We start from the raw sequence: 72,089 nt of genomic DNA on the forward strand, positions 1-72,089 counted from the left end.
AACGGATGTTTTGAAATATTTTATGGATGTCTGGGAAATCTTGGTTACTCTTATTCATTAACTTATTTGAACTATTTATTCTTTTTATGAACATGATTTTACTATTATGATTTATGTTTTATATTTCTTGATTTTATTATTTAATGTTTTATGAAGAAAGGTAATGTTCCTGTTTTTCCATTGTTGGTCTGCATGTAGAGGCTGGCTTGTTGTGGGTTCCAGTTCATTTCTTCTCAGCATGTTTCTGTTTATACTTTCTGATCTCTTCATTTTGTATTTGGTGAGGTTCTGTCTGTATTCTGCATATGTGACAGAGGTGAGGGGGTGGCAGCATGTCAGTTTTTAAAAATAGAGATTGGAGGAGGGAGCTGGGCTTTATTTGATGATCCGGGACAGAGACAATAAATCATTGGGGGGGGGCAGCACAGGGCAGCAAAATACCTAGTACCGGCCCTGGATATTTCAGATTTCATTCCCTGACACTGTGGTTCCGCATTTATTCAGCGTTATTGTGCTCGACACCCATCATTACGAACAATTAAGAAACTGTATTTGCCCTCTGGTATGTACTTTCCCCTCTTTCTGAATTACTTCCGTGTTGCTGTGGGTACAATCCTGCCTGATTTGCCTTTATCCCTTATTTCTTGGTTTAGGGATTTCAGTTGCTATCACATTTGCTGCTCCGGGCATTTCAGTTCTGTCCGCATTTCTTTAATGCGGTCTGTACCCCTAACATGCACATTTAATACACTGCTTTTCCCCACACTGTTCTTTGATGTTTGTTTCTTTTCACATCTTTCACATGTTTTCATGTTCTCCTTCTGGCAAGAGTTTGGAGCTGTCTTGATTGAGTAGCCCATTGTTGTCGTGTCATTAGCTATGGCTCTTCAATATATGCACTTCTCTAGGTTACTTGTCCTCCCTCTTCCCCTTCCCTCCCCTTTCCCTTTTCCTTCACGGCCTCATATTGTTGTTATATTTTACTATGTCTTGAGATTATATTTTTGCTTTAAATACCTCTGAACTGTCTCCTTATTTGTACTGTTCTATATTTTTTGTTTTGAACATATATATATTACAGTTTTTGTTACAATTTCAGTTCCCTTTCTTATACTTTGTGGTTATATCATTGTTTTTAATTTCTAATATTTCTTTAGTATCCATGATTTCAGTTATTATCATGATACCTTCTGTTCTGTGTTTCTTTCTGCTGCTGATGCTTGCTGTAGCTATTTTTGTTTTTGTTTGGTTGCTATATTTGTTGATTTATTTTGGATCCTTTGTCTATACCTTTTCTTTTATCTTTTGACGGCTTCGGGCTTCAGTCCCTCAGGACGCAGCCCTTGTGGTGAAACACAATCTGTGCCGGGGGACTGAGATCAACTGTTTCTTTGAATAAATGATTTGGAAATACTCCTTACTGATTGAGTCTTGATTCTTACCACTTCGACAAGGATCCCAGAACATTTAGTGCTACTCTGCTTACATATGGATTGAAATGCAATGACAATGCCCTCTCATTTTCCATGCAGACTCTCTGGAAAATCTCTTTCCAGTTATAGATAATAGGAAAAATAGGTTGGTGATTTTGTATAAATTGAGACTAGAAAAATCTTCCTTTAAAACAGTGACAATTTTAGCTAAATGGTTTTTGGAGATTAGGAGTCCTATTTCTAAAGAAAAATTGGGAAAGTTATTTTAATACTTTAAAACACATATCTATTGGTTCTAAATCTCAGGAAATGCAGTATAAAAATCACATTGAAGTTTTACGAAGTAGCTTGAGTCTTCCGCATGGCAATGAGAGATTCAGAAGACTGCTTGAAATGTCATTTTATGAAGAGGACATATCAGAATAGTTTTTTATTATATGCTGGATTGCATGATTATTGGAAAGTAGTGATAAATACAGTAGAATGAGGTTGTTTAGAATGGATGCATGGTCTCTCGAAGGGATATCTATAATTTGCTCAGTCTTATTAGTACCAAGAGCAGGTTTTTTGAAGTATTAGATGGCTAAGACCCCACCAACAATTAAATTCTGTTTCCTTCAAATGGATCATATGCAATTGGAAGAATTAGATGCCAAATTTGTGCATACACTTTTAAATAGGGATGGGCATTAAGGAGAAACAAAATAGGAAATTAGACTAAATTTCCTATTTTGCTTCATTTTGCTATCATACTGAAACAATTGAATATACAATGACATTTCATTGGTTTTAATATTTCATTTTGAAACTAAATTGAAACATTGGGCCTAGGCCCAGGCCAGAAGTTGAGACCTCACCTATGGGATAGGTTAAGACACAAAGAAAAGGACTTGACTTAAGCTAGAGCCCAATGCCAGGGTCTTGGCTGAGACCCAAGTCTAATGCAGGGCCTTGATTGAGATCCCCAAAATTATAAAAATCTTACCTCTTCTGGTGATCCAGAGTTATTGTCCAGTTCCAGACCTGATGCTTGGGACACAGCCCAGGCCCAGGCCTGACAACAGGACCTGAACCAGAGACTGGGTCCTGATGCTTGGGCCTAGGATAGGTCCTAGGTTCGAAGCCAGGACCTGACTCGGAGGCTGGGTCCTGATGCCTTGAAGTCAGCCTAGGTCAGGGCCTGGGCCCAGGTCTTAAACCTTAACCCATTCTGGAGACTACAACCCAATGCCAGTTGCCTTGACCCAGAGCCAGGCCCAACACCAAGACCTGACTCAGAGGCCAGACCCTGATGCCTGGGCTTTGTATGGAGCCCAAGTCCAAAACTGGGACCCTACCCAGAGCCTGGGAACCAATGCCTAGGCCTTGGCCCGGATCCATTCCTAGTCACAATGCCATGACCGGTCTAGAGACCAGGTAATTATGCCGGGGCCTCAACCCAGACCCAGCCCAATGCTGGGGTCTCAGCCCAGAGGCCAGCTCCCGACACTTGGGCCTTGGCCCAGAGTGAGGCCCAGGCCTCAGAGCCCAGGCCTGCAAACTTGTCATCTTCCTCTTCTTTCTTTGGCATTTGAAAGCCAAATGATGCCTTTTGCTGGGGTCATGCCGGAGTTAACTCCAGCACATTCACCCCCAGAAAATGGTGCCATTTTGGTGTATGGCTTTGTATGGCATTGCCTTACATCAAAATGGCACTGTCCACTGGGTGAATGTGCCAGAGTTAATTAACTCCTGTGCAACCCCACAGATGGCATCATTTGGCTTACAAGTGTCAAAAAAAGGAGTTCCCAGGCCTAAGCTCTAAGTACTGGGCCTGATCAAGGGTCCTGGCCCATTCATTGGGACCCAGTCTCCAGGTCAGGTTGCAGCATTGGACCTGGGTTCAGGGCCAGACATTGAGACCCAGTCTCCGGTCAGGTCCCGGTATAGGGCCAAGGAACCGGCGTCGGAACCAGCCTCCAAATTGGGTTGTGGCATCAGGCCTTGGGCTAGGCTGAGGCCCAGGCATCGGGACCCAGTCCCTGACTGAGTCACAGCATAGAGCTTGAGATCGGGTCCCTGCATTGGGACCTGGTCTTCAGACCATGTTGCGGCATCAGGCCCGGGCCGAGGCTAAGGCCCAGTCTTCAGGACCTGGCCATAAAGCCTGGGCCTTTTCTGGGCATAGGCTGAGATTGCAGCAACCTTCTGTGGCCTAGGCCTGTGCCAGACCGAGGCTGAAACCTGGGTCTAGGCATCGAGACCATTTTGATGCTTAGACCCACACAGAATCGTTGGCCTTGTGTAGGCCTAGGCAGTGGTAGGTTTCTTCGATCTTTGCCTATGCCTTACGCTAGGCCCAGACTTCAGCCTGCACCTAGGCCTTGGCGTCAGATCCACCCCAGACCGGATAAGTAGGGCTAGGAGGATCCTGGCCCTGGCATTTTTTCATGTGGGAGGGATGGGTGGGGGGGATTTGTAGGTCTCGAGAACTCCAGTTTCTTTTTTTCATAAAAGTAAACATTTGATGCAATAAAGTATATGCAAAATCATACCCCTGAAAATGAAACAAACATTTTTCTTTTCCCCACCCCTATCTTTAAATAGAGATTATCAGCAAACTTGTGAAAAATTCTATCAAGTTTTACTTCCTGCTTATAAAAGAACTAGTAAAAAGAGGATGTTTACTTTTGGCTTACTGGTATGTGTATAGTAGGGATGTGCATTCATTCAGGATGAACTGGGCAATTTCAATGAAATTCCCTAATTCGTCCTGGTTCAGGGACCCCGGATCCCGAACAAATTTTTCCTGAAATTTCGGGCAAAATTTGGTTTTGGGTGAGTGCCTACTAATGGGAGTTAGTGCACGCTAACGTTAAAATGCCCATTAGTGCGCACAAACCCAAAATTTGGGTCCCTCCGAATTTCAAAGGCCCGTACCGCAGGAAATACAATATTTCCTGCGACGGGCCAAAAACAAAGCTCGAACCAAAAGGTTTTGACGTTGCACATCCCTAGTGTATAGTGTGCATGGCATGTGAATGTATGTCTTGTCTTGTTGCAGTAATCAATTGGCAAGTATATCTACAAATAAGAAAAGATGTACCTCTGTCTTTGGTTTTCACTACTTTTATTGTCAATATGTGCATAAAGTGTACTATTGTTGCATCAATAAAATAAAAGTTAAAAAAAAAATAAGACTGGTTTTACAAACATTTTTTGAACATTTTCTAAATCATCTTAAACCTCCAATTAAAGTCCCTTCTATATCCTGGAATCTAAATGTAGTTCTGAGTCAACTCATTAAACCACCATTTGAATCTTTGAAAAAAGTGGAACCTAAGTACTTCTTAGAAAGTTTTATTTTTAATAGCAGTTTTGTCTGCCCAGAGAGTAAACTAGTAGATAGATTTAGTGTCATGTATGACCTATGCTCAAATTTTCCATAACAGAATATTTTGAAAACTCATGCTAAATTTCTACCAAAATGTATTTCTCAATTTCCTTTATATCAATCCATTGCCTTGCCAACATTCTTTCTAAGACCACATACCAATAAGGACAAGCAGGCTCTTCATACATTGGACTACAGAAGAGCTTTGTTGTTTTTTTTACAGAGAACATACTCCTAAAGAAAGTCTTCATAACCTTTTGTTGCTTTCAGCCCATTTAAACAGGGTTCTTCAGTTACAAAAGAGAACTCTTTCAGCCTTGGATATCTGATTGCATTTTCTACTGCTATAATCTAGGGATGTGAATTGTTTTTTGACGATTTAAAATATCGTCCGATATTTTTTAAATTGTCATTAATCGTTAAAGAGTGCGATACAATAGAAATTCCGCCGATTTATTGTGAAAAATCGTTAATCGGGTTAGTGTGCACTAACGGGAGTTAGGACACAACCTAAAAACCCACCCCGACCCTTTAAAACTGCTCCCTTAACCTCCACCACCCTCTCGAACCCCCCCCCCCAAAATGTTTTAAAATTACCTGGTGGTCCAGCGGCGGTCCCGGGAGCGTTCTCTCGCTCTCGAGTTGTCGGCCGATAAACAAAAAACCCACCCGACCCTTTAAAACCGCTCCCTTAGCCTCCACCACCCTCCCGACCCCCGAAAAAAACATTTTAAAATTACCTGGTGGCCCAGTGGGCCCCGGGAGCGATCTCCCACTCTCGGGCCATCGGCTGCCACTAATAAAAATGGTGCCGATGGCCCTTTGCCCTTACCATGTGACAGGGTAACCATGCCATTGGCCGGCCCCTGTCACATGGTAGGAGCACTGGACGGCCGGTGCCATTTTTAAAGATGGTGCCGGCCGTCTACTGGATGGCCCGTGCCATTTTTAAAGATGGCGCCGGCTGTCCACTGGATGGCCCGTGCCATTTTTAAAGATGGCGCCGGCCGTCCAGTGCTCCTACCATGTGACAGGGGCCGGCCAATGGCATGGTTACCCTGTCACATGGTAAAGGCAAAGGGCCATCGGCGCCATTTTTATTAGTGGCACCCGACGGCCCGAGAGCGGGAGATCGCTCCCAGGGCCCACTGGACCACCAGGTAATTTTAAAACATTTTTTGGGGGGTCGGGAGGGTGGTGGAGGCTAAGGGAGCGGTTTTAAAGGGTCGGGGTGGGTTTTTTGTTTATTGGCCGACAACTCGAGCACGAGAGAACGCTCCCGGGACCGCCGCTGGACCACCAGGTAATTTTAAAACGTTTTTTTTTTTTTTGGGGGGGGGGGGTCGGGAGGGTGGTGGAGGCTAAGGGAGCAGTTTTAAAGGGTCGGGGTGGGTTTTTTGTTTATTGGATCGGGCGCAGCCGATAAAAAAAAAACGATCGGGCCGATCGAAAAAAAATGCAGGATTTGAATCGGAACCGGAACTGAACCGATTCCGGTTCTGATTCACATCTCTACTATAATCAATAAGGCCTCCATCTCCAAGGTAAAGTAAAAGCTCATCAGGTCAGGATAGAGCAGCTTCTTTTGCACATCTTACCTTTGCTTCCATAGAAGATACAGCTGCAAGGCTGCCACTTGGTCTTTTTAGTGCTCATTTCTTCCTGGAATATACGTCACATCAAGAGAGAAGCTTTGGATAGGCAGTTCTAAAGAGCTTATTTAATTGGTTATTTCAGCTCTTCTCTGTAGCCCCTGGCATAATGTGTTGCATGTTTTTCTGAAAAGCATAATAATTATTTTCATGCAACTCACCCTCCTCCCCTTCCCTCAGAGCTGATGGTCATCTTTCTGCAAAATCTTTCGGGGCTGCATGGAAAGACTGGCGCATGCTCAGAAAAGACGTCCTTGCTCTTTCTGAACTCGAAGAGAGCTATCCATCTCAGCATCACAAGATGACATTACCCATTTATGTAGCTAATTTGTCCTGCTGACTATGGAGAACACCTTTTACAGGAGGGCAACTTTGCCTTTTGTTCCTCGGTCTACCTCCTTGGAGTCTCATACTCTGATCTGTTGCTCTAGAATAAGAGCTAACTCCAGTTCTCAAAAGCTACAAACAGGCCTGATTTTCAAGATATTCATAATAAATATGCATGAGATAGATTTGCATACAATTCAGGTAAATCATGGAAATCTATCACTTGCATATTTATTATGGAAATCTTGAAAACCAGGCCTATTTGCTGCTCTTGAGGATCAGAATTGTCCACCCCTACTTTAGAACATCTTTTCCTCTGTTAAAAGGTTTCCTTCTTGTGCCCCATTTATATGGTTGAGTTATTTGAATGTCTTTATCATATTCCTCTTTTTCTTTCCTCTCCTTTATGGTAAAAATATTTAGGTTCTTATACCGGGGTACAAATTATATCGCAATGACAGAGAGGAGCAGTCGGGAGGAGGTGTGGCGCTTTATGTCCGGGATGGCATAGAGTCCAACAGGATAAACATCCTGCATGAGACTAAATACAAAATTGAATCTTTATGGGTAGAAATCCCTTGTGTATCAGGGAAGACTACAGTGATAGGGGTATACTACCGTCCACCTGGTCAAGATGGTGAGATGGACAGTGAAATGCTAAGAGAAATTAGGGAAGCTAACCAAATTGGTAGTGCAGTAATAATGGGAGACTTCAATTACCCCAATATAGACTGGGTAAATGTATCATCGGGTCACGCTAGAGAGATAACGTTCCTGGATGGAATAAATGATAGCTTTATGGAGCAATTGGTTCAGGAACCGACGAGAGAGGGAGCAATTTTAGATCTAATTCTCAGTGGAGCACAGGACTTGGTGAGAGAGGTAACGGTGGTGGGGCCACTTGGCAATAGTGATCATAATATGATCAAATTTGATTTAATGACTGGAAAAGGAACAGTGTGCAAATCCAAGGCTCTCGTGCTAAACTTTCAAAAGGGAAACTTTGATAAAATGAGAAAAATTGTTAGAAAAAAACTGAAAGGAGCAGCTACAAAAGTAAAAAATGTCCAAGAGGCGTGGTCATTGTTAAAAAATACCATTCTAGAAGCACAGTCCAGATGTATTCCACACATTAAGAAAGGTGGAAAGAAGTCAAAACGATTACCGGCATGGTTAAAAGGGGAGGTGAAAGAAGCTATTTTAGCCAAAAGATCTTCATTCAAAAATTGGAAGAAGGATCCAACAGAAGAAAATAGGATAAAGCATAAACATTGGCAAGTTAAATGTAAGACATTGATAAGACAGGCTAAGAGAGAATTTGAAAAGAAGTTGGCTGTAGAGGCAAAAACTCACAGTAAAAACTTTTTTAAATATATCCGAAGCAGAAAGCCTGTGAGGGAGTCAGTTGGACCGTTAGATGATCGAGGGGTTAAAGGGGCACTTAGAGAAGATAAGGCCATCGCGGAAAGATTAAATGATTTCTTTGCTTCGGTGTTTACTGAAGAGGATGTTGGGGAGGTACCCGTAATGGAGAAGGTTTTCATGGGTAATGATTCAGATGGACTGAATCAAATCACGGTGAACCTAGAAGATGTGGTAGGCCTGATTGACAAACTGAAGAGTAGTAAATCACCTGGACCGGATGATATACACCCCAGAGTTCTGAGGGAACTAAAAAATGAAATTTCAGACCTATTAGTAAAAATTTGTAACTTATCATTAAAATCATCCATTGTACCTGAAGACTGGAGGATAGCAAATGTAACCCCAATATTTAAAAAGGGCTCCAGGGGCGATCCGGGAAACTACAGACCAGTTAGCCTGACTTCAGTGCCAGGAAAAATAGTGGAAAGTGTTATAAACATCAAAATCACAGAACATATAGAAAGACATGGTTTAATGGAACAAAGTCAGCATGGCTTTACCCAGGGCAAGTCTTGCATCACAAATCTGCTTCACTTTTTTGAAGGAGTTAATAAACATGTGGATAAAGGTGAACCGGTAGATATAGTATACTTGGATTTTCAGAAGGCGTTTGACAAAGTTCCTCATGAGAGGCTTCTAGGAAAAGTAAAAAGTCATGGGATAGGTGGCGATGTCCTTTCGTGGATTGCAAACTGGCTAAAAGACAGGAAACAGAGAGTAGGATTAAATGGGCAATTTTCTCAGTGGAAGGGAGTGGACAGTGGAGTACCTCAGGGTTCTGTGTTGGGACCCTTACTGTTCAATATATTTATAAATGATCTGGAAAGAAATACGACGAGTGAGATAATCAAATTTGCAGATGACACAAAATTGTGCAGAGTAGTTAAATCACAAGCAGATTGTGATAAATTGCAGGAAGACCTTGTGAGACTGGAAAATTGGGCATCCAAATGGCAGATGAAATTTAATGTGGATAAGTGCAAGGTGATGCATATAGGGAAAAATAACCCATGCTATAATTACACGATGTTGGGTTCCATATTAGGTGCTACAACCCAAGAAAGAGATCTAGGTGTCATAGTGGATAACACATTGAAATTGTCGGTTCAGTGTGCTGCGGCAGTCAAAAAAGCAAACAGAATGTTGGGAATTATTAGAAAAGGAATGATGAATAAAACGGAAAATGTCATAATGCCTCTGTATCGCTCCATGGTGAGACCGCACCTTGAATACTGTGTACAATTCTGGTCGCCGCATCTCAAAAAAGATATAATTGCGATGGAGAAGGTACAGAGAAGGGCTACCAAAATGATAAGGGGAATGGAACAACTCCCCTATGAGGAAAGACTAAAGAGGTTAGGACTTTTCAGCTTGGAGAAGAGACGACTGAGGGGGGATATGATAGAGGTGTTTAAAATCATGAGAGGTCTAGAACAGGTAGATGTGAATCGGTTATTTACTCTTTCGGATAGTAGAAGGACTAGGGGACACTCCATGAAGTTAGCATGGGGCACATTTAAAACTAATCGGAGAAAGTTCTTTTTTACTCAACGCACAATTAAACTCTGGAATTTGTTGCCAGAGAATGTGGTTCGTGCAGTTAGTATAGCTGTGTTTAAAAAAGGATTGGATAAGTTCTTGGAGGAGAAGTCCATTACCTGCTATTAAGTTCACTTAGAGAATAGCCACTGCCATTAGCAATGGTTACATGGAATAGACTTAGTTTTTGGGTACTTGCCAGGTTCTTATGGCCTGGATTGGCCACTGTTGGAAACAGGATGCTGGGCTTGATGGACCCTTGGTCTGACCCAGTATGGCATTTTCTTATGTTCTTATGTTCTTATATCGCATATCATAAGGTTCTTGATGCAAACCGCAAATCATTTTGGTATACTTTCTCTGGACCATCTCTCTAGCTGGTCTATATGCTTTTAGAGGAGCAGCCTCCATAACTGGACACCATATCACCTCCATTTTTTCTACTGGTTATTCCTCTCTCTGTGCACCTTTGCATCCCTCTGGCTCTGGTCACTTCATTATCACACTGTTCTGCTATATAGTGATCTCCCCAAAGTTGCTCTCCTAGATGGTGCATATAAGTTTCTCAGACCGCTATCATATAATGTATTCTTTCAATTTCTGCACTTCTATAGGGATGTACAATTGTTTTTCCCAAATTAGAACATTCCTAAGGTACTCTATGAATCAGCCTTTTTTTCTCAAAGTGAATTCAATTTATCACCACACTCTGCTGTCTACCAACCAATTCAATTTCTAATCGAATGCACCATCCCAGGGCCCACCCAGACTACTCAGTTTAATTATGAGTCTGCTATGTGGAAAAATATAAAAAGCTGTATGAAATCCCAAAAAATTGCATCCAGTGCCTGCCCTTGATTTAATTCTTAAGTTATCAAATCAAAGAAATCGATCAAACATTTTGGTAAAACCAGGCTCCTTTGGATCATGCAATCTGCTGAATTCTATAGACTTCACTACCTTTCCTTCAATAGTGTCTCAATTAATTTTCCCACCTCTGAGATTAGACTAACAAACCTGAAATTTTCAACCTTTTCTTTGTTGCCACTTTTATAAAAAGGAACAGCATCCACCTCTCTCTAGTTTCATGGAACCACTCCTGTTTCCAAAGATAGGTTGAACCAAACCTTAAATAAAGCCACCAGAACCACTCTCAGCATCTTTAATGTCATAGGATGCATGCCATCTGGCCCTATAACTTTGTTCATTTGCAGTTTTGCTAAATAAATAAACATCCTTTCTTCCAGAAATGGTGTGGACTCTGCACCATTACCACATATAGCCTAACCAACAATTTTTGGTCTGTCTCCAATATCTTCTTCTGTGAATACCAAATAAAAGTATTTGTTTAGCCTTTCTAGTTTATTTGACAATTGGATTTGTCTGAAATAGATGACTTTGGAAGAAACACTGGTCACGACTAATGAATCTCTGCTATGCTTAAAAATGAGAGAGGCTCTTGTATGCTGGGCTTGCAAGAGAAGACCTCCTTTTCACTAGGCCTGGCTATATGCTACTAACGTTTTCCATAGGAGTATATTTAACACTGCTATATGTACTGTTGATAACTATTGTAGGTTTCTCTTAATCAAAAATATCGAAAAGACTTTATAACAAAGTCAGTTACACCAACTTTGCTGAATTTGCTGTGATCATTATTAAAGAAGGTCTCCCTTATGTTTTCCTTCTCACTGTGGTCCATTTCCTCAAAGAAAGAAGAACATAAGAAATTGCCATACTGGGTCAGACCAAGGGTCCATTAAGCCCAGTATCCTGTTACCAACAGTGGCCAATCCAGGTCAGAAGTATCTGGCAAGTACCCAAACATTAGATAGTAATTAATAAGCAATAGTAGCTTGTGATCTATCATAGCAGTTTATGGATTTATCCTATAGGAACTTATTCAAACTTTTTTTTACACCCAGTTACACTAACTGCTGTAATCACATCTTCTGGCAATAAATTCCAGAGCTTAACTATGCGCTGAGTGAAAAAGAATTTTCTTCGATTTGTTTTAAATGAGCTACTTGCTAACTTCATGGAGTGCCCCCAGTCCTTCTATTATCTGAGAGAGTAAATAACCGATTTACATTAATTTGTTCATGGCCTTTCATGATTTTGTAGATTTCTATCATATCTCCCCTCAGTCGTCTATTCTCCAAACTGAACAGCGATAACTTCTTTAGCCTTTCCTATTAGGGCAGCTGTTCCATGCTCCTTATCATTTTGGTCACCCTTCTCTGCACTTTCTCCAGTGCAGCTATATCCTTTTTGAGATGCAGTGACCAGAAATGCACATAGTATTCAAGGTACGGTCTCATCATGGAGTGATAAAGAGGCAATATGACATCCTCCGTTTTATTTTCCATTCACTTCTTAATAATTCCTAACATTCTGTTTGCTTTTTTTGATCACCACAGCACACTGGGCTGATGATTTCAGTGTATTATCCACTATGATGCCTAGATCTCTTACCTGGTAACTCCTAAGATAGAACCTAACATTGTGAAACTACAGCAAGAGTTATTTTTCCCTCTGTGCATCACTGTACATTTGTCCACGTTAAATTTCACCTGCCATTTGAAAGCCTAGTCTTCCAGTCTCACATGGTCCTCCTGCAAGTCATCACATTCCGCTTGAGATTTAACTACTCTGCATAATTTTGCGTCATCCACAAATATGATCACCTCACTGGTCGTAGCCCTTTCCAGATCATTTATAAATATATTAAAAAGCACCGGTCCACTGTTTACTTTTTTCCACCATGAAAACTGACCATTTAATCCTACTCTGTGTCCTGTCTTTTAACCAACTTGCACAAAGGGACATCACCTCCTATCCCATGACTTTTTAGTTTTCTTAGAAGCCTCTCATGCGGGACTTTGTCGAGCACCTTTTGAAAATCCAAATACACCACATCTAGCAGTTCACATTAGTCCACATGTTTATTCATCGCTTCAAAAAAATGAAGGAGATTTGTGAGGCAAGCCTTCCATTGGGTAAATCCATGCTGGCTGTGTCCCATCAAACCATTTCCATCTAAATGTTTTGTGATTTTATTCTTTATAACAGTTCCCATGATTTTTCTCAGCACTGAAGTCAGGCTGAAGTATAGTTTCCTGGATCACCCCTAATACGTTTGTAAATATAGGGGTTTCATTGGCCATCTTCCAATCTTCAGGTATGAAGTTTAATGATAGGTTACACATTTTTACTAAAAGCTTTAAAATTTCATTTTTTAGTTCTTTCAGAACCCTGGGGTGTATACCATCCGGTCCAGGTGATTTACTACTCTTCAGTTTCTCAGTCATGCCTACCACATCTTCTTGGTTCACCATGATTTAATTCAGTTGATCTGAATCATCACCCATGAAAACCTTCTCTGGAATGGGTATCTCTCCAATATCCTCTTCAGTATACACTGAAGCAAAGAAATAATTTAATCTTTCTGTGTTTGCCTTATCTTCTCTAAGTGCCCCTTTAATCCTTTGATCATCCAATGGTCCAACTGACTCCCTTGCAGGCTTTTTGCTTTGGACATATTTTTTAAAGATTTTATTGTGTTTTTTTGCCTCTATGGCCAACTTCTTTTCAAATTTTCCCTTAGCCTGTCTTATCAATATCTTACATTTAACTTGCCAATACTTATTCTTTACCTAATTTCTTCTGATGGATCCTTCTTCCTATTTTTGAATGAAGATCTTTTGGCTAAAATAGCCTCTTCCACCTCACCTTTTAACCATGCTGGTACTCATTTTGCCTTCCTTCCACCTTTCTTAATGCGTTGAATACATCTGGTCTGTGCTTCTAGAATGGTATTTTTTAATAATGTTCACGCTTGTTGCACACTTTTTACCATTGAAGCTGCACCTTTCTGTTTTTTTCTATTTTTCTCTTTTTATCAAAGTTTCCCTTTTGAAAGTTTAGTTTTAGACTGCACTGGAGAGGAGGAAAGAAAGTGTAAGAGAGACAAGTATTTTCTGAAATCAGATATCTTATTGAGTGCACTTGTAAAGTGGTAGGAGGATGTTTAGTTGCTTTTTGCTGTCATATTCCTCTTTTGGCAATGGCATTTTTGTTTTAGTTATGAATATAAAAGACTGAAGACCACTCTGTGCTAGTGGTTGTTATCCTGAAGTTAATAATATGGTAGGACTGAATGAATGATCAAAGGTTGTGCTAGTTTTTGAATACAAAACGTGTATGCTTTTGAGTATTCTGTTGTAATCTTTAGGCAGTAATAGGTTGCACATGAAATGCTTGAGGTCAAAGATGTGGTTTTAACTAGTTAATTGAGGCAGATTTGTGATCATGTTTGAATTGAGCCCACAGAAATGAACCAATTAAAATCATGTTTACAACTGGTCTGTTTTTTGTTTGACTATTTTGCACAATCATATAATCTGAAGTAGTTTTGCTTTATGTTGCAAATGCTGTGTTAAGCAGTGAAGTCATATTCATTATTGTCTTTCAGTTGTGTTAATTAGGCAAAAACCATCTAATCTGATTATGTTGAATAGCTGAGCACAACCATATAACCAAGGTAATTGTGAAATATTGGGTGTGTTTAATCAGGGATTAGATGATGTATTGACAAGTATATAGTGTTACAAGCCTAAGAGCACAGACGTGTAATTTGGGCCATATATCTTCACAATTACCTTTTCTCTCACCAGCCACTCTCGTGGATGAGGGGGTATTCATCAAGGGAAGTATTCTATTTATTTTGGCATTTTTTAGATGCTCTTATCCATGGCATCTCACAAAACATTTTGCCTCCATGAAAGAGAGTAGTATAAAAACAAAGAACCCCAGAAAAAAACAAGTACAAAATATATATTAGGGATGTGCAGAAGAAAAAAATTAGTTTTGGTTTGTTCATTTATTTCTCTGGGGCCAAAATTCATTTCATTAGTTTCAATATGAAAAAAAAAAATGTATTTGTTTTTTATGTTTGCTCTTTAAAAATCGATAGAGGAAGCATTGCAGTCTATTCTGGGCTCCAGAATAGTGATTTTCTTATTAATTCTAATGAAACTTGTGAGAAGAAATCTTCAGAAGGGGGAAAGAGCTGCAAGGTACTTAGAATGTGGCAAAGTGGCATTAAAAAAGTGGCATAAAGTAGCCTAAGGCTGTGCAAAGGGGCAAAGGGGTACCAGGTTCCTTCCAGCATTGGCAAAAGTTCTTCAAAATACCATGAGAGAAGCAAAGAAGCAAGAGGAGGAAGAACATTCCAAGGTGAAAAAAGAAGATGCCAGAAATACTGACATAAACACTTGATGGCATCATGAGAGGCAAAATGGAACCAAAAGTGGCATCAGCACTCTAAGGTAATATAAAGGGGAAATAAAGCAGAATACATGGCAGGGAAAATTCCAAGGAACAGATAAAGGGAGCAAGAATCATAACGAGTGGTATCAAGATTTCAAAAGGATAGGAGAGATGCACAGCAGCACCCCACATTGGCAAGAAGACCTCAAAGGGTAAGAGCTGGAGTGTGCCAAGATGGTACAGTGACAGAAAGAAGTTAAGAACCCCAAGGTGTAAAATCTGCGCATGGGAGCTAGACTGAGCAGCACTAGGATCCAAAGGTGTAGAATATGAGGCATAGCATTAAGGTAGAGTAGCATGGGAGATGCCAGTCATTCCATTCAAGTATACAGACAACCAGAGAGGGGGGTGCTTCTCCCTGTTGAAGTATGGCTGCATCTTGCTGATTCACCAGTCCAGTAGGATATGTTTGTGTCATGGTGTAAGCCACACATATCATAGGTAGGTAGTAGGTAGCCACTGCTATCAATTGCATCAGTAGCATGGGATCTTCTTAGTGTTTGGGTAATTGCCAGGTTCTTGTGGCCTGATTTGGCCACTGTTGGAAACAGGATGCTGAGCTTGATGGACCCTTGGTCTGACCCTACATGGCAATTTCTTATGTTCTTATGTTCTTAAGTGAACAGTACAGTGGAACTGCGAATGGGCCATGAAATCAGTTACAGTTCATGAAGTGGTGCAGCAAGTGTGCAGAACAGTGGATATCTGTGGCAAGAGCAAGAGATGACAAGAATGTGAGTAATAGTACCATAAGAAGAGGAATAGTATGAAAAGTCTGAGGAGTGTCTCTGTAAGTTTGCAAAGCAATGTATGGCCAGGGCAAGATGAAAAGTGGGCAAGTACTGTAGGGGAAGGTGATTTTGAAAGAAACTTGAACACAGCTGGAGCAGTGGAGGAGGCCTCTAAGGTACCAAGACCAGCTTGGAATGACATCAACAGCAGTGGTGTTGCAGTATCTGAAGAATTGGAAAATGGTAGGAACAGAGCAACACAGTGAGAAGAGTAGCTGTAAAACCCTCAAAGGCATTTTCCAGTTTTTGCACATGCACAGAAGTATGGAGCGAGTGGGCACCATAATGTGGCAAGAATGGCTAGGAGCAGTGGCAGAAGTAGTATTGGTTAATAATTTTTAAAAACTGGAATTGTAGGAGCAATGCAGCGAAAAGTGTAGCTGTAACACATCCAAAGCTGTGGTGTTGTTATTGTCAGGTCTATGGAGCATTTGTCAAATAACTATGCAGGTAGAAAATGTAACATTCTTAGGGACTGCAAAGCGATCTTGAGCTTCTCTAAGATGGTTTTGATATGGTGGTTAGCATATGGCATCCTGCAGCTGGAAATGTCAAGCCATAGTGGTTATGGTTGGAGCAAGACAGGCTTTTTCGGGATACATTAGGACTCGGTGAATATGCTGGAACATCGCATGCCACATCTGGAAGTGTCAGGCCACTATGGTTATGGTTGGAGCATGGCATTATGTATGTTTGGAGCAAGACAGGCTTATGCAGGATATGTTCAGCCAGAACTCAGTGGTAGTTTTTGGAAAAAAGGAGGCAGAAGATCTCATTGGAATCATGACCCAGTGGTGTTTGGCAAACACCACCACTCACTTTCCCTGCCTGCTCTGCCCCAAACAGTTGTTGAGGCAAAGGATCTCAGAAGAGGCAGAGGATCTCAGTGGAGTCATGCCCTAGTGGTGTTTGGCAAACATCAGTGAGGCACGCCTTCACTGACTTCCACTGTCTACTTTGTCCCAAACAGTTGAGGTGAAGCTGGCAGGGGGAAGTCTGTGGAGGCATACCTCAGTGGTATTGTTTGGAGAAAAGGAGGCAGGAGAACCCAGTGGAGTTAAGGTAGTGATTGGCGAAAAGCAGGCAGAAGAACTTGGTGAAATCACAACCTTGTAGTGGTGCTAGTAGATAAACAAGAAGAAGAACTCAGTGGGGTTAATGACTCCATGGTGGAGTTTGGAGCTAAGCAGGCAGAGGAACTCAGTGGAGTCATGACCTTGCAGTAGTGCTTAGAACATGGCAGGCAGAACAAGAATGTATCATACCCCTGTGGATGTGTGAGGTATATGGCAATGTAATGCTGCTGCTGCTGGATATGCTGTCAGACCCCTGCATGCTTGCTCTTGTGCATGGCAGTGTAAGGCTGCAACTCGATGTGCTACTCTTCCCCTGCACTTTTGTTGGTAGAGTAAGGTAGTGTAAGGCTGCTGCTGGATGTGCTGTCATACCCTTGTAGTGGTAATCACAAAGTAAGAGAGTACAAGCTCCCTACTCATCACATCACAACATACATAGGGAACCCTATGAGTTCATTTTTATAGCATTTACATTCACAATTTACTATAATCTCATAACAATTTTGTTATCAATATTGCCAGTTATCAGCAGTGCTTAACATAATACATACGCATCAATTTTTTATCATTTTATTAATTACATCCACTGATGTTTACAATAATTCAAAAACATGTGCATCCCAATGTACATGAATATACACACTTATTTAGCAGCAGGATTTAAGAATTTGTGTTAAGCACTTTAAGTGAAATATGTATGGTGCATCTATCAAAAGGGAATAGTTGGGGTTTTAATGGGTGGGGAGTGTATGTGGATGAGTGAATGTAGTGGGTATATGTGTTTTAGATGTTAATATACTGCTGCTAAATAAGTGTGTATATTCATGTACATTGGGTTGCACATGTTTTTGAATTATTATAAACATCAGTGGATGTAATTAATAAAATGATAAAAAATTGATGTATTATGTTAAGCAATGCTGATAAATGGCAATATTGATAACAAAATTGTTATGAGATTATAGTAAATTGTGAATGTAAATGCTATAAAAATGAACTCATAGGGTTCCCTATGTATGTTGTGATACCCCTGTAGTGTCAGGCCCCAGTGTTGTTGTTGGGGATGTATAAGGTAGTAGTAGGAGGAGTGGAACCAAAGTGTTGTTGATGGGGACCTGTCAGGAGGAAGTAAACTGAGTTTGATCCCAGTGTTGTTGATGGGGACATGTTGGGAGTTAGGAGGAGGAGTGAACACTCAGTGTTTTTTATAGGGACATATGAGGAGGCAGCAGGGTGTGTCAGACCCCAGTGTTGTTAATGGGGATGTATCAGGAGACAGCAAGATTATTCAGATCAGAAGGAAGGTATATAGGGCAAGGCCGGCAGAAGGTTGCTGTGCATGTTGTTCCCTGTGGTGGTAAGCAGGGCAAGGTAAGCAGAAGATGTCAGTGCATGTTTTTGGAGACATGGCAGGAGGAGGCATGATGTGTATGGCCCAAATATTAGTGTTGGGGACACAGCAGGACTCAGCATTCATGTGTTGTGGTCCTAGGAATAACTTATCAGGGCTAAGAGGCAGTAGCAGTTTTTTTCTGGAAGTATGGCCCAACTAGCAGTGTTGGGGACACAACAGGACTCAGCACTGGTGTGTTCTGGCCCTCAAAATTACTTCTCGGGCCTAAGAGGCAGCAGCAGTGTGTTTGTTAAAGTATGGCCCAACTTAGTGCTGGGGACCCAGCAGGACTCAGAATTAGTGTATTGAAGCCATCAGAATGGCTTCTCAGGTTTGGAAGGCAGTAGCAATGTGTTTCTGGAATTATGGCCAAGCTGACTGTATTGAGAACACAATAAGCAGATGAATTCAACCACTAGATGTTGCTGGATGCTGGATGAAGGTGTAGACCCCATTACTGGAATTGAGGTACAGCAGGCAGACAGGCAAAGCAGCTACAGGACCTTCAAATTCCTTTCATTTTTCTTGCCACTCGCATAGCAAATCTGGAAATGCAAGCAAAGGCAGATTAATTTTCAGGACCAGAAGCTTTTCCATCAAGTGTGGTAACAGTCTGGAGCGATGAGAGCTTACAATGTCCTCTGTCATTGAAAACACTCTTTCCCCTGGCACACTCTTTGATGGGCAAGAGCCATTCTCGTTAGATTTGGCCAGATGCTGGACTTGTGGGACCAATGTGCCAGAACATCTGTGTCCATATCCTCGATGGTGTCTGCAAGATAGTATGTCACTGAGATTTGAGCTGCCATCTCTTTTGCTTGCATCGGATGTGGGTCTTTCTTCACAGTTGCTTTTGCAGCTGGGACAGACGTGAATTATGTTTCCATTTTAAATTGGAGGTGGGAGTGCAAGGTGTGATGACAGGGTGCAGCTTTGACTTGCACTACTATCTGACCTGACCAATAATGGTGTTTCCTCCTCTGCTACAACCCTTCTCTGCCTTAACCTCTGGTGCTCTAGTTGACAGACCTCCTCTGTCAGCAGGCTCTTCCTATGTGATCAGATTCTTGGCCTGCAGTTCGAGTCTCCCTTTCACATGTGGGTCACATAATGTAGCGAGCATATATGTGGGGTTTTCTGGTCAGAGGTCCTAGTCTCTCTGCCACCTGCTTTTTCAAGGTTGTCAGATAGAGCAGCACCTCCGTACTCATTCCCTCTTCCTGTTGAAAGCCCTCCAAATTTTCTAACAGGTTCTTTATTATGGGGATGACATCTCCCAAACTGGGGCTTGTGGCACTCAGCTCCTCTGTGGCATCCTTAAAGGGCTGCAGGATTTTTACAAGCTGTCTCATAACTGACCAATCATGATGCCCTAGGTGAGCCTGCACACTTATCTCCATTTCCCAAAACAGATCATGCTTGTGGCACTCAGCTCCTCTGTGTATCACGTAGGTTGAATTCCAGTGGGTACCCATATCTATGATGAGACACTTGTGAGGCATTTCTAATTCCTCCTGCTTTTCACAGAGATGGCCACCCACCTTCACATTCTGGTGGAAATGCCCAACTATTTTCCTACACTTCTCTAGTAAACCATGCAGGTAGACATTCTGTGACTGGACCCCAACACCAGGACCTCTTTCTCTGCTATGTGTAGGATGTGAGCAAAGCATTGTAGACCCTGATATCCACCATCGGATACTGTCTTTACCATATGGGAGCCTTTGTCAGTGACAAAGAATCCTGCATTTAGACTTCTGGCTGTCTTATCCAGCTGCAATCCCTCCAGCAATTTTCTAATTACTCCTAAAATATTGGCAGAGGTATAGGCACCATCTGCCAGTTAAAGTAGGCAGCAAAGCCCACCTGCATGCTGTTGCTTCGGCCCCTGTGGAGCTGCTGCCTGCCCCTACTTCAGACAAGAACCACCAGCGTGCCATCAGAGAGAGGAAGGAATGTGAGGCATTTGTGAATGTCCAGATGTCTCTTGTGAAATGCACACTGCTCCCCTGTGCCTTTGCAGCAGTGCCTGGATTTGCCTCTGAAAATCAGTGTACAAACTAGGGATGACCTTTCTGCTGAAAGTGGTTCTGGAGGGCACTTTATAGTTTTGTGCTAACACCTGCAGCAAACACCTGAAATGACTTGATAAGACCATATGTTCCCTCCCATGCTTTATGCTCCACACAGTCTAATTTGTTGGAGGTTCCATCTGTAAGGAATTTCAAGCTAGCTAGAACTAGAGGGCGTGCTTTTACTGTAGTTGCTCCCAGTGAATGGAATAAAATTCCACAGGAGGTGACGCAGCTAGAGGAGTTAAAAGACTTTAGAAAAGCGTTGAAAGCAATCTTTTTTTTTTTCAGATAGCATTTAGATGATGCTTGCGTTTTAATCTGCAGCTTATCAATAATGATTTTAAGTGTTTGTGTGTTATTTTATATATACTTTTATTGTCTGTTTTTAAATGTTATGATTGTCTTTTGTAATCCATGCCAAACTATTGTATGGAGGCAGCGGAATAAAAGAATTTTAAATAATAAAAGTAAATAAATAAACCCAAGCTCTCCACTACCTGAAGAGGTTGATCATCTAAAGAAATCATCTCGTCACTACTTTGTATGCTGCCTACCTCTTTTGCCATGACAGTACCACCAAATACCACCTCATTTCCTCTATTGTTGGTTGTTTCTTCCTAGGTATAGTTAGGGGCTGCTGCTGCTACTGGCCTGCCTCTTGACTGGTAGAAGGAGATGAAGGACTGGAAGCTACCTGAAAGAAGCAGAGAGGCCCCTGAGGAGCCGGTACCCCTTTAGCAGAAAAGACTCCAAAAGAAGTTGGAGGCAGAGTAGCTGCATACGGAGAGCGAATCCCATCCGTGGGAAATCCCTTGCTAACTCAACGGCTAGCAATAAACAATAGGCTTAAATATCCGGGCAGGGTGACGTCATCACAGGGGGATGCCCCTGAGGTTCACGCCATAGAGGAAATAAGAATGAGGTGCACGCGCCGTAAGGTACCTGAGGAGCATGGCGGGAGGCAGCGCCCAAGCCGGTCCAGGGACGCTGGAGAGGACGGCGGGCAGATGTCGCGGCGGGCAGACGTCGCGGCAGCCAGACATCGCGGCAGCCAGACGCCCACAAGGAGCAGGAGGAGTCACAGAAAAAGAAAGATAGGCGGAGTGAAGCCATCGGGCAGCGACGGTTGCAACAGTGGCGGGCTTAAAGGCCATCCCCGGAATTGCCCGCTCCTGTGCACGCCGAGCCTATTTTGCATAGGCCCGGCGACGCACGCAAGCCCCGGGATGTGCGTATGTCCCGGGGCTTGAAAAAAGGGGTGGGGTGTGGGTTGACCGGGGGCGGGGCTGGGCATGGCCGGAGCCTCCAGGCACAGCGGCCATTTGCCGCTGTGCCCGGGATCGCGGGCTGGCCGTCGGCCGGCATGCGCAACCTACACCTGCCCAGAGGCAGGCGCAACTTATAAAGGTAGGGGGGGTTTTAGGTAGGGATGGGGGGTGAGTTAAATAGGGGAAGGGAGGGGAAGGTGGAGGGCCAAAGGAAAGTTCCCTCCGAGGCCACTCTGATTTCGGAGTGGCCTCGGAGGGAACAGGAAAAGCCATCGGGGCTGCCCTAGGGCTCAGCGTGTGCACAAGTGTGCACCCCTTTGTACGCGCTGCCAAAGCCAAACAAGTCCCCCGTCCCCCCCCCCCCCCCCCAGTAGAACCAGTGCTGCCCAGAGGCTTTGATGTTTCCTATTGAAAACATAAAAAAAGAGAGAAGTTTAAGACATTTGTGTTACAGCCCTAACGAGAGAGGGACAGAGCGTCTCAGTGGGTCAGCGCCAGGCCAGCAGTGTTTTTCTATGGCTAGCACTTTCACAATTAAAGGCAATATGACTTGCTGGCTTCTTGCAAACCCAAATATCACAGGAGTGTTAAGAAACAGTCTTAGCACAAAGCCCCTCTTGCAGGCAGTATTTTTCTTGCAGAATCCAGTGCTGGCGGTTCTCCAGACTTCTGCCGTCTAGGCACAAAACCAGTAGAAACAGTATTTGGAAAAGAACTAAAAATCACTTTCTTGTAGGAACTGGAGCAAGAACTAACTGATAAAGTTATAACTCTTCAAATCTCTGCTCTAGGACAATAAAAAAAAAAAAAAAAGCTTTGGAATCCCTTTGAGGTGCAGTCTGAAACCACTCATGAGCCCAAACATCTGTTGCTTCTATGATCTTCTTACAGATCATTCCCAATTTGGATTCAGCAGGATTAAGGGAAAGAAATCCAAAGCTGGCACTCATCAATAACTCTCACAGTTTCTCCTTTTTTTTGCCATCAATTGCTTTTGGATATTTGCAGAATGACATGTTTGCAGTTCAGAGTTGAATGTGTAAGCACAGAAAGGATTTTCAGATTCAAGTTATCAATGCATATGTTGAACTGTGAGATACTTCGGAGTAACTCATTAGCAGTCTATAAATGTAAATAAATAGATAAATAAGTAAATGCATAAGCTCTCTATGTTTAAGCAAAGTTCCATTGGCAAAAACACAATTTTTTTAATTTCCTCTTGCACGTGCAAAACAAGGACTGCATTACAAACCAGGTTGAAAGCAAACAGGCTTTGCAGGCCATGGGACTGTGCTTGTACAAAGGATTGCAGCCAGGCTGTTAATCGCTCCTAGCATCTGGGTGAATTCCACTCCACATTTCAAAAAATAAAGTAAGAAAATCCTGTCTTAAGTCTGAGCAATAACTAAACTGTTTCACCCTCCCTAATCCCTCACTAATTCTGGAAGAAAGTGAAGTTTGTACCCTCAAAACAAACAAACAAGAAATCTGCAGGTAAAACTTTTTCTCCCCATTTTCTCTAGCAGTATGAATGAAGCAGTTTTATTCCAGCATGAGTTAAAACTCTAGAAGGTAGATTATACAATTCCCAGCAGGTTGGAATCTCCTGCAGTACAAATCACACTGGGAATGATATTGGAAAGCTGATTTATGTTATGATTTCACCTGCTATACAGCTTCATCGTACCCTGATTATGACGCCTCTACCAGCAAAAGTCTCCTTGGAGCTCTGTTCCATGCTATCCACGTCAGATCCTCATAGCTCATGCAATCCAGCCTGGAGTGCAGCCTCCTAGCCATCAGCAAACCTTGTCTCCAGCCTTGCCAAGCTACTCCTCCTTGCCAGAATCTCACCCGAGCTTCAGCCCTATATAACCCTATATGTTCCCTGCCTCAATGTCTTCACATTGAGTCTGCCTAGCCTAGCGCTGTAGACTTCTCAGGCCTTCTGCCTAGCCTATGGCCTTCAGGCCCCCTGGCATCATCCTGTCTAGCTATCCTTTGGACCTTTATGTTCAGTGTTCCTTGTTCGGTGTGTCCTGTCCTTATCAGTCCTGTCCTTGTTCTGTCTTGCCTGCACCGTAGCCACAGTTCCAGTCCTTGCTTGCACTCAAGCCTCAGTTCCACTCCTTACCTGCATTCAAGACCCTATTCCAGTCCTTGCCTGAATTCAAGATCCTGTTCCAGTCCTTACCAGCATTCTGCACAAGTATCAGCTCCTGCCCTTGCCAGCACTCACCAAGATGCACCAATGCCGCCGCAAAGCCGTATTGATCCCCAGATCACAAGGGGCTCAACCACTTGGGGAGAGGGCTGGTTAGGCAGAAAACCAGCCCTAGTCCTGTCTGCTGTCTCGTGGCACTCCCCAGGTGGTGTTCCCTCACTCCAGACTAGCCAGCCCTAATAGTTTACTATGAGATAAGGTAATAATATGACCATTCCTTGATGTATGAGCAATGTAGTTATAAATGAACAGATAACGTCAATCAAGGTTGCAAGCACTCACATTAAGGGTAAGGCTTAAATGTAGTCCACTTATCCAATCCAGGTCAGTTTACATAGTAATTTCTCTTCATAGACAAACACACCACTTCTACTTCCAGGCTTAACACAGAGCTTCAATACTTTCACATCACATAACATCAGTATATACAGGATTCACAACTCATAGCTGTTTCACCAGGATTCTACACCATTACCTTGCCTCCTAGCCAGCTAAATGCCAGAAACAAATTCTAGGTGACCCAGCAGACATTTTGAATCCCTTGAGGACCAATCTGGATGGTGGGGGGACCATGTACCAGGCTACCATTATTTTGAGCTTAGAGCTTGCAGAGGCATTCTGTGGTTCTACACAACATAACACATCAGCCCTAAACTAAGCAGACCTCAGTTCAAGACTAGATTTAACAACTTTTTTTTTTTTTGCCTTAACAAAGATGCTACATTTGAAACGAAAAGCCTAAGTGTTCTCAGAACTGGAGACTTACAAATCTTTCAAAAAAAACCTGTTTGATTGAAATTTGTAGAATTTTTCAAATATTTGGAAAACCCAAATAAATTCTTCAAATCAAATTAGGGCTGATAATTTGTTATACTTCCAGGTTTCACAAATATACAGGCAAGATACATAAACTCCAAAATTTCAATAGAAATTGTTTACAAATGTGTCAAAGACACAATTAAAAGGGCTGTCGCCAGGAAGTATTTGTTGGATTTTGTGAGGAGTTCATGGAAACAGAGTGAGAAAGAGAAAAAATAGAAAAAAGTAAGTGAATTTTTTTTTCATTGTATCCATCTGATAGACGCCTTTGCCATTCTCACCTCACACCATAGACTGTCCCCTCCTTCCAACCCCTTCATTCTTTGCCCAGACTAAGCTATGGTGTGTGATGTTCCTGCTGTCATACTTTCCTCATTGAGATTCTTACTGGCTAATTTTAAAAGGAATGCGCGTGCACCCATACACGCGCGTATCGGCGCACAAGCGGAGATACGCTACAATTTTATTGCATGCGTGCAAGTACATGCATATCATTTAAAATACCCCTGCCATACATATGTGTGTGTGCATAATCTTAAGAGGCAATTTCTGCTAGTGCTTTAGAGGTTTTTCTGCACGTTTGCAGGCAGATTTTAAAACATGCTCGCGTGATGGAAAAACAAGTTTTTCCAAATTAGTCCACCAGTTTGTTCAGTTGATAATGAGGTCCTCAAGACCCCTGTGATTCATCAACCTGTAAGCCCCCTACTTGACCCCCGAAGCCTCATGCTGTGCTGAAATCCCTAAAACTTGAGTTCTCCAGACTTGCTCCTCATCAGGACCAGTAGTAAAGTGAAATAGATAAACATGCCGACAGGTGTCATGGCCAGTTTTTTTTTTTAATTCAGTTATGCGTGTTAAGTCTTGGCCCTGCCAAGGTGCACATGCTCCGCCCCTTTTCCATCCCCTTATTCTTGTTGCACGCTTGGGTGTGTAAGCCCATGCTTTGCGGCTTCTTAAAATTTGTGTTGCTCATGTGCGGCTCAAATTCACGCATTTTTGGACATTTTTGCGCGAGCAGCACCTTTAAAATCTACCTTTTAGTTTCTTGTAAATTGAAATAAACTCTCATAAATAACTTTTTTATCTATTTAAATATGCTGAACTTTAAAACACTCAAAACCAACAAATTTAATTGGAAGTAATTGCCCCACCCGGAACTTCTGGCTACCACATGTATTGAGACAAAGCAATATTGTCCAACTCCTCATAAATTCATGATCACCAATGGTGATTTTTAAAATCCTTTGACTATGCTATTAATGCATTCCAGGACTGAGATTCAAATCTGAGTAAACATGTTTAGTTTATTCAGACTCAAAACTACATTTGCACTATGATCAGCCCCAAACCAATAAACCTCTAGGTTTTCTTTCTTGTTCCTTCTTCCTGGCACTATTTATAAGCTTAAAAAGTTGAATTTGTTTGGCATGGAGGAGTACATGAACTTCTTTTTTTTTTCATATTATCCTCCCATCGACCGATATAGTCCAGTTGATACTAAGTTGGTTTAGTATTCAGCCTGCAATCACATTTTATGCTGAATAGCCTGGCAAGGCATAAAAATGACTTTTGTATGTTAATGAACTGGTTAACCATGAAAGTTATAACATAATGTCTAAATGCTCTGGTTAAATATTTTATACTTTGGAGACCCATTCGTTTGGTTAATTAATTGGGTAACCAAACTGAAACTAGATAAAAGTAAGTTTTTATCTTGGATTAAAAAAGTAACTTATAATGAGAAACAGATATTTATCATTTTTTTCCATTTATTTTAAATCAAAAAAGGCTTTAGATGCTGAAGACATATTACTGTACTTTTTCCCCTCTCCTCTATAGTGACTTGAATATGGGTGGTCTTACCGCATCAAGCCCATTGCTGATGGAAAAAGGGGCCCATTTGCCATGTGACTGTGTGCACTGCTTTCTTCTGTGGCTATTAGGTATGTGTGAGGAAAAACTTTTGATTCAATTCTTTATTTCAGTTCATTTGGCTTGGTGATTAGTTTTGTTCATTTTGGGGCCCCAAAAATATATTTAGTCATTCATTCTTTCTCTATTCGCATCAAAGGGGGAAACAATCCTATTTTGGGCTCTATCTTCTCTCAAAGTTTAATTAAAACTGCAGGCAGACACCAACAGCAGAAGGAAGAGTACTCCCAGAAATTAAGATTGAGGCTGAGCTACACCAAAAATGACAAGAACACCCCTAAGCACCAAAACAAAATCCGAGTGGCCTCAGAGGGAATTCTTTTTTTTGTTCCCCCCCCCAGCTTTCCCTCCCTTCCCCTACCCAACCCACCCCCAGCCCTAACTAAATCGCCCCCCTACCTTTATTTTAAAAGTTACGCCTGCCCGAGGCAGGCATAACTCGCGCGCGCGGGCCAGCTGCCGGCACGCCATTCCCCAGCCCGGGAGCAGTTTTTGGAGGCCTCGGCCATGCCCCCGGAACACCCCGGGCCAGAACCACGCCCCCGACATGCCCCCGACACGCCCCCCAAGCAAAGCTCCCAAGTGCGTACCCCCCTAAAACCTGCCCCAAGTGCAGGGGGAGCTTGGGGCAGGTTTTCGGGGGGTACGCGTATATCTTAGGCGCGTACCCCTTTGAAAATATGCCCCAAAGTGAGTACCTGGAGTAGAGATGGAATCTGTCAGAAGCGATGTCTTGGACATTGCAAATACCACCTGAGACAATGAGGATACAGTTTGGAGCAGAGTATATCTCTGAACAGTTGGCTTGAAGTTCATTAAGGCAAAGACAGAGACTAGATAAGTAATGGCAGCAGGCACCGACTTCATCTAAGTCATATCACGCATAATCCCGTGGTTTTGAAGCTGCGGGTTTCATCAGAAATAAAGACTTTAATGCTGCTAATGCAGCCTGGACTGAGATCTTGGGATGTGCTGCAGAAGCATCCAGGACTGGGATAGCTGGATTGGACTCCGTCGGGAGTGGAATCATGGCAGGAACTGGCTTCGCTTTGCATCACAGAGACATGGCAGCAGGAAAAGCTGGCTCAGCCTGGGACAGAGTTGTGACAGGGACTGGATCAGCTTTGGCATTGCAGAGATGTGGCAAATAAATCTGGAGCCATCAAAAGCATTGCAGCTTCACCAATGCTTGGACAGGAATTGCTGGCTTTACTATGAGCAAAGTCTTTGAATCTGCTGTGGGCACAGGCTAGAGCAGAGGCTTAGATGCTGCAAGAGAAACATTCAGCTATGACGTCTGGGTACCTGCTGTGAGCACAGCCTGAGAATGAGTCTTTGGAAATGATGCAGGAACAGCCAGGACTGGATTCTTGAAAAGTGCTGTAGGAGTAGTTCAGACCGGGGCTGGATTCTTAGTGCTTCTAGCACAGCCTGAACTGGAATCCTTTAAGATGGGCCTGGGGTAGGAATGTGACTTAAAGCATAGTTTGACTTCTGTTCTCGAGGCAGTTGCAGGTCTTGGAATTTGGACACCAGGGTCTCTACAGAAACGGCTTCCTCTGCAGAAGAATGTGAAATGTGGCCCAGACTGGACTCTGGCCCCAGATTCTGATTGGCAGGCATGAAGACAGGATCTGACTTGATATTAACCCCAGAACTAGGAGAAAATTTGCCAGCTGGGACAAACGCACAACCACAGGATTGGATCTGGCTGGCTGAAATGTAGGCATGGAAGCAGAACTGGACCTGGTTTTTGGAACAGGCTGTGGATTGAGCCAGTGTTGGGCGTTTTGAAAACTGAGGCAGACTTCACTGGAACTGGAATTGAGGCAGTCTAAGGAGAAGCTGAAAACTGAAACAGGTTTAGACAAGGCAAAGTCAGACAAAATGGTTGCCGGGGGGGGGGGGGGGGGGGGGGGGGGGAGGGGGAAGCACAACCTACCTTTCCCAGTACTTCAACAGATCTCATTAAGCCCTGACTTGAAACAGCTGTGGAACAGGAATCTGAGCTTGCAAGCAAGAATTGTCTGGCTGACTTAGAGTCACGGAGGCTGTGATTGGAAGGCAGCTACCTGGGTTGCAATCAAAGACTCTGACTTGAAAGTACCTGGACAGACAGAATTCGCAGACTCTGAGCTGGGAACAGGTGACTGATTAGGAGGTGCTAAAGCTGGCTTGGACCCTGCTAACTTAAACATGGACACCAGAGCAGCAGCTGGACTGGATTCTAGATTCTGGAACAGGATTCAATTTAGCAGGTACTGATTTCTGTGAAGTCTGACTAGGTTTGATGAGGGCTGGTATAACCGCACGTCTAGCAGAAGCTAGCGTTGAAAATTACTTGGCTGGCATGGTTTCCATTCTTGCTATTAGGGCCAGTGCTAGCTTTTTTGCTGGTCTGTGCAAAAAATTACTGTGCTGCCCCCTTCTCCCCCTCAATTCATTCAGTGTCTGTCCCGGGCCCATCAAATAAAGCCCAGCTCCGTCCTGCAATCTATGTTTTTTAAAAAGTGACATGCCCCTCCCCCCAGAGCCCATGGCTAGGGAAGGGTATTAGGTACCCTAGGAAAACCTTACAGGCTTACACATACGCCACCCCACCCCCTCACACCCTTTACAGACACACACAAAATATGCACTTATAATACATTTTACATGAAAAAGAACATTCAAAGGTACAGTCTGCTGAGGCAAAAATAACACTTACAACATGCATATTATATTTACATGCACTCCTGTGGTGCCAACCAGCAAACTCTAAAAAAAAAAAAAAAGACACTTGGAACGCCTATGGAATTTGACATTTTAGAATGTGTAGTAGGGATGTGAATCGTGTCCTCGATCGTCTTAACGATCGATTTCGGCTGGGAGGGGGAGGGAATCATATTGTTGCCGTTTGGGGGGGTAAAATATCGTGAAAAATCGTTAAAAATCGTTAAAAATCAAAAAATCGAAAAATCGAAAAACCGGCACATTAAAACCCCCTAAAACCCACCCCCGACCCTTTAAATTAAATCCCCCACCCTCCCAAACCCCATCCCTCGCCGGAACATCGTTAAAAATTGAAAAATTGAAAAATCGAAAAACCGGCACACTAAAACCCCCTAAAACCCACCCCCGACCCTTTAAATTAAATCCCCCACCCTCCCGAACCCCCCCCCAAATAACTTAAATAACCTGCGGGTCCAGCGGCGGTCCGGAACGGGCTCCTGCTCCTCAATCTTGTCGTCTTCAGCCGGCGCCATTTTCCAAAATGGCGCCGAAAAATGGCGGCGGCCATAGACGAAAAAGATTGGACGGCAGGAGGTCCTTCCGGACCCCCGCTGGACTTTTGGCAAGTCTCGTGGGGGTCAGGAGGCCCCCCCACAAGCTGGCCAAAAGTTCCTGGAGGTCCAGCGGGGGTCAGGGAGCGATTTCCCGCCGCGAATCGTTTTCGTACGGAAAATGGCGCCGGCAGGAGATCGACTGCAGGAGGTCGTTCAGCGAGGCGCCGGAACCCTCGCTGAACGACCTCCTGCAGTCGATCTCCTGCCGGCGCCATTTTCCGTACGAAAACGATTCGCGGCGGGAAATCGCTCCCTGACCCCCGCTGGACCTCCAGGAACTTTTGGCCAGCTTGTGGGGGGCCTCCTGACCCCCACGAGACTTGCCAAAAGTCCAGCGGGGGTCCGGAAGGACCTCCTGCCGTCCAATCTTTTTCGTCTATGGCCGCCGCCATTTTTCGGCGCCATTTTGGAAAATGGCGCCGGCTGAAGACGACAAGATTCAGGAGCAGGAGCCCGTTCCGGACCGCTGCCGTTCCGGACCGCCGCTGGACCCGCAGGTTATTTAAGTTATTTGGGGGGGTTCGGGAGGGTGGGGGATTTAATTTAAAGGGTCGGGGGTGGGTTTTAGGGGGTTTTAGTGTGCCGGCTCACGATTCTAACGATTTATAACGATAAATCGTTAGAATCTGTATTGTATTGTGTTCCATAACGGTTTAAGACGATATTAAAATTATCGGACGATAATTTTAATCGTCCTAAAACGATTCACATCCCTAATGTGTAGTGGTTGTGTGCTTGGCCCTCAAAAAGCCATGAGTAAACGGAATTACCATTACAATATAGTAAACCTCCCATACCAAAGCAACCCCAACAACCTTATCTATGAAAAGGCAACACTGTATACATTACACCAGGCCCTAGAACACCAATAAAACTTATTAGGAAACCAGGCTGCTATAGATCTCTTCACAGAAATTACATACCAACAAAATACCTCACTTCGATCACATATGCAGAACACAGACAGACCCTCACCAAATATAGGATAAAGAGATCAGAAAGTAAAAACAGAAACGTGCTGTGTAGAATTGAACTGGAACCCACAACAAGCCAGTCTCTACATGCAGAGCAACAGTGGAAAAATAAAAATATTACCATCATCCATAAAAATATTAAATAATAAAATCAAGAAATATAAAACAATCATAATAGTAAAATCATATTCATAAAAAGAATAAATATTTCAAATAGTTAATGAAGAGAACATACAAAATTTCCCAAACACCAATAAAATATTTCAAAACATCTGATGAATAAAAAATCCAATAATTAAAAAATGTTCTATCCCCCCAAAAATTAAATATTTTGAAAGAGCAGAATTATCAAATTACAAAAATCTGCACTCCACACCTGTGATCTTCTGATTTCCAGTCACCCTGAGATTGTCGTGGATTGGGGGAGGTAGGAATGCCCAAATTTTATTTTCTCTCTCTCTCACTCAGACAGTAACACATTCATTCTCTCACAAACTCCCTCTCTCTAACATACACAAGCCCCCTCTCCCTCACAGAGAGCCTATATATGTGCCTGTGAGAGCCTATATGTGACACTAGGGCTCTCATAGGCACACAAACATATACACAGGCTCTCATGCAGACACATTCACAGGCACAGAGGCTTTCACACAGACACACACACATGCACAAACACAGAGGCTCTCACACACACATGCTCTCAGTCACTCACACACATACACACATGGCCTCCTGTTGTCTTTGGGCCATGGTGGGATGAGCAACACCACGGCCCGGACCTCCTGCTGTCTTTGAGCCCCCGCAGGTCTCCTGATGTCTTCGGGTTGGGCCTTCCTGTTTGGGGGGAAGAGCAGAAGCTGTGTGAGATGCCCACATGCTTGTACATGCAACCAGAAGATAGGCCTCTCCGATCGGCAGCTTGAAGCCTCTCTGCTTTTTCAGCTGCCAGCAGCCCTGAGGTCTCTCATGCTGCCGCAGGTTTGCCGCCTCCTCCAGGTGTGCCACCCTGTGCAAATGCACAGTATGTACACCCAGTCTCATGGGGCCTACTTGTTATAGTGGGAACAGAAATACATTACTTTTTTTTAATCACAGACTGTACCTGTAATATTTGTTTGCAGATTTCTACTACCTCAGATATCTACTGTTTCAAAATAGATTCAGGAAGGGCTAGGGACTTCTATGAGGCAGATAGGCTATCTGGAGCTGGGGTCTATATTTCAGGAGCAAATTTTGATGTAAGACAGATGAGATAGGTTACAGCAGAAAAGTTATTCACAAATTGGCACTTTTTACACTCACAAAAAGGCAGGATTAGAGAAATCACACTTGAGACACACCAGTTGCAAGGGTGGGTTTCTAAATAGGCACTTTCAGACCCAGTAAAAAATAAATGTTGAAAAGCTACAGGAGCTGGGGGTGAGGAACAGATACTAGAGGTTACATTTGGGTTTCCACTGGGGCATGTTTTATGTACAAAGATCCAGCATAGCCTAATCTTGAATCCTGGCATACTAGGGCAAAAAAAGTAGTGTAGACTTGCCTGACTACTAGTTGCCTCTCCTGGGGAAGTTTGTCTGGCCTCAACATGATGCCAGGGCTATGGTGACCAATTTTAAGGGTCCCCTATGCGGAAATCTGTGGATGTCAAGAGCAGACAGGTCAGGTGTGAGGTCTTCTGCCTGATCAGCCACCCTTCCCTTTAGGTTGGGCCCTCCAGTGTTAGTGGCTGGCAGGTCTTATGGAGGGTCAGAGACAGGCCACACACTGGTACCAACAGCCAGTGAGAAGTAAGGGGACGGGAAGATGACCTGATCACACTAAACACAAATAGGGGTGAGCACCGACAAGACAGAGTCTGACAAATAAGCACAAGGCATGGAAGGTCTAGAAACAAAATAAGGACCCACACAAAACATGGAACAACAACAGCACAAGGGAAACACACAGACAAGGGGGCCACTGGAAGGCCTAACACAGGACAGGAAAAAACTAGGAACATGCAGGCAAGAAAGGCCACTGGAAGGCCCAACACAGGATAGGACAAGGCTAGGAACATGAATGCATGAAAGGCCACTGGGAGGCCTAATACAGGATAGTGCAAAGCTAGGAACACACAAGCAAGAAATGCCACTGTGAGGTCTACTCTAAATAGAGCAAATAACCAAACAAGATGTACAAGAACAAGGAATACCAGAACAGGGACATTAGGTAAGGTATACAAGGACAATATGCAGAGAAGAGACTCCATGCTGAGGATGAGACTAATCTGTGAGGGAGGGTTTAATAGGGCTGGTCTTGCTGCATTATGCAGCCTTCACTGAAGGCTAGAGCAGGTCTGAGTGCGGCCCAGTGAGGGCCACTGCTGGCATGGAGGCTGCCTAGCAGCCAGTATCATTACAGTCACCCAGCTGCCTCCATTGAAGCATCAGGGAAAGGTAGATATGTATAGCAATCTGGCAATGTCACTGGTGAAATTAAAGCTACTCCTCTCCGACTTGGTCAGCTGTGCCTGCATGCAAGCATGGCACTGAGTGTATAGGGGATAACTTGTTTACAAAATGTCCAGGGGGCGCTTAGTAACTGGGGGCTAAGATGTGCAGCAGCTGCTTAAATCTCATGTCATCCAGGACAATCATTTCCCCTATGCACTATGTCACCACGTTTGACACTGTCTCTCTCCTATTAAGGGCCAGTGACATGGGAAAACATCCCATCTGCTTCATGGTGGCTTGCTGCTGCCTGTCATCTCACTACAGCCACTCCGGTTATTACTTAATAGAGATGTGGGGGTTTTTTTTTTTCATTTCCTTAAATCTCATGTCATCCAGGACAATCATTTCCCCTATGCACTATGTCACCACGTTTGACACTGTCTCTCTCCTATTAAGGGCCAGTGACATGGGAAAACATCCCATCTGCTTCATGGTGGCTTGCTGCTGCCTGTCATCTCACTACAGCCACTCCGGTTATTACTTAATAGAGATGTGGGGGTTTTTTTTTTTCATTTCCTGGTTCGGTTCAGGTCCCGTATGGCTAATTTCGTTTTTTCTGTGGTTCAGGTTTATTTTGTTCATGGTTCTCAAATTTTTCTGAAATTTTGGAAAATTTTCTTTCGTTTTTGAGCACTGCCGAACCATGATGAATTAGACAATTTCATTGAAATTGTCTAATTTGTTTAAAACAAATGCACATCTCTACTACTTTATGATACTACACATCTTATCACTGGAACAAAACAAAATGAACATATCACTTCAACTCTTATGGGCTTACATTGGCTTCCTCTATATCAGCGAGTTCCATATAAAATAGGCATGGCAGTGTTTAAATTAATCAATTTGGGATCTTATACATGGTCAAATGCCCTTTTGAAATCTCATCATTCTTCATGATTACTATGATCTGCTCAGAGGAGCATGCTTGACGATCCTTCACTCAAATGCACCCGCCTCAGAGTAACCAGAGAATGTGCCTTTTCTGTGGTAGCTCCAAATTTATGGAACTCTTTTCCAATAGATTTATGGCTTCATGAGTGCTTAAAGACAGAGGTTTTTTGAAAACATTCTTCTTCAGGCAAGCTTTTCTCTAGAAGCAGTATCATTTGGTGGTTATGAATTTACTAGCTATTGTGTTAACTGAGCTCAGGCAAATGATTTTAATTAGTGTATTAATGTTTTATATTGCATTTTGTAACATTTTGGAAATTTGAATTTTTTATGCACATTGCTTAGGCCTTCTTTGTTAAGCGATTAATACATTTTAATAAATGTAAAAATGTAAATGACAGGAGCTGAGGAGTTGGTTTGAGAATTTGACTTTACCTTTCATCTGGCTTTTCTGTTGCTGCTGATGCTGCTGCATTGAGTGACAGACAGCAGAGATGTGCAGAGATAAAATATTCAGTTCAGTTTGTTCATTTGTTTTGTGTGCACCTAGATTTGTTTAAATTAGTTTCAAAATGAAAAATAAAATACCCTATTTGTTTTATTTGTTCATTAATTTGCTATTAATGTCAATGGGGGAAGCATGGCAGCCTATTTTGGGCTCCAAAATTGAGGTTTTCTCATCAATTCTAATGACACTTGTAAGAAGACATTATCAGAAGGGGGAAAGAACTCCAAGGCACCTAGACTGTGACACGCAAATTGGCATGAATAGCCTAAGGCACTGTAAAGGGGCAAATGGGTATGAGGAATGGCAGGAGTTCTCCATTGCATCGTCAAAGGAGCAAAGAAGCAGCAAGATTGGGAAGAACACCCCAAGGCTTCAAAAGAGGGCACCAACGATAGTGGTATAGCACTCAAAGGTAGCATGAGAGTTAAAGTGGCAACAAGAGTGGCATCAGCATGTTAAGGTACCATGAAGTGGGAGTCAAGTAGAAAAGAAGGCAGAAAAAAAACCTCAAGACACCAATAAAGGGACAAACCAGTACAAACAGTAACAACACACCAAAGCACCATGAGAGGTACAAAGCATCCATCTAGAAAGGTAAAAACATCCCAAAGTGTAGAGTCTGGGGATGACAGTAAGCAGAGGGACTGTTAGATCCTCAAGGTGCAAAATACTGGACATGGCAGCAATGCTGAGTAGAAGAACGATTCCTAAGGTAAAGGATAAGAGATGGAATGGAATTGGAGACATTTGTTTTCCAGTGGAAGGACTTGCTACTTTTCAGATTTAGTGCAAGACAAAGATCTGTAATCAGTATCATTTTTGAGATAAGAGCTTTTATTTCATTCTCTACTTGAACTTGATCTTGCTGTTGGGTGGAATTTTGGGTTTTTTGTGAACTTTGTTTTCTGATTGAAACGTTAGTTACAATCAGAACATGATAATAGCTTTCCTGGTAACTTTTGAGGTTAATAGGGATGTGAATCGTTTTTCAACGATTAAAATTATCGTCCGATAATGTTTATATCGTCTTAAATCGTTATAGAACACGATACAATAGAAATTCTAACGATTTATCGTTAAAAATCGTTAAATCGTGTTAGTGCGCACTAACTCGAGTTAGTGCGCACTAACTCCCCGTTAGTGCGCACTAACTCGATTTAGTGCGCACTAACTGAAAATGATACAAATAAACACTTTCCAGGTCACTGAAGGTCAGTTAGGAATGAATATGTGTTCCTATTGGCTGGCTGCCCTCTTATCTATTGATGTTACCAAGGTTACCACTGAGGTGATGGTTGGGGGGATGGGAAATGGAACTGGAAACTAACGAACACCAACAGAAAATGAAACAAAGTGTTCACACTTCCCAGGTCAGTAAAGGTCACTTAGGAATGAATATGTATGTATGTATTCCTATTGGCTGGCTGTGCTCTTATCTATTGATGTTACCAATATGGTTGGGGGGATGTGAAATGGAAACAGTTGGAAGCTTGACAAAAAAGTAATGTAATGATCAGCACTCACCTGACTAGAACTTGTTTGTTTATTATTTTTGTTAGCAGGCACCTGAAATGCTAGTGCATGTTGAATTTGCCAATCACTGTGCATTTTAGAAAGGTGGTCCTGGCTGGAACTGTACACAGTTCAAATATATGTAATTGATTGTTGGTAAGTGTATTTTTTAAGTAGCCACACTGGCACCAGTATGTTTACTTTTCCTCCTACTTAACTCACTAGCTCAGCTTTGTAAGAAGGGCTTCTCTGCTTGTGTGTTGTTTTTGTTTGGTGTGAGGAGAGCAGAAACATCAGATCTTTATTCAATCTACTACAGTCATCTCTTACAGTGCACTATCCCTATTAATACCAGGAGTGTTGTGATCTTCCTGCACACAGTGCCCTAACCCTGATACCAGTCTGAGACAGCTCCCTCCCTGCATTACTAGTGAGAGGCTGGCTTCACAGACAGGGGGAAGCTGCCTGACCCTCACTCCTGACTTCCCCCATGTCCCAGCTAGTGAATGGTGTGTGGGTGAGGAGGGGGGGGGGGGGAGGATGGTGAAGTCTGAGACAGCTCCCTCCCTGCATTACTAGTGAGAGGCTGGCTTCACAGACAGGGGGGAGCTGCCTGACCCTCACTCCTGACTTCCCCCATGTCCCAGCTAGTGAATGGTGTGTGGGTGAGGGGGGGGGGGGAGGATGGTGAAGTCTGAGACAGCTCCCTCCCTGCATTACTAGTGAGAGGCTGGCTTCACAGACAGGGGGGAGCTGCCTGACCCTCACTCCTGACTTCCCCCATGTCCCAGCTAGTGAATGGTGTGTGGGTGAGGGGGGGGGGGGAGGATGGTGAAGTCTGAGACAGCTCCCTCCCTGCATTACTGGTGAGAGGCTGGCTTCACAGACAGGGGGGAGCTGCCTGACCCTCACTCCTGACTTCCCCCATGTCCCAGCTAGTGAATGGTGTGTGGGTGAGGGGGGGGGGTGGATGGTGAAGTCTGAGACAGCTCCCTCTCTGCATTACTAGTGAGAGGCTGGCTTCACAGACAGGGGGGAGCTGCCTGACCCTCACTCCTGACTTCCCCCATGTCCCAGCTAGTGAATGGTGTGTGGGTGAGGGGGGGGAGGGAGGATGGTGAAGTCTGAGACAGCTCCCTCCCTGCATTACTAGTGAGAGGCTGGCTTCACAGACAGGGGGGGAGCTGCCTGACCCTCACTCCTGACTTCCCCCATGTCCCAGCTAGTGAATGGTGTGTGGGTGAGGGGGGGGGGGAGGATGGTGAAGTCTGAGACAGCTCCCTCCCTGCATTACTAGTGAGAGGCTGGCTTCACAGACAGGGGGGAGCTGCCTGACCCTCACTCCTGACTTCCCCCATGTCCAGCTAGTGAATGGTGTGTGGGTGAGGGGGGGGGGGAGGATGGTGAAGTCTGAGACAGCTCCCTCCCTGCATTACTAGTGAGAGGCTGGCTTCACAGACAGGGGGGAGCTGCCTGACCCTCACTCCTGACTTCCCCCATGTCCCAGCTAGTGAATGGTGTGTGGGTGAGGGGGGGGGGGGAGGATGGTGAAGTCTGAGACAGCTCCCTCCCTGCATTACTAGTGAGAGGCTGGCTTCACAGACAGGGGGGAGCTGCCTGACCCTCACTCCTGACTTCCCCCATGTCCCAGCTAGTGAATGGTGTGTGGGTGAGGGGGGGGGGGTGGATGGTGAAGTCTGAGACAGCTCCCTCCCTGCATTACTAGTGAGAGGCTGGCTTCACAGACAGGGGGGAGCTGCCTGACCCTCACTCCTGACTTCCCCCATGTCCCAGCTAGTGAATGGTGTGTGGGTGAGGGGGGGGGGAGGATGGTGAAGTCTGAGACAGCTCCCTCCCTGCATTACTAGTGAGAGGCTGGCTTCACAGACAGGGGGGAGCTGCCTGACCCTCACTCCTGACTTCCCCCATGTCCCAGCTAGTGAATGGTGTGTGGGTGAGGGGGGGGGGGGAGGATGGTGAAGTCTGAGACAGCTCCCTCCCTGCATTACTAGTGAGAGGCTGGCTTCACAGACAGGGGGGAGCTGCCTGACCCTCACTCCTGACTTCCCCCATGTCCCAGCTAGTGAATGGTGTGTGGGTGAGGGGGGGGGGGAGGATGGTGAAGTCTGAGACAGCTCCCTCCCTGCATTACTAGTGAGAGGCTGGCTTCACAGACAGGGGGGAGCTGCCTGACCCTCACTCCTCCGGGGTATTGTGATCTTCCTGCACACAGTGCCCTATCCCTGATACCAGGGGTGTTGTGATCTTCCTGCATGCAGTGCCCTATCCCTATTAATACCAGGAGTGTTGTGATCTTCCTGCATGCAGTGCCCTATCCCTATTAATACCAGAAGTGTTGTGATCTTCCTGCATGCAGTGCCCTATCCCTGATACCGGGATGTGTGCAAGAAGATCACAACACCCCCGGTATCAGGAATAGGGCACTGTGTGCAGGAAGATCACAACACCCCCAGTATCAGGAATAGGGCACTGTGTGCAGGAAGATCACAACACCCCTGGTATTAGGGATAGGGCACTGTGTGCAGGAAGATCACAACACTCCTGGTATTAATAGGGATAGGGCACTGTGTGCAGGAAGATCACAATACCCCTGGTATCAGGGTTAGGGCACAAGTTCTAGTCACATTGACTGATCACATTACTTGTTTTGTCAAGCTACCAACTGTTTCCATTTCCCATCCCCCATATACTGTCAGTAGGAAACTTGGTAACATGAATAAATAAGAGGGCAGCCAATAGGAATACATATTCATTCCTAAACTGACCTTAACTGACCTGAAAAGTTAGTGCGCACTAACTCGAGTTAGTGCGCACTAATCGGAAAAAACGATTTTTAACGATTTTTTAACTAAAAAATTGTGCCTAAGACGATTTTCTTGCCCTGCCACACGATTTCTATCGTTAAGACGATATGGAAAACGATTCACATCCCTAGAGGTTAACTTTATTTTTAAAAAAAACTTCCCATATTATGTGGCTGAACATAGTCGCTTCCCTTTCTTGGTTTTCTGATGTTATATTAGTTCTCTTCCTTCTGAAACTTTTGCCACATTCAGAACATGTAAAGGTCCCTCCTATATATGTTTTTCTTATGCTTGTATTTCTTCCTTTTGACTGAGGGCTTTTGTGGACAAAACACCCCAGGATAACTAACAAGCAAACAGGGTGGAAGAACTAGGATAATATTGTAGAAATATAGAACAAAAAAAGAACCAGGAAAGAGTGAAGTGAGAGGAGAAACATGATTTTGTTTCTTTTTTTCAGATTTGTTTTCCAGAGGACAAAACAAACACTCCAGAATAACCAAGAAACTAACAGTAAACAACAGGGAGGCACCCAAACTCCTATGCTGATACATATTAGGCATAACAGATAGGCATATTAACTGCATCACCCCCAAGGTGATATGTCAGGGGCAAGGAAGGGAGGCAGAGTGGTAGCAGCAAGGCCCCAAAGATGGTTTAAGTGCATGATAGGTAGGCAGGCAGAATGGTAGCTGTGAGTCTCTAAAGTGGTATAACAGGCATGGTTGGTAGGAATGAGGCAGCAAGACCCTAAGGTGGTACATCTGGGGCATAGCAGGTGTGCATGTGGCCGTAAAGATCCCTAAAATGAGTATTTTCTGGTCCAATCCGTTCAGCTTACCTTTCTTCTCATTTGCAATCCCCTGGATTCTTCTTTAGCATCACTTTCAGAAACTATGGATTTTATTTCTGAGATTTCAATGCTGTATAAGAATGTGATTATCTTGAGCAATTTTAACAACCACACAGACAATCCAGTTTGTTCAATGGACAAAAATGTGTTGTCCCTTACCTCAAAGCTCGGTCTCACTCAATGGTTTTCAGATCCTATCAATGAGGCTGAGCATAATCTTGACTTTATATTTTCCTCATCTAGTGATTTGTTGCTTCCCAACTCTCTGTCCTCTCTTACCTTTTTCTGGACAGACCATTTGCTAATTCCTTTTCTCTCAATCTCGACACCCTCAATATTTCTCAAGAAATAGAAAATGTTTATTCTGGAAACTTAAAATTGTTGATTTGGACTCATTATCCTCGACTCCTTTCCTGCTGAGTTTGAGTCACTTTCATTGGACCACCAGATCTCTATTTGGAATAATATTCTTCATTCAGCTATTGACAAGTCACTCCATTAGTCCAGCAAGTTTTCCCTTTCACAACCTTGGTACCACTCCGGGTTGCGTACTTTAAAAAGGCAAGTATGCCATCATGAAAGGCAACAGTGTATGTACAAACCAGAAGATGACAAAATCAGATGGGTTACAAATCAATAAGCTCAATCAACTAGAGATTACTTCAGCTAAAAAGAAATGTATCTCTAACCAAGTTCAGCTGTCAGAAAATCACCCTTAGGCCAGGAGCCAAGATGGCTGACCCATAAGACACGCCGGAGGAACTCTCCTATTACTTCTTAATTTCCTCTTGGAATTATTTCTTCAATTTGGAAGTTTTGCAGGATGTTTTACCTGGAAGAGAAGAAGGCACCCAGAAAACAAAAATTGAGAGTTTCTTTGATAGCACCCCTAAGGCACCGGAAATGAGGGCTGCTGAGAGAGAGAATCAGGAACTCGGTTCTCCCTCTATGGCCAAGGTAATTTCATTGAGCCTGGGGGCCCCAGTGACACCATCTCTGCCACGAGGTCAGAGTGGGGTTGAACAGGAAGAACTAATGTGATTCTTGAGAGTGAGAAGGAGGGAATTGGTGCCCCAGATCTGCATGGAGAGGGCAGAGAGAGAGCGAGGCAGACGTGAGTGTTCCGTTGGGAGGAATCACGTCTACACCCAGGACCCCTATGGCTCCACCGGCAATAAACATCGAGGAAACCAGCAAGCCTCAGGAATTACAAAAACTAATTTCAGATACTATGTTTTCTTTGAGTAAACCCCCGATTGTGACCTTGGACACTGTATGGTTGGCCCTGGTATCTATTGAGCCAGCGATAGCAACTTTAACCCAGGCATTTCTGGAATCTAATAAAAGAAGTTTAAACATAGAAAAGATTGTTACTCAACATCAGGAAAAACTTGTGAATATGCAAGAGAAGATAACGTCAATGGAAAAAACACAAGCAAATTTAATTAAATCAATTAACATTGCTGAGAAAAAATGTGAAAATATAGAGAATTCTTTGCACTATTTGAACCTCTGGATGGTTAACTTTCCCGAGTTGAAAAAAATGTCACCAGTGGATATGTTTAAAACATACATGATAGAATGTCTTAAAATTCCTAAGGAGATCACTCCGATGATTTCCAAAGCTTTTTTCATATTTAGGAAACCTACGACATTGCAGGGAACAGAAATACAGGAACAACACTAAATGAATTTTAACAGAGATACTGGGGATGATGAATCAAGCTGAAATCTTAACAAGAGGAATGTTGTTAGTTTCCTTCGCATTGGAATACGATAGAAATTTAGTTCTGAAACTTAATTCAGAAACAGGAGGACTTATTACCATGGACAGCAGGTCTGGATATATCCAGATATTGTTCGTTTGACACAAGAACACAGTAAAAAGTTTATTTCAATGAGATCAGAAGTAATAAATAGAGGGGCTAATATGATACTTAGGTATCCATGCAGATATCTAGTGAAATATCATGATGATAAATGTGTATTCCTAGAACCAGAACAATTAAGGGGTTTTCTGGATGGGAAGGTATGAGGTATTGAGCTGGGGTGAATGGAATCTTATGTGTCGGTAATTCCTATGTTAATTGGCTGCAGTATGAGCTCCTTTTTTTCCTTTGTATTTTCTTGGCTCCATATTACCTTAATGTTTAGAGATTTAAATATAAAGAGAAGTTTTTTATTCTGTTTCTTTATGTGATTATGGTGTATAATCTCTATTTTCTAATAGTTTCTGGATATTGTTATATATCTGAAAATGCAAAATTAAAAAAAAAAGAAAATCACCCTCATCAGTTATTCAAAGTAGTGTCTCTCCTTTCTCATCAACTGTCTTCATCTTCATCTGATTTATTGTTTTCAGCTTCCGATTTTGCAGATGTTTTTCTAGACAAAGTTAGTTGACAGTATCCATAAAAATTTCACGACTTCAGATGTCAGCCCTTATTCATCAGTTATGTCTTTTGGAAGTATCTTATCTGCTTTCAATTTAGCAACTTCTGTGGGAATTATCATATTATTGCTCTCTCTTCATTTGACTACTTCACCACTGGAACTGTTTCCTTCGAGGCTTTTTAAGAATGATAACTTAGGACTTTCAAAAGCCCTTTCATGCATTGTGAATTCTTCCTTATCTTCTGGCTCTTTGCCTATGCAAATAAAGAAATCAATAGTCCAGCCACTTTTAAAGAAACCTACACTTGATTCTTCAGTTCTTGCAATTATAGAACAATTTCCAATCTCTGTAACACATGCCTTCTGTTAAGAGTAGTAATTGCCACTTCATGCATGTTACCCCCATGCTTATTTGTACCCCAGACCATAAAAGTTGGGACCCTAATTGGTTGTTGTCTGAATCCAATTCTCCTTCCTCTCCCCCTACATTCAAAACGGAGAGCAATTTTGCAGTTGCATTAAAAGCATCAAGGCTTATTGGTTAAAGTTAGTAATCTCTATGCCTTTTGCTAACAGTAGTAACCACCACACCAGCATGCATTTTTTCATTTCCATACTCTAACATCCATGCCCCTTTGAATTCTTTGACTATTTTGTACTCACCACCTCCTCCAGAAGGGTATTCCAGGCATTCGCCACTCTCTCCTTGAAGAAATATTTTCTGACATTGGATCTGGAGTTGTCTCCTCTGGAGTTTCATTTTGTGACCCCTAGTTCTATTAATTCCTTTCCAATGGAAAAAGTTTGAAGTTCATGCTAAAATTATAGAAAAAATAATTTACAATCAGCTTTATGATTTTATCTCTAAAACCAATGTGCTTCGTACTAGCCAGTCATGCTTTCGGTGTGGCCACAGCATAGTCTACACTTTTAGACTTAGCGAATGATGTCAGGGTCCAGGTAGATGGTGGGAAAGACACACTCATAGTTCTTTTCCATATGATGGCAGCTTTCGACCATGGCTTGCCTCTTCAGTGTCTGCAGGATATCGCTCTTACAGACTGTGTCTGAAATTGCTTTAACTCCTACCTATCTGATTGATCTTTCCAAATTGAATGGAATGACCAACTTTCCACTCCTAAGTCTTTTTCCTCAGGTGTTCCTCAAGAATCTGTTCTATCCCTGCTTCTCTTTAACATTTGTCTTTCTCTGCTTGCTACTTTAATTCAGTCTTGTAGCTTTAGGCCATTGTTTTACGCAGACAACATTCAAATTATCACATTTATAGTTAAACAGACTTTGTATTCACATTCAGGTTTTCATAATTGCCTATATCAAGTAGTTGATTGGCTCTTTACAAACAAATGAAAAGTCAACCACCTCTAAGTTTCAGTCTTTATGGATTCATCATCACAATTTAATACCATCAACTTCAACAATTATGTATGGTACTCCTATTCTTTGCAGTCTATGGTTAACCTTCTGGGGTGTCCAATTGGTCTCAAAGCTCTCAACCTTATATATCTCGTCTATCATGCAAAAATATGTATTTTTTCCTCAGTATATCTGCCATCTGTGCCCATTTCTTGAAAGTTTGGATCTGAAACTTTCAATTCACTCTGTAGACATTTCAAGAATAGAATACTGTAATTCTCTTCTTCTGGGACTCCTGCAATATCACCTTAAGTGGTTACAGCTGTTACAAAATACAGCTGCAAAAGTCATATATTGTTTTAAAAAATGTCATCATGTAACTCCACTCCTTCACTGGTTACCCAATACTTATCATGGCTGATTTGTTTAACCTGTCACACTTTTCACTCAGGTTTACCTTTTTACTGTATCTTTCTAAACTCTTAGTTCCTACTCTACTTCTCAAATCCTGCATTTGTCTCAGCAAGGTCTCCTTCCATGTTATATCTTCCTCCTGAGAGAGAGAGAGAGAGAGAGAGAGAGAGAGAGAGAGAGAGAGAGAGAGAGAGAGAGAGAGAGAGAGAGAAACTACTAGCCATAATGTCATCTTACTAGACAGGTATTTATACCCCTATATGAGGCCCACCTAGTTACTCGAGGTGAGGTTTAGGTATTAGTGTAGGGGGTTAGGGGCCAATTTGACATGCAGAGTGTGATGTACAAACAGAACAGTGCACTCTTATGAAGGTTTGATGACCTTCGGAGTGAGGAAACTCACACAAAGATGAGATTTGTGCAATGTTCTCTCAACCTAGCTTGATGTTACCTAGGTAGAGAGTCCATATGTAGAGTGGAGGAGTAGCCTAGTGGTTAGAGCAGTGCGCTGTAAACCAGGAAACCAGGGTTTAAGTCCCACTGTTGCTCTGTGTGACTTGGGTAAGTCACTTTACTCTCCATTGCCTCAGGTACAAAATTAGATAGTAAGCCCTCTGGGGGATAAAGAAATACCTACAGTACCTGAATATAATCCACTTTGAAGTGCAGTGGAATATAAAATAAATATTTATATACTGTAAAGGAACTGGTGGAGGATGTGAAATTGTTGTTTCTGGTAGGGTAGGCACATTTTATAACTTTTTGGTTAGGACACTAGGAAATTATTGGTGCTTCTGGTAATTACAGATATTATACAACCATTTTTTATTATAGAAACAAGCCGTTAAGCCTGTTAAAACAGGCAAGGTGTACTGGCCAGAGCTGTCTATTCCGTGCAGTCACAGCTGCTCATGGGTCCGTTAAAACGGGCAAGATGTTCGTGGCACATCGGTCAGAGCTCTGGATGTTCTGGCTCATCGGTCAGAACTCTCTTCCGTGCAGTCAGAGCTGCTCCCTCCTGCGCATTCGTGGCGCAGGCGCAGCATGTCAGTGAGAGCTGTCTCATCCGCACAAGCGCGGCACGTCGGTGAGAGCTGCTTTCTGCTGCGCATTCATGGCACATCGGTCACCGCTCAGTTATATAGCTGATGGTTAGGTAAGGGGTGCTTTTGGCAGGGGTGCTTTTGGGAGGTTTGGAACGCATTATGAGTATTTCCATTATTTCCTATGGAAAAAGTAGTCTTGACTTACAACCAACTTGAGTTACAATCAGCCCTCTAGAATCAATAGAGTTTGTAAGTCAAGGGTCCACTGTATTTCTACCTTAAGCAAGCATAGCACACAGTGCATTTTCTTCTTGGGTTCTGTCTGAGAAGGTTGTTTGCTAGACTACCTCAGCTCTGCCAGCCTGTCTTGCCCCTATCAAAACCACAGGGACCAGACTACCTCCGCTCTGCCATCCTGTCTTGCCCCTATCAACTTTCTGCCACTCCACCTTGCTGCCATACACCAGATGATTCTACTCCTTGTGGTGTTCTTGCCACTATCATGGTTCCTCAGTGTGTTGATGCTAGTTTTTCTGCTGCTTTGTCCCTTGTGATTTTTTCTGACACCCTTTCTGTTTGCTATGTTCTCCCTTCATTGTGCTGTAGGATGTTGATGCCACTTGCTTGCCACTTTGCCTGTCTTGCTGCCTTCGAGGGTTCATGCAAATGTTATTGGTGCTCTTTTTTGAAGCTGTGGTGTGTTTTTGACACTCTCGCTGCTGCTTTGCACCTCTGTTAAAGCACTCTTGCCACTCCTGGTACCCATTTGCTCCTTTACAGTGCCTTAGGCTATTCATGCCACTTTGGTGCCACTTTGCCACAGTCTAAGTACCTTGGAGCTCTTTTCTCATTCTGATGATTGTTCCCCAGAAGTTTCATCAGAATTGATAAGAAAACCCCAATTCTGCAGCCAAAAATAGGCTGCAAATACTTCCTCCATTGACTTTAATAGCAAAACGAAAAACGAATGAAACTAATAAATGAATTGATTTTCCCTCTATGAAACTAATGAAACGAATTTGGGTCCCAGCAAAATGAAAAATGAAACAAAACACATTTTTTTTTCCTTCTGTACATCCTATCTTCCTTTTTGTATCAGACTTCCTTTCTGTGAAAAAGTTTACCTACAGATATTATTCAATCAGAGCATGATTTTCTTATATTTAGTAAGGCAGTGAAAGCATTATTCTTTAATGTCCTGAAGAGCGAAGGCCAGAAATTTGAAAGACACTGGAACAAGGGTAAGTTAGAGAAGGAGAAATAAAAATGGAAATCTCATTATAATACTTACAAAATTGAAATTGTTAAAAGCTAAAAATATATACTTTATAACTAGAATTAGGGCTGAATCAAATAACATGAGAGAGCTGTTTAAGGTAACCTCTGAGCTTGCTATTTAAGCCATCAACAATAGATGTTAAGCCTCTTTTTTTTCTTTAGAATGCAATCTATTAGCAGAGTGTTTGTAAAAAAAAAATTGAAAATATCTTATCTGACAAGACTGGGCTTAGCAAAACCAGCTTCAGGTCAGAATCAGATAGGGAAGGACTTGCAGATATTGAGCTTCCTGTTCAAACACAGGAAGACTGTGGACAGAGCCCCTGCTTAGCTCTCAAAAACTGCAGAGGGCAGTATTTTGGATGCGCTTACCCTTTTGGTAAATTCCTCTCTAAAATTTGGCTCATTACCACTTTTTAAAGTTTATTGTAAAACGTTTACTGCCTCATGGTGCAGTAGTGGCTGGGAGAGGGGATCTCAGAACCCCAAGGGTTTGGGAACTGGGGACATCTGGACCAGCACGGGCCCTTTAAAAGATTGTTACCCTGGGATGTGAGGCTATCATTCTGTGTTGCCGTGTTGCCAAGGGATTTTTCCCTGTAGTATTTTATTACAGTAAAACATTCTGTGGGATTCACTAACCTGTAGTACATAGCCATGAAAGAGGTAGGAGTGAAGCCCACTCACTCCTGCTCCACCGGAATCCTTTGAAAAATGGCACTGGTGGCCCTGAAATCTGTGTTTTGCGATATCAAAATGGCATTGCTCTCAGAGTCATCTAACATCATTTTCTTGGACAGCCATATGTTCATTTTTTTTTTTTTATTTGGGTTTATTTTTTAAATGTTTGTTTCAGTTGGGGACATGAACCAAGCCAAAATGAACATTAAATGAGTTGAAAGAGTCCCTCCCTCCCGATCCAAAACAAAAGTCGAAGCAAAATGACATTGTTTTGGCTACAAACCCTAAGGTTCTTTTCCACTCTCAGGTTACCTGAGGATCTTCAGGCCGCTGTTGTTGGTGCCTTTTACCCACGTTTTGGTGGCTTGTCATTACACTGTTTTACTGCGTTCCCCTCTCATGGTAACTTGGGTATTCTTACCGCTGTATGTACCATTTCGCCCCTCTCTTGGTGTCTTGGATTATTTGTTTCACAATTTGTGCTTCTTTTCCCCTTTCATGGTGCCTTGGAGTGTTAATGTCACTGTTATTGGCACTCCTTGTCCCTTTTTGGTGCCTTGTGCTTTCATACCACTGTTTTTGCTGCTTTGCACCTTTCACCTGCCTTGAGGTGTTTATTCCACTATCTGACTGCTTTTTTCGCTCTTTTGGTTTTGTGGATGTGTGTACCACTGTTTGGCCACTTTGCCCTCTTACAGTGCCATGGGGCATTCACGTTACTCTTTGTGTCATATTCCACTCTTGGTATCCTGAAGTGCTGCTTTCTGTGCTGCCGATGCCTGATTGCAAGTTTGACAAGACTTTATTGGAAAGCCCCAATGCCAGAGTTAAAACTAGGATACATTGCTTGCCTCATAGTCTTTACTGAAAATTAAATAAATTACAGAATGAATAAAATGAGTAAACATGGAAAATGATGCAAAGGAAATGACACCAAATGGCAAATTAAATGAAATAATGACACGAAGTAAATGTTTTTTCCAAGCCCACCTCTGCTAGTATGCTAAAATTTTTTATCACACATAATAATGAAAAAAATAAATTAAAAAAGCAACAATTAATGAAATGAAATAAAAAAATACTAAACAAAATGAAACAAATAACAATAGAAAAAATGTTTTTCTGTCTACCCTTAATGAAAGATATATTGGTGTTTTAATACATATACTTTGCTGCTGCTAGTTTTCAAAGTATAGCAACTTGCATTGTTTCATTTTAAAAACTGACCAGTGTAGGCTTACGTATGAATACATGCAATTCATTGAAAGAATGTAAATCAATGCATTGAAAGTACATTCTTTTCCTATTTTAAAAATATACATACGTTTATTTAATATGTAAAAATAAAACAGGACTTACTGGCATATATCTATCAGGATTTACTAGCATAAATCGATGCATTTTAAAACATGCTCTCATCAAGGAAATTACAAGTTTTACCAATTAGTAAAAAGTTCATCCAATCGTTCTCTAGGTCATCAAGAACCTCTGGTTTTTCAGCCTGAACTCCCCCAGTTCACCCAGGTCTCCCAACCAGTCATTACTACCCAATAAACAGCTTTAATATCATTTGTGCCGTTAAAAAGCAGATGTAAAATAACACAAGTAAGATGGCACATCTATGTGCATGTCTTTTAAAATACCTACTTACATGCGCAAATATTGCCCCTACCCCATAATGCTCCTGGATTGCATCTTTTTTATGCATGTATATATGCGTGCAAAAGTGAAAAAACACACATTTTTTACTTTTATAAAATACAGAATATGTAAGTAGAGGCTATTTGGGCATGTGTATGCTAATTTTTTTGGGGGTACTTATTTTAAAATTCACTCCTAAGTGTGTGCATCAATTCCCTAAAAGCTTTTAACAAACTCACCAGGTTTATTTTTTATTTTTTGTAATAGAGCAAATCATGGTACATCCTTCCCTCATGATGGTATACCAACTATGTTTGACCACATCAGCTTATGATGAAAGGCATATTTTGGTACTGGCAATAATATCAAACATCAAAACTGTATGCAAAAATGCATTGTATTACTTGTTTCCCCCAAAATAATATTTGGGTTTCTTTGCTTTTTCTCTTGTGTTAACAGAATTTCATGGTAGGTTGATATCACTAACAGTACACAATTCCAGCCAGCTATACCGACTAAAGCGGTCTATCTTGGCTTTCCTTTCTTTTTAAACAAATTTTCCAGTGTTAGAAATTGATTTATTTTGTAGTACATGAATCTGGTGATTTTGTTATATAAAGTCATTAATATAATTTTCCGCATCTGTTTTCCACATGTACATTAGTAGTTCTGGGGAAGCTGTTGCACATCTGTTCTCTTTGGGGAAAAGCAGTCAAGCTGTGTATTTGTTTTTATGAACAAAAACTCCAGACACAAACACTGAGCTTAATCTTTAACATTTTAAACTTCGCAAACAATAGCATCTTATTAAGAAATACTTAAAAATGCTGGCTCTTATCTTAACAAGCTTCAGCTATAAGTTCAATATCAGTGGCAAATGCCATATTTCCTTGGTGCACACCCATCTTTTTTGCAACAGGAGAAAATGTTGATTTGGATGTTTCAGGCTTTTCATGATGTTCCAAAACTATATGATCACAGAACTGTAGTGCGAACATTTCCTTTTTATGATATTATGACTAAGTATGCAAATGATGTTGTAGGAGAAGATTGCGATAAATACTAACAATTCTATTGATCAGGGAGGGAAAAGATCATTTGGAATTTGAGCTCCTTAGGTTTTAAATTAATGTTGACAAAATAAAAAATTAAAAGTGTCCCATTTAATTTCTTACAGCCTTAGTTATTTATTTTTTTACTCTTTTTCAGAGTACCCACATTATTCAAGTTTCATATAGTTCTAGTATTTTTCTTGAGTTTGCAAATTCATATTGCTTACTGTTTACCTTTAACAAACAATCCTTGCTCTAAGTGTTCAGGCTGAGGACCAGGCATTGAGACCTAGCTTCCAAGTCAGGTTGTGGTATCGGACCTGAGTCTGAGCTCCAACCTAGGTTGAGGCCCAAGTGTTTGGACTTGGCCTCTGAGTTAGGTTACGACATCAGGCCTGGGTCCAGGCTCTGGCTTAGGCCGAGGCCCATGCAACAAGACCCAGCCTCCAGGTCGAGTCATGGCATCAGGCCTGAGCCTGAGCTCCAGCCTAGGCTGAAGCCCAGGTGTTGGGACCCGGCCTCTGGGTCAGGACACAGAATCAAGTCTGGGTCTGCACTGAGGGCCCAGTATTGGGACCTGGCCTCCAGGCTGGGTCATGACATTGGGCCTGGGTCCAGGTGCTGACCTAGGCTGAGGCCCAGGTGTTGGGACATGGCCTCCGGGTCAGGTATTGACATCAGGTCTGGGACCAGGCTCTGCATAGGCCAAGGCCCAGGCATCAGTACCAGAGGCTTGGACTTGCCATCATATACCCAATGGATCAGGTAAGAACTTGTTCAAGTATCGGCTGATGCCCTGATGTTGGGATAGGCCTAGGACAAGATCCCAGCATTGCACTCAGGCCTAGGCCATAGCCCATGTCCTAGGTGAGGCCCATCTTCAGGCTTAGGCCTAGGCCGAGTCACTGATGTCACACTAGGGTGTAGGCCATGGTTCCTGTTTTGAGTCTCAGCTTATGCCTTAGGCAACCCCCGGCCTCGGGCCTAGAATAAGGCCTGATGCATTCATTTCAAATGAATGCAACAAATTTCCCTTATTTGTCGTATTCTTGAAATTTGTTTAAAACAAATGCACATCCCTAAGTACTAGTGTCTCAGGCTCTTATAGGATTTTTAACTCTCCTGGAATGAGGGCTTTGGGGTCCCCTACTCTGGAGGGATCCTATATTGTAAGGGAATCTTCTTAGAGGTTTACACCAAACATCACAGTTAATTCTGCAAACACATGATTGTATTTTTCCACTGCCTTTCAGCCTCATTGTACTGGATGTCATTTTATGTAACTCTTTTCTTGGGATGGGCATTATCTCCAAGATTACACAAGAATTTCTGTTTCTTGGGGCTATCTTCCTCTGTCATTGGTTCTCTCTGAAATTATTACTCCGAGGTGCTGCGGTTCTGGCCGCGAGCACCGCAACCAGACCCTTACCTCCGTGTTTCTGGACCTGTTCCTGCTTTCACTGGCCTAGTTCCTGTCTTGTTCGGCGGCGTCCCAGCGAGGGCTGCGCCACCGGGAAGCCTTCCATGGACGCCCTGTCTCTAGGTGGCGCGCGCGCCACTTGAGCACTTTTCTAGGCCGTTTCCCGTCAGTGGTGACTCCGCCCAAATCCTGATGTCAGATGCCGCGGCCTTGATAAGCCGGCTGCGGCCACCCAGTCTTGGCCTTGCAACGGGCTTACCTACCAGATCCCTGTTGTGCTGTGCCCCGGAGCGTCCTGCTTTGCTAATCGCTCCGTTCCTGCTTGCCTGCTAGAGTACCTGCTTGGTTCCTGCCTGCCTGCCTGCTACAATACCTGCCTGGTTCCTGTTTACCTGCTACAGTTCCTGCCTGGTTCCAGTACCCGAGTCTTGCTACAGTAGGCGTGTGCGTTCGGTCCCTACGTATTGGCAATCCGCAACGGAAGTGCCAATATTCGTTGTATTCGTGGGGAAGCGAAACATATCGCGATTCCCCACGGATACAACAAATTTTCACCGAATTATTCAGCCGCCAATTTAAACAACCCCCCACCCTCCTGATCCCCCCCCCAAGACTTACCAAAACTCCCTGGTGGTCCAGCAGGGGGCCCGGAAACCATTCCCTGCACTCTCACACCCTCTGTACCAGTTCAGAATGGCGCCGATAGCCTTTGACCTGCTATCTGCTAGAGATCATTCCCAGTTGTATGATTCCTTATATCTCGTCCATTTTTAAGTTATCTCCTCCAAATTCTCAAATGAAGTCTTGATTACTAATAGAGTTCAGAGTCATCTTTCTTTATCTTTATTAAAATATATAAACTTCATACAAGGTATTAAACAAAGTACAGATATATATATATATCTACCTTATAAATGGGCTCTGACCGACGGCCCGCAAATGCGCAGTAGAGAGCAGCTCTACCGCGCATGTGCGGGCCAGCACGTTGGTCAGAGCCGTGCGTAAAAAAAAAAAAAAAAATGGCGGCGGCGGTGGCGGTAGCGGGCGGCGTAGCGGGCGGCGGTAGCGGGCGGCGGTGGCGGCAGCGGGCGGCGACAGCGGGCGGCGGCGGTAGCGGCCAGTAGCGAGGGAGGGAGGGACGGACTGAGTGGGAGGGAGGGACGGGAGAGAGAGAGTGGGTGGGAGGGACTGAGTGGGAGGGACGGAGAGAGAGAATGGGTGGGAGGGAGTGAGTGAGGGGGGACTGAGGGAGAGGGAGTGAGTGGGACTGAGTGAGTGAGAGGGGGGAGGAGGAGAGTGGGACTGAGTGAGTGAGAGGGGGGAGGGAGAGTGGGACTGAGTGAAAGGGAGAGGGGGGACTGAGAGGGAGGGAGGGAGTGGGACTGAGTGAGAGGGAGTGAGTGGGACTGAGCGAGAGAGAGGGAGAGAGAGGGAGGGAGTGAGTGAGACTGAGTGGGAGGGAGGGAGGAGTGGGTGAGGGAGGGGGGAGGAGGTGTTGAAGAGTGAGGGGAGAGAGAATGAGGGGGAGGTGAGAGACAGAGGGATGTAGCCCGTTTTAACGGGCTTAACGGCTTGTATATACATAATCTAAGACATGGAGGTTGACATTCAAAAGCCATTTAGATGGAAAACTTAAAAGTTATTCATCTAAATGGCAAAATTGGCATATTCGATGACTTATGTGGCTAGAATTTAGCTGGATAAATGGAGGCATTCCAGAGCAGGAAGGAGGTGTTCCAGGGAGGAGTGATATTAGTTGGCTAAGTTATCCTGCTAATAATACCAATATTCAGAGTTATCCAGCTAACTTTGGTCAGGCCATAGACCTGTCCTAAAGATAGCTGGATAAACTTATCTGGCTATCTTTAAGATAGTTGGGTTTATTCAGCGGCGCAACTGTGCCATTGAATGCACTCTGCTAGTTAGCCTGATAAAGTTATTTGGCTAACTAATATCCAAACTGCACAGCAGCTGAAAATGGACCTCATGCTGACTATTACTAATACTGCATGGATAGTTGTTACTGCAGAAATTCATTGAAAACTTTTACACTTTGCAAATGAAACAGCTGATGCTTTTCCATGTTTTTATACTTATATTCACCTAATCACCTATATAGTAAATTTTCTCAATACCTGACACAGATTTACTATGATCTGGCTTGAATTCTCCTACTGCCTCTTTTTCCTGTGGTGGTAAAAAGCTGATCCCCATTCAGTTTGTTACTTTTAAGCCAGTGCCCATATTTTCACACTCTTTAAGAGCAAAAAAATATTCCATAGCTGATTCATGTGTTCTCATATCTTCATCTCCATGTTAAATTTTGAAATCATTTGTTCATGTTTAAAGGTAAATGACATGTTATATGAACCCATAGCTACAAGATTTCCATTTAAACTCTGATTACTAAGGTATTTGTCTGCACGCCCATTACGTTTTACAGGAAATCTCTGAAAGGTTTTTCATGTTGTGTAGAAGCACTATAGGTCTCCATTTTTTATATATATCTGGTATATTGTCACATTTAAACATCACAGTAACAAATCTGGCAGACATGAATCTCAAACTATACAAGCTTCATGTGAGCCAATTTATAGTGAGTTTCTCAGGTACTCAGAGCAATTATAATTAAAGTAGAAATAAGAAATCGGCTTATAGAGGTCAATATACAAAAGCTTAGGTGGCATTTGTTTAGCTAAATAAAGTACTAATCCAGGTAAATTGGCCATATCCAGCTAAACTAGATTTTCGACAATTGTGCATTAGATGGTTATTAGGGATGTGCATTCATTTGGAATGAATGGGTAATCCAAACTAAAAAAGATTTCTATCGGTTCATTTCATTCCAAATGAATGAATGGGGGATCTTAAAACAGCAAACATTTTGTTTGCATTCATTTTTTGATCCATTAATATTTATAGTGCAAGCAAAACTGCAGGTTTCTTCTTCTTATTATTATTATTATTAATATTAGTAGCAGTTAGTAGTATTCTTGAAGGCAAGCCAGACAGAATAGAGTTGGGATGGGAAGGGACAAGGAGGGAGGGAGGTGGACTGATCAAGGTTAAGAACATAAGAAATTGCCATGCTGGGTCAGACCAAGGGTCCATCAGGCCCAGCATCCTGTTTCCAACAGAGGCCAAAACCAGGCCACAAGAACCTGGCAATTACCCAAACACTAAGAAGATCCCATGCTACTGATGCACTTTTCCAAGGAGCCCATCCCAGCCCATCCCAGCTGGCAGCTGCATGGGTTGACAATGACTTCCACTTTTTTTTTTTTTTAATTTGAAACTGAAAGCAACTTTGAACACAGTCACAATTCCGAATCATTTCTCAGCGTTCCATGAGAGAGGAGCAAGTTTCTATAGATCTGTATATTGCAGATTGAAAGTAAAAAAAATTCTAAAGATATTTAGACAGGAGAGAGGGAGGAAAGCTGACAAGAAGCAACAGCATCCTTAGTGTGTGATGATGGGACACACGCTTATTTCTCTGACTGTTAGGAGTGTAGTATCAACAGAAGTTAGAAGCCTGTGGCGAGACATAGTATTTCACTGTATCCAGCAGTCTATATGTGGGTTTTTTTTTTTCTTTTACTTTGAATGGAAGTTTAGCATTGCCCACTGTACGCTCAGAATTTGTAATAGTCACTAGTGAAAGCACACTACATATGATAAAGCAGTCTGCATTTTGTTTAAAAATAAAAGTGACTGTCTGCTCTGTATGTGAGTTTGTGTGTCCACACTACTGGGTGAACGCAGTAACATGAAGACCCCACTCGGTACCACTAGTCATCTGCATAAGATGGAACCATGTCATTGCCTGTGCCAACAAAGGTGTGATATGCTGGAAAAAAAAATGGGAGAGGAGGTGGTCTAAGGGCAGAGCTTGGTCCTTATGTATAAACAGCTAGCGCTGATCCAAGCAGCAAAGCATAGTCGATATCCTGGAGAGAGTTAGAGGGCTTCCGGCAGGAACAGGGATTGGCCCCAGAGGTTCTGCAGTTCTTGGAGTCCTAGCAACAGCAAGTGCCAAATAGGCTCAAATGCCTCACTCAACTGGATAAATACATATTAGCCACGCGCCGCGACCCATAGCTGAAAGGGAGAAGCCCCTGTTCCTGGTGACTAGGGTACGGGAATGGGAATGCCAGAGGCAAAGGGACAGTGAGGATGCAGTGCAGGAACGTGGGCTCCCCACTCAGTGCAGTGAGCATGAACCACGGTAAGCCAGCTACCACTTCCTCCCCAACCTTTATCCGCCAACCCCTCCCTCCCCCAACGCCATTGCAAAATGGGCTGACCTGACGCAGGCCATATCCACAAGAATCTCAGGACGACTACAAATGAAAGGTTCCCAGGTATTTGCCACTTTTGCTGCTGCCTGGCCCACTCCTTGTGTCCTACCCTTTTCCTGATTTAGTGCCTTGCTGTGTCGTTCCGCCACTGCTACTCCCCACCCATCTCCTTCTCCTCTCCTCGTGCCTAGGTAAACTGCTGTCACTGCCGGTTCTGCTTTGGTACCTTCTCATGGTGCTTGGGGGGTTGTTCATGTCACAGTTTCTGCTCTTTTGCTTCTCTCTCAGTGCTGTGGAGTTTTAATGCAACTGTTGCTGATGCTTTTCACCCCCTCTTTTGGTGCTTTGATGTGATTCTTTTTCCTGCCATGTCCCTCATTCTGTGCCTTGGGGTTCTGGTGTCACCGTGCTTCCTGTCTTGCTCTGCACCTAAGATGTGGGCTTTTTATCCCAAGTTCTCCTAATGCTTTGCACTTTTCTTAGTTCATTGAGGTGATTTTGCTTTTGCTTCTGCTGTCTTAAAAGTTTTTTTTAATTCTCTATGGTCCTTGATAACTATTGATCTTGCTATGCCAAACTGCTGCTTTATGCACTTGCTGTACCTCTCATGTTCCCCTGGGCTAATTATGCCTTTGTTGGTACCATGTTGCCCCTATTTTGGTGCCTTGGAATGCAGACATCACTCTTCCTTCTTCTTTGCTCTGCTTCTATCTTTTTGTGTTTTAATGCCCGTGTTTCTTCTGTTTTGCTCCTCTTTTGCCCCTAGATGTTGCGCCCATTGGTCCAGACGGCTGCGACCGCTCTGCCTCACCTTTTCTTTTGCCTTTCTCCGCCTCCATGGGTAAGATGGCTGCCTCTGGTGCCGAGTGCCGAAACCCTCGGTGTTTCCAACTCAGCATGGGCGTCCCCATCCGCCATGCTCCTTCCCGTGGCCAATTAGGGTGCGTGCGCACGCTGCCTACGCTTATCTACACATCATGGCGGGAACCTCGGGGGCATCCCTACCACATGACATTCATACCTCCGGGTATTTAAGCCTTCGCTCTGCTCAGAACAAACGAGTTAGCAAGGACTTCTGACCGCTTCTAAGCTGCACACTTAGACTCCTCGCTACCCTCCGGGGTATCTCGCTCCTGAAGAAGCTCTGGGCACCCGCTTCTCGGGGGGCCTCTTGCTTCCAACTACCTCTCGGTGTTGCGGTCCGCTCCGCGACCCTCGTGTCCCGGCCCTTACCTCAATGTTCCAGCTGGGCCACTCGATGCCCGAACCAGCTCCATAAACATCTCCGCGGGGGAGACGCCATTACCCTGGGCTCCTTAGGCACGCGCGCTTGCAGTCACCGTGCTGATATAGCCCGTTTCCTGCCAGAGTGCACTCCACCCCCGTTCCTGACATCAGATGCCCAGTTCTACTTAAACTCCCCGCGGACCCCACTACGATGCCTTGCAACCGGGTCCCTTGCGGTGCCCTGTTGCCCAGAGTGGGAATAGGGAGTCTCCTTAAGTACTTCCCTGAGCCTGGGCCATCTGGAGCAGGTGAAACCAATTTAGAGGAAGAGGCCCCTTTAATTGTCTTCAGGAGGCACGGCCTTGCACCTAAGAGAAGGGCAGCCTGAGGACATTCCCGGAAATGCTGCAGTATGGTCCGACGCTGCAAAGGGAAGGCCGGGGGGTGCCCCCTCCGTCGGAAGGCATCACAGGGGCTCAGCCCGGGGAGCGGGGCCGAGGGAAGAGAGCAGGAGCCCAGCATGGGAATGTCTCCTCGCTGCTGCGGAGGCATCAGTGGCGGCCCCGATGCCGTGATGGAAGGTAGGAGGGGCCAGCTGCGGCCTCCCATGGCTGGAATTATATCAATATCAATAAACTCATGCCTCCACATTTTCTTTTTAATTTTATAGGTTACAGCCAAGGTAGGATATTGACCCTGTACAATATATCTTCCTTGAAGGAGGTTGACCCAGAGGGTGGAGGGCAGCTCCGTGTTTGCCTAGACACCGTCACTCCAAACAGTTGCGGCAGGCCCTCCTTTATTTTTTGCCCTCCTTTTTTTATGTCTTTAATGCATTTTACATAATCATGGCCATGGCCAACTCCTCATCTCTGCTGTCTGGCACAGAACCTGAATCTGAGTAACTGCAGCACGTGAAAAAGCTGAGGCTTGCTTCCTTACCTTGGTTTGATATTAGAGTACGTGCATTATCACTAGGGTTAGGAAATTGCTGACCCCTTGGGATATATCGTTGCTCTTGTTACTACCTTGGTTTGACCAGGTATCTGTGCCATGCACTGATGAAGCTAGTCAATTCCATGACTCTGGGCTTGGTGGCGGAGTTCTAACATGAAAGCCTCTAGCTCTTACTGCTCCCTGTTGGATGCCCATAGCACCCTGCGAGTAGATGAACTGGGTGAGGGGTTAGCTCATGGGGAATTTCCCAGACTTGATGATCTGCTGTTTTAGGTGGATAGGGATGATTTGTTCTTCTTTGCACTTGATCTCTTGCCCATGGGACTGATGGTCTCAGGATGCTTCTTGGGGCATTTTGCACTGACACAGTTGCACCTATTGGTCAGAGAATGCTGAAAAACACTTGAGGCCATAGTATACAGGGATGACCTGATGAACCAACTTTGAAACAAGGATGATGAATAGCCCTCCACCAACCTGCTGGTGATGACATGGTTCCACAGCACTTCACAATGACGTATACCTACCCTGTCATATAAAATAAGAACATAAGAACATAAGAAAATGCCATACTGGGTCAGACCAAGGGTCCATCAAGCCCAGCATCCTGTTTCCAACAGTGGCCAATCCAGGCCATAAGAACCTGGCAAGTACCCAAAAACTAAGTCTATTCCATGTAACCATTGCTAATGGCAGTGGTTATTCTCTAAGTGAACTTAATAGCAGGTAATGGACTTCTCCTCCAAGAACTTATCCAATCCTTTTTTAAACACAGCTATACTAACTGCACTAACCACATCCTCTGGCAACAAATTCCAGAGTTTAATTGTGCGTTGAGTAAAAAAGAACTTTCTCCGATTAGTTTTAAATGTGCCCCATGCTAACTTCATCCGAAAGAGTAAATAACCGATTCACATCTACCCGTTCTAGACCTCTCATGATTTTTAACACCTCTATCATATCCCCCCTCAGTCGTCTCTTCTCCAAGCTGAAAAATCCTAACCTCTTTAGTCTTTCCTCATATGGGAGTTTTTCCATTCCCCTTATCATTTTGGTAACCCTTCTCTGTACCTTCTCATTCGCAATTAAATCTTTTTTGAGATGCGGCAACCAGAATTGTACACAATATTCAAGGTGCGGTCTCACCATGGAGCGATACAGAGGCATTATGACATTTTCCGTTTTATTCACCATTCCCTTTCTAATAATTCCCAACATTCTGTTTGCTTTTTTGACTGCCGCAGCACACTGTACCGACGATTTCAATGTGTTATCCACTATGACACCTAGATCTCTTTCTTGGGTTGTAGCACCTAATATGGAACCCAACATTGTGTAATTATAGCATGGGTTATTTTTCCCTATATGCATCACCTTGCACTTATCCACATTAAATTTCATCTGCCATTTGGATGCCCAATTTTCCAGTCTCACAAGGTCTTCCTGCAATTTATCACAATCTGCTTGTGATTTAACTACTCTGAACAATTTTGTGTCATCTGCAAATTTGATTATCTCACTCGTTGTATTTCTTTCCAGATCCCTGAGGCACTCCACTGTCCACTCCCTTCCACTGAGAAAATTGCCCATTTAATCCTACTCTCTGTTTCCTGTCTTTTAGCCAGTTTGCAATCCACGAAAGGACATCGCCACCTATCCCATGACTTTTTACTTTTCCTAGAAGCCTCTCATGAGGAACTTTGTCAAACGCCTTCTGAAAATCCAAGTATACTATATCTACCGGTTCACCTTTATCCACATGTTTAGTAACTCCTTCAAAAAAGTGAAGCAGATTTGTGAGGCAAGACTTGCCCTGGGTAAAGCCATGCTGACTTTGTTCCATTAAACCATGTCTTTCTATATGTTCTGTGATTTTGATGTTTAGAACACTTTCCACTATTTTTCCTGGCACTGAAGTCAGGCTAACCGGTCTGTAGTTTCCTGGATCGCCCCTGGAGCCCTTTTTAAATATTGGGGTTACATTTGCTATCCTCCAGTCTTCAGGTACAATGGATGATTTTAATGATAAGTTACAAATTTTTACTAATAGGTCTGAAATTGCATTTTTTATTTCCTTCAGAACTCTGGGGTGTATACCATCCGGTCCAGGTGATTTACTACTCTTCAGTTTGTCAATCAGGCCTACCACATCTTCTAGGTTCACCGTGATTTGATTCAGTCCATCTGAATCATTACCCATGAAAACCTTCTCCATTACGTGCACCTCCCCAACATCCTCTTCAGTAAACACCGAAGCAAAGAAATCATTTAATCTTTCCGCGATGGCCTTATCTTCTCTAAGTGCCCCTTTAACCCCTCGATCATCTAACGGTCCAACTGACTCCCTCACAGGCTTTCTGCTTCGGATATATTTAAAAAAGTTTTTACTGTGAGTTTTTGCCTCTACAGCCAACTTCTTTTCAAATTCCCTCTTAGCCTATCTTATCAATGTCTTACATTTAACTTGCCAACGTTTATGATTTATCTTATTTTCTTCTTTTGGATCCTTCTTCCAATTTTTGAATGAAGATCTTTTGGCTAAAATAGCTTCTTTCACCTCCCCTTTTAACCATGTCGGTAATTGTTTTGCCTTCTTTCCACCTTTCTTAATGTGTGGAATACATCTGGACTGTGCTTCTAGAATGGTATTTTTTAACAGTGACCACGCCTCTTGGACATTTTTTACTTTTGTAGCTGCTCCTTTCAGTTTTTTTCTAACAATTTTTCTCATTTTATCAAAGTTTCCCTTTTGAAAGTTTAGCACGAGAGCCTTGGATTTGCACACTGTTCCTTTTCCAGTCATTAAATCATATTTGATCATATTATGATCACTATTGCCAAGCAGCCCCACCACCATTACCTCTCTCACCAAGTCCTGTGCTCCACTGAGAATTAGATCTAAAATTGCTCCCTCTCTCGTCGGTTCCTGAACCAATTGCTCCATAAAGCTATCATTTATTCCATCCAGGAACGTTATCTCTCTAGCGTGACCCGATGATACATTTACCCAGTCTATATTGGGGTAATTGAAGTCTCCCATTATTACTGCACTACCAATTTGGTTAGCTTCCCTAATTTATCTTAGTATTTCACTGTCCATCTCACCATCTTGACCAGGTGGACGGTAGTATACCCCTATCACTATAGTCTTCCCTGACACATAAGGGATTTCTACCCATAAAGATTCAATTTTGTATTTAGTCTCATGCAGGATGTTTATCCTGTTGGACTCTATGCCATCCCGGACATAAAGTGCCACACCTCCTCCCGAGTGCTCCTCTCTGTCATTGCGATATAGCACTGTCCCATTGGTTATCCTCTTTCCACCATGTCTCTGAGATGCCAATTAAGTCTGTCATGCACAAATATACACAAATCTGTACTCTGTAGTGCAATGCTGACCAGTTTAGGCAACAGCTCTTTTATGATTGCTGAGCTCTGAGCTCACACCCTGAGGTTTGCGGGCTGGATGACCAGCCTAAGTTGTGAGAGTACAATTATTTCTGGGGTGCAAAATCCCCTAAACCAAGATCCCTCACACTCATAGGATTAGGCCATGCCCATATGCTTAATTAAAATGACCAGCTGACGACTACCACTTTTCTTTTGCACAATTTCCTCATTTTCTCATGTTGCTAATGCCTTCCCCCCTTTTCACATACCTGATTGGCATTCACCAATATTTTGCCTCCATCTACTGTGCGGAACAAAATTAGTGCTGCTGAGATCGCAATGTGCCACACACCAGATAGCCGCCCGCATTCCATATGCCACTCACAAAATGGCCATTGCATTTGCCGTACACTTAAATACAGGATGGCCAATTCTAAATCCAGTGTTCCCTCTATAAAGATGGCTACCGCTAACCCTGAGTGCCCTATTCTAAAGTTACTGTGTGCCCTACACCAAGATGGCTGCCGTCATTCTCCAAGTGCCACATATAAATATGGCCGCCACTTTCCTGTACGTGCCCAACCCAAAGATGGCCGACGCCATTCATGATGTGCACTGGATTTTCCCTGCACACTAGAACTCGCAGGACACAACCACAATGTGACTCTACTTGCCAGGAGTATGCAATGGCACCAATGTTATCCCATGGCTCTGTGTCTCTGGCAGCTGAGACTTGCGAGTACAGACTCCCAAACCTTGCTACCAACCCCTCAACTTTTCAAGTTTATATATATATATATATATATATATATATATATATATATATATATATTTATTTATTTAAACTACTCTCTAAGCCCCTCACCCATCCCGAGCAACCAGGCTCAACAGAATACACAAATGGAGGCCTGGAAGAAGTGCCAGAGTCTTCCAACTATTTCCATCCCAGTGGTCTTGGAGTCCCCATCTCCCCTCCTCTGTAATCTCAGTACCAAGCTCTACCATCAAAACAAGCGTCCTAGCTTGGATCACCTGAAGCTGTGCTTCTGTGTCACTCTCTGCTGTGGGCCAACCTTGCACGTCGACAAATTGTGCCAACACCCACAGCAGCCTCACCAGTGCCACTCCTCCTATCTGAGAACCTACACCCACGGCAGCCTCTGTGGAATCAAATGCCAAAACCTTCTGCCTAAGTCTTTGGGAACTGCTGCAGGCTGAGGTAGGCAAGCAGTGAGGATGTGCTCGGTGCCACAAATTGACATGGGGGAAAAGAAGCTCCAACATGAGAGGAAGCTTGTGCCACTCAGAACAGGAGCAGAGAAAAAGGCAATCCTTGTGCCAGTGAGCCCCCTTTAACTCCTTCTCCAACCACTTCACCCATCTCCACAATCCTGCCCCTGACTCTTCCTCTCCTACCTGTCTTGCCTGACACTCCCTTTCTCTTCCCTCAGCTCCTCAGCATCTGGCTCTCCCACTCAAGTTATCCCCTGCTCCTTGATGGCTCTGTCATAGGGTCTGTGTGTATAAAAGTATGCCCATAACCTAGTTTCACACATAGCTTTATGTTCACTGGGAGTAAGCATCCTGGATGGTGGAGTTGAGATAAGGATATAACTTACATGCATATTATTTATTTTCAAAAGTATGCATGTAAATCACCATGTGCAAGTTATACCCTGCTTGGAGCAGGTATAATTTTGTGCATGGATACTTCTGTGTGTGCCCTGTAAATTACAAAAGGATTTTTAAAGCAAACTTATGCTCAAAAGTTTATTTTAGAAGATCCTCACCATGAGGGGAGTTTTTAAAATTATTGTTTCATAACTTAGGAGGCACAGTTAAGCAAGATCAGAAAATGTTAAAGGATGTATGCTAACAATAGTGTGTACTCCCATGTAAATGATGGAATATCATATTCAAATTAGGCTTTAGCTAGCACATGGTGAATAATGTGATATGGTCTTCAACAACTGCTATTTACGGTATGCCTGCTAAAACCTAAAACGTAACACCTGTTTCATTTCTAATACAAAGTTCATCTTAAAATCTCCCTTACTAACTGGCACAAGGGGAAGAGGCCATATAACATACAAAATTTCATTCCTTCTACCTTCATCAAGATCACTCTGATTCCCCACCAATGCAGGCCAACCCTCCAATCTAAGCCCTGTCTCTCCTGATATGTATGTCAATTACCTAATGCAGGCTCCAACTCTCTGATAAAAGGCCCAGCTCCCAGACCTAGCCTCTGGATGTAGACCCCCAAAGCACTTTTCAGATCCTAATCTCCAATCTAATATAGTAACATAGTAATGAAGGCAGAAAAAGACCAAATGGTCTATCTTGACTGCCCAGAAAGTTTCTTATGGTAGTAACTGCCCCTCTGTGCAGGTTGCCCCCATGTTTCTTTTAAGGGTAATAACTGCTGCTCCATGCAGGCTACGCTCATGTTTCTGTTATGGGTAGTAATTCTGCTCCATGAAGGTTACCCCCATGTTTCAGTTAAGTGTAGTAAGTGCCGCTGCATGCAGATTACCCCCATGTTACTGTTAAGGGTAGTAACTGTCACTCCATGCTCCTTCTCATCAAAGTTCATAACCCTCAACATCAAATATACCCCAATACCAAGGACCCCTCAACATCAAAACCCTCTCAATACCAAAGATGCCTCAGCACCTTTCTTATAAAAAATGAACCTAGCCTTCATTGTTGTTCCTACCCACTGAAATAAATCTTAGTCATTTCAGAAGGGCCTGATCTATCTTCACTAGAAGGAGAGATGGGAGAGAGCTCCTGCCAGCACTGATTCATATTGATGAAAGATACCACCTAGCAGTACTTCACCAGTATCAGTGGTATTGGCAGAAGAGCTCTCACATTTCACCTGCAGGTGAAGATTAAGACCCTCAAGAAAGGTAAGAAAATATTATTGATGGGTGAGTTGGCCACTTTTGATCAAAGGATGTCTTGGTGTTGGGGTTATCATGGTGTTGAATGGAGGGGCTTGGAATTGGGGAGGGGAGTGCTGAGGAAAAGGTTTTGTTTTGGTTCATTCATTCATTCATTTTGTAGGGTATCTGTATTTGTTTCATCAGCTTCAAACAAAAAAAAATGTATGTTTTATTCACTTTTTTTTCCCATTATAGTCATCATATCTAATGCAACTTCTTGGTGAAAATTAATAGAAGGGTGAATACATGCCAACAAAATAAGACTATATCAATGTGGCACCAAAAGTGTCATGAAGATCCCAAAAACCTACAATGGGACAAACAGATGCCTGCAGTGGAAGGAGTTCACCAAGACTGGCCAGATTATCCCAAGGTTGCAAAGATAGGGCAAAGGTCACCAAAAACAGTAGCAGGAATGCCCACAAGGCTGTACAAGAAGGGCAAAACAGCACTAAAAGTGGCATGAATTGCCCAAGGTACCATGAAGGGGAAACAAACCACCAAAATTGGCAAACCCTCCCTCCCCCCCCCCCCCCCCCCCCACCCCAAGGCAGTGATAGAGGATCAAAGCAATTAAAAAAGTGACATGAAGACCCAAAAGTTATCATGAGGCACAAAGCAGCCGCCCAAAGTGGCAAGAGCACCACAATGCTTCAAAAGGGAAAATGGCACCAACCAAATTGGTACAAAGCCCTAGGCAGGGTGATGCCAGAGGAAATCCCTGAAGAAGACCTGATGACATTTCTGAAGAAGTCTGCAGTTCAGACATGGAGTTGGTTTTCACTGAAGACTATGATACTACTGATTAGAGGCACCAACTGCTCTTTAGCCACTAGATGTTTAATATCCTGAAATTCAGAGAATCCAGGACATGATTCTTCTTCTGAATTAGTTTTTGAAAATATTGTCTCCATTGTCTCAGAAGCAGTAACCATAGAGAAGTGCAGTTCTGGTTCTCGGTGCTGCAGTTCTGAAGCCCTTGCCTTTTGCAGTTGTGTAATCCATCAAATGCTAAATATCGGTTGAAACCAATAATCACAAGAACTGTAAAGGAATGGAGTTTGAAGAAAATGTCCAAGATGGATTGAACGTGTGTTGCATTAAGTCTCTAGATCTATCTGTTCTAACACAGGTTCTGATGTGTTATGTTCAGTTTTTGACATCCTTGACCACTTCTTTGAATCACACTCTACACTACAATACTTTGAATACTCGGCAAGAATCATCCTTTATGTGTACCTTGTGCACAGATCTAGAAAATTAGTGCAACACACTTTAGTTTTGTGGACACTCTTCTTTGTGTGTTTGATCTTTCTTCACTTGCTTATCACACGATGGAATGAAATGATTAAAGATAATTGGATGGGTCAAACCTGTGAAAAGCATTAGATGGCCAAGGCAAGACTAAAGGTTGCTAAGTACTGTATGGGAAAGGGATTTGGAAAGGACCAAAAAGACAGCCACAGCAGTGAAGGAAGCACTTTAAGATATCAAGACTGGCTTGGAGCGGCAGTGGCAGCAGTGGCATTGACAATTAAAAACTGAAATGGTAGGAGGAGAGCAACAGAGCAAGAAGACTAGCTCTAAAACTCCCAAGGTATACCTCGCAGGCTGAGGTGGAGGAAGAAATGTGCAAAGCAACAGAACACCCACGCAAAAACAAGAATTGGCAAGTACCATAGGGAAATGGATTTGGAAGGAACCTTGTAGACAGCCAGAGCAACAAAATCAGCACCCTAAAAGGTGAATTTTAAATGTCTGACATGCTCATTAATTAGGGGATGCGTGAATACATTGGCCTCACGCATGCTGAGCAGATTAAGAAAGTCACCCAGATACAAGTATAAATGCCATAGCGTGCACATGTCTGAAGTTTTAAGGGGTGGGGTGTGGGCATGCTCTGGGAAGGGCATGGGCATTTGGGGCAGAAAGCTGAGTGATGTACATAAATATTTATGCCATCTGGCGCATGCCGATGCCCCCTGCCATGTAACTTTACTTCTGCTATGGATGCTGTGTAAGTTATAAATAAAGATAAATAGGCAGATCAGTGGGATTTTAAGGGTCAGGGATAACTGGAGAGAGTGAAGGCTGTTAAACCAGGGGGATTTCAAAGACCTAACTGGGTGAACGCACCTCTTTTAAAATCCTCCAATTTATGCAGTAGAAACAGCATTTGCACGCACTTATGTACACCCACTTAAAATTTGGCACACATGTGCATATGGCCAAGCCGACGAAAGCACGCACATGTGCACCCACACACCAGTTTGAAAGTTATCATTCCTGGTCACATATTAAATGTCAGTCAACATGGCTTATCCGTTTTTCTTTATCTCCATCATTTAGCTACAAAGAGAGAGATATTGAGCCACTGGGGCAAATCTTTAAAGGTACGCGCGGGTGCAAATTTGTTCGCGCAACCCAGCCACGTGCATGCTATAAAATCCAGGGGCAGCGCATGCAGGAGGGTGCACAATTGTGCAACCTGCTCACGCCGAGCCGAGCAGCCTGCCTCTGTTCCCTCCGAGGCCGCTCCGAAATTGGAGCGACCTTGGAGGGAACTTTTTTGGTCCATCCCACCTTTCCCTTGCTTCCCCTATCTAACCCACCCCCCAACACTAACTAAATCCCCCCCTACCTTATTTCGTGGAGTTATGCCTGCCTTTGGCGCAGCAGCTCCCTGCCCTGGAGTACTCGGCCCCAGAACTCTTGGCCCCGCCCCCAGACCACCGTCATGCCTCCAGCCCCGCCCACGGACTGCCGCCACACCCCAGACACGCCTCCGGCCAGCCCCTTATTCAAAGCCCCGGGACATACGTACGTCCCGGGGCTTGTGCGCGCCGCCAAGCCTATGCAAGATAGGCTCAGCACACGCAAGGGGAGCTTGGGGCAGGTTTTCGGGGGTTACGCGCATATCTTACGTGCGTACCCCTTTGAAAATCTGCCCCACTGTGTGGCTCAGCTAGATAACATGGTCATAGAGAAAGGACTGCTCAGAATGCCAGTGCCTTATGAGTTAGGGCAATCAGATTCTTTCCTTAGTTGCCCTCTTTCACGCTCCTTTCTGTCCCAGCCACATTCTATTACCCCAATTTTTGCAGAACTTTACCAACATAATAAACAGATGGTTATAAAGACACAAACACATCAGTTTTCTGCTCTCCAGAAATTTCTCTCTCTTTTCATCTCCTTTTCTAGAGCATAGTAGCTCTCAAGTTTCTTTCCGTTGTACTGACAAGAACCCCCTACCCCCCCCCCCCCCCACACACACACACATATACCAGGTTTACTTTTGCATAGGGATGTGAATCCTTTTTTGACGATTTAAAATATCGTCCAATATATTTTAAATCGTCAAAAAATCGTTAGGGCCACGATACAATACCAATTCCCCCGATTTATCGTTAAAAAATCGTAAATCGGGGGAAGGGGGAGGGCAGGAAAACCGGCACACTAAAACCCCCTAAAACCCACCCCCGACCCTTTAAATTAAATCCCCCACCCTCCCGAACCCCCCCCCCCCCCAATGCTTTAAATTACCTGGGGATCCGGCGGTGGTCCAGAACGGCGGCGGTCTGGAACGGCCCCCTCAATAGAATCGTGTTGTCTTCAGCCGGCGCCATTTTTCAAAATGGCCGCCGCAAAATGGCAGCGGCCATAGACAAAAACGATTCGACGGAGGAGGTCATTCCGGACCCCCGCTGGACTTTTGGCAAGTCTTGTGGGGGTCAGGAGGCCCCCCCAAGCTGGCCAAAAGTTTCCTGGGAGTCCAGCGGGGTTCCGTGAGCGATTTCTTGCCGCGAATCGTTTTCGTACGGAAAATGGCGCCGGCAGGAGATCGACTGCAGGAGGTCGTTCAGCGGGGGTTCCGGACCGCCGCTGAACGACCTCCTGCACTCGATCTCCTGCCGGCGCCATTTTCCGTACGAAAACAATTCGCGGCAAGAAATCGCTCCCGGAACCCCGCTGGACTCCCAGGAAACTTTTGGCAGGCTTGGGGGGGCCTCCTGACCCCCACAAGACTTGCCAAAAGTCCAGCGGGGGTCCGGAACGACCTCCTCCGTCGAATCGTTTTTGTCTATGGCCGCAGCCATTTTGCGGCGGCCATTTTAAAAAATGGCGCTGGCTGAAGACAACACGATTCTATTGAGGGGACCGTTCCGGACCGCCGCCGTTCTGGACCACCGCCGGATCCCCAGGTAATTTAAAGCATTTGGGGGGGTTCGGGAGGGTGGGGGATTTAATTTAAAGGGTCGGGGTGGGTTTTAGAGGGGTTTAGTGTGCCGGCTCACGATTTTAACGATTTTTCACGATAGTTTACACACCCAAACGGCAACAATACGATTCCCTCCCCCTCCCAGCCGAAATCGATCGTTAAGACGATCGAGGACACGATTCACATCTCTACTTTTGCATGCCATTAGAAAGGAAGTAGGAAGAGGAAGGAAATATGTGAGTATGCAACATATTTCCTTAATTTAGATAATACATTTTTTAGTTTGAGCTTAAGCACAATAATGCAAGCTATTATAGACTTTTTTTTTACTGTGACCACACAAATATTTATTACAGCACTGGCATTTTAAAATGGTACATGTTATTTATTTATTTATTTATTTATTTTGCAAGACCGCAGTAAACTTTACTTTTACCATGAGTTTTATTCAGTAGGTCCCAGAATGCAACAAAGGATATAAAGGCAATTTAAGAAACAACCTATAAACATCTCCAACAGCATTCTACTTGTACCTGTTTTCTTTCTTATTGGTAAAGATAAACATCTGTAGAAAGTAATTGGATAAAAAGATTATTGAAACATTTATTTATTTCAATTTTGCCTATCAACCTCTTGTGTAATTACTAAAATTGAAAATCCGTCCATACATACTCTCAAAAGCCCAATAAACTGTTCCAAAAATGAGTGCGCGTGCATGTTATAAAAGCGGGCATACATTTGTGCGTGCCGGGTTGCGCGCACAAATGTACGCCCGCGCGTAGGTATTAAAATCCAGCCCATTGAATGCAAATGCCTCTCAAGCATATTCATTGTGAATGACCTAAAATCTACTCATTTGCCTCCATTCAGGTTTCTAAGGTTGAAGTCTTCCAGCACAGGATACTGTTGAAAATATTTCCAGTGGCCTCGTTTGTGGATTTATATTGAGTGAATCAACCCATGAAGATTTGACATGGAACAGAAGGTCAAGGTCTGAGAACAGAGTAGTGCAAAATTTACCAACTATGCATATATTTTTATACATGATAACATTTATGTTTATTGTCTAATGATGAAGAACTGGAAGGTTATTTTGGTTTGGCACTAATTTGTCCTATCAAGAGATAATGAAAAAGATGATCCATACAGTTGGGAAATAATAGGTCTAACAATAGCAAAAAAAAAAAATATATATATATATATATATATATATATATTTATTTCAGATTAGTTGATAGATGATAGCTCTTGATTTTACAGTTTGGCTTATTGCCAAGAAAAATCTGTAACTTTCTAATGTAAAGAGTAGAACATGTTTACTTTGAATTTAAGTTCATATAAGTATTTCCAGTAACAGTCTTGATGAATCATCACCTGAATATTGTGCTACTAGAACCTACCAGTGTATTATCACTAGTGTTTCAAAGTTCTGCTGGCCTATATTCACCACCGTTCTACACATTTTGGAGAAAAGACATTCAGTATTGAATACAAAGTAATGAATTCCCACAAAATATTTCTAAGCATGTACATGATGTGATGAAGGGTATGCTTCAAATTAAACTAACAATGTCACGAGAAAAGTGATAAAAATTACAAACCATTGTATTCAGTGAAAAAAGACTTCTAAGAATTACTGATAGAAGAATGCACTGTTGATTGATTTATATTTGTTGTTTTATTCAAAGTCCCTGCATGTTTCCTCCTGTTAACAAATCTATTTTTCTTACAAGAATATGTCTTGCCTTCTCAACTGAAAAATAAAAGCATCAAGAAGGCCGACTGCATTTGAGTCCTTTCGGTCCTAAATATTGTTTTTTCATCTAAAAAATATGATTGTTTTAAAAAGTAGAAGATATCTTATTTTATACATTTTGAGAATAATTTTCAAAGCCATTTCCTAAGAAACTCTTAGCACAATGTCCAATAGTGCTATAGAAATGATTCGTAGTAAGTAAAATCTTTCCCTAATCTGTTTACAGGCAACATAGTCCTGTCTCTGAAACACCTAGTGCTGCAGCATCTGGCTCTCCTCCTGTGCCCCAAACCCAATTCTTGCCTCTTTTCCTGTTTACTCAGGCCAGGAAAAAGACAGGTATGGAAGGTTATCCCCTTGCTGTCTGTTTTTGTCCTCTAGATACCTGCTGTGCAAAATATGAAGTCCCACCCTCATCTTCCTCCTTATTGGTTCAAAATCTAAAGTATTTGAGGTGTGGTCTCTTATTCCCAAGAAAATGCCATCTTTCCGGTGACAAACTGAAACTGGAATATAGGCATGACAACTGTGAACTTTTATTTGATCTGGCAGTTTCTTCCTGCTCTTTGGAGTCTCCAACTCAATTAGAACCAGGGCTGGGACCCTGATGCTATGAACCTTCATTCAGAATTAGCTAGGGATGTTTTGCCATAGTTTTTGTCCCCTCATTGTAATGACAGTCCTTTGCACAGAGGCCATGCACCATGGCTTCTTTTAAAGCCCTGTAATCATGGGCCCTGAATCCGGCTTCTAGCTGTGATTCTTCAGCAATGACCACAGCCCTGCCCATTTGTACCCAAGGGGATGCAAACACTTACTGAATCATTCAGCTTGGGGAGAAGACAAGACAACTTGAGGATCAAACTAGGGAGCTTCCGCATGGCAGTGCAGAACACTGAAGTATGGTATTTGTTATTACTGCAGCTCAGTTCATACCAAGAAAATGTCTAACCAGCTTATCACATATGCATTAACAGCTGTGATAACCTTTATCATGACTGCAAAGACCCAATTTATCCCATATAACCAGATGGAAGAAGGGATGTTAGCGAGTTTGTTGTTCCATTGATATGCAAGAGATTTGAGCTTTCAGGAACAAGATAAAAACCAGTAAACCCTGCAAGTAAAATTTGATGGCTCCTCCAAATACCTATCCTAGGAGAGACCTGATAGAACTGTTATGGCCAATGGCAACGTGGGCAACATAAATGTGACCTTCGCACTGTCACATAGAGTCAAAGGTAAAAATAGGACCCTCTATCACCACAGAAAATGGCTGCTAGCAAGGAAACCAAAGCCTACCTAAACATAATCATGAGGGCGCTACAATCCCTAAAGACACCAATGAAAGAGAATGTGGTGCAACTAAAGAAATGAAAGTAGAGGCAGCTTCTCTGACAGTGCAATTCTCTTAATTTTAAAAGAGAACAAATGAATTGGAGGAAAAGCCATTCTAGTTAAAAGATGTCATGACAATGCTATATGACAAAGTCACAGTCATTGCTGAATGAAAAAACTCAAAAGATGCAAATAATAGCAGTAAAAGAGGCAATATGAGAAAGTTGGGGATTTCAGAAAGAATGGAAGATGATGATCCAGTGAAATGTATGGAGACATTTCTCCTAAATCTACTCAAAGTTCACTTTATGAAGGACTTTGGGTCAGATGTTCTAAAAGATTTTTCCCATATTCTGTCTATGAGAAAAATGCTTGGTACACAGACTCATTTGAGATTGAAAGTGTACATTAGGAGCATACTTTATTTTAAATGGCCTACTCAGGGCTAAAGACTGCAGGTAGCCTTTACCCACAAACTTTGCCCTGAATTTTCAAAGCGGATTTATGCACATCAATCCACTTTTCAAAATTTGCAAATGTGCACAGAACACAGTGCAGGCATACATACACAAAGTTACATCTGCTCAAGAGCAGGTGAA

The sequence above is a fragment of the Rhinatrema bivittatum genome, chromosome 2 (assembly GCF_901001135.1).
Source record: "Rhinatrema bivittatum chromosome 2, aRhiBiv1.1, whole genome shotgun sequence".
NCBI classification, from domain to species: Eukaryota; Metazoa; Chordata; class Amphibia; order Gymnophiona; family Rhinatrematidae; genus Rhinatrema; species Rhinatrema bivittatum.